This window comes from Girardinichthys multiradiatus, chromosome X (genome assembly GCF_021462225.1).
Source record: "Girardinichthys multiradiatus isolate DD_20200921_A chromosome X, DD_fGirMul_XY1, whole genome shotgun sequence".
Lineage (NCBI taxonomy): Eukaryota > Metazoa > Chordata > Actinopteri > Cyprinodontiformes > Goodeidae > Girardinichthys > Girardinichthys multiradiatus.
Genome location: NC_061817.1, coordinates 21,754,144 through 21,826,232, shown reverse-complemented (window position 1 = coordinate 21,826,232; position 72,089 = coordinate 21,754,144). Strand labels below are relative to the sequence as shown.

The window sequence follows — 72,089 nt, the reverse complement described above, 5'->3', positions numbered from 1 at the left end:
CTGCAGTCGTGGGGTGGATCAGAGATGGACAAGAAGCTGAGTACAGGAAGGTGGTGGACCGCTTTGTGGCATGGTGTGGAAACAATCATCTCATTTTGAACGTGACTAAAACAAAGGAGATGATTGTAGATTTTAAGAGAAACAGGAATAAGTCAAAAACTATTTCTATCATGGGAGAAGAAGTGGAGGTGGTGGAGGAGTATAAATACCTCGGTGTTCACCTGGACAACAAACTAGAGTGGAGATGCAACTGTGAAGCCATCTACAAGAAGGGACAGAGCAGACTGTACTTCTTGAGGAAGCTTAGGTCCTTTGGTGTTTGCAGCAAGATGCTGCATATCTTCTATAAGTCTGTTGTGGAAAGTGTGATCTCTTCTACCATCATCTGCTGGGGAATCAGCATCAGAGTCAGGGACTTAAAAAAGCTCAACAAGCTGATAAAAAAGGCTGGCTCTGTTCTGGGGACTCCTCTGAAACCTCTGGAGATCATTGTGCAAAGAAGGATTCTTCATACAATGAAGAACATTATGGAGAACCCTGAGCATCCTCTTCATGAGACTGTCCTACAGCAACAGAGTGTCTTCAGTCAGAGGCTTCTTCAGATCTGCTGTAAGACAGAGCGCTACAGGAGATCCTTCCTGCCCACAGCCATCAGCATCTACAACGGCTCTTTGAGGAAACCTTCATAATATGAGCTATAACAACATTTAATTTCCCTTTGGGATTAATAAAGTATTTTTGAATTGAATTTGAATTGAATTGAAAAGTGAGGATTTGTAGAAGTGCGGCATGAGGCAAATACCGATCAGCAGTTACCGCCAAGAAGCTTCTTTAAACTTACCAACTGCATTTTCCTTTTACAACCGATCAGAAAATATACTTTTTACCTCGTCAAATAGCCCAACTTGCTGTAAAACTAACAAACAAACTGTGCTTAAAAATCCTTCTCACATAACCATACGTTATGTGAGAAGGATTTTAACAGCAACAGCAAATGTGTGCCAATACCAGATATTGTTGGAGGCTTTCACGGCACAATTGACTTACAAGGTCATTTTATTGTATTATCGTGGCTGATTTGTAAAATGTATGGTAACTAATTATTTAAGTCTTGTGTCTACAAGCTGCAACATTTAAGGAATTCAAACATAGCTGCATCATGTTGTCAAAAACAGCTACCTTCAGTGGTCCTAGAAACATCTTGGCATCAAAGTCTCTCATCAAAGGATGGACTGACGGACGGACAATCTGAAAGCTGGATCCTGTCAGGGGTAGTGTAGCAGAGGACCCTGGAATGCAGACGTACAGGCAGCATGACGGTATATATGGAGCAAGAACCAGGTGAAACGAGGACACTGAATGCTAGGTGCAGGTTAACCGAATGAAGTTAATTGATAGAAAGGAGAGAACACAATGTGACATTAGCAAAACAGAAATTCAAGGAAACAAACTAATAGAAACCTAACTAGAAAAACATGAAACTAAAGCATAACCACATCCAAAAACCTAACTTAACAAGACATGAACTAGAAGACAAAAACTAAAGCATGACCAGGAAAATAACAGAAGCATGATTCAAAACCTATCAAGAATAATAATAAGAAGAAGAAGAAAAAGAACTCAAAAACACCCACAAATCATGACAGATCCATCATAACCCTTAAGATAAACTACATAATACCAAACAAGGGGCAATCTGAAATGAAACCTAAAGTCTAATTTGGTCTTGTTCCGGTGAAGACAGAATCACTGTAATGATGTTTTAGCATCATGAGTTGCTTTCTGTATCTGAGAGTGTTTCTCTGGCCTAGACATATGAAGCTGGTCAGAGCCCAACAGCTTTGTTAACCAATTATTTATCATGCTGAATGTTTTTAAAGATTAACCAATATTAAAATATTACAATTCTGTGCTTTCCCTGAGAAATACTGACAACTGGTAACTACATATTCAATGCCAGGCTTTTTAAAAAATATTTCAAACATATAAAACCACACAGATGTGCAGTTTGGTGTAAAAAGAAAAAGCTGAAGATAAAGTAAAACACACCATGTTAAAGGTACTTTCTGCTAGATGTTTTTACAGCAGTGATGACTCCATACAACAGCTGACTGTTTTCCACTATTTGAGTAGATCTCTGTTGTTCTCGGCAGGATTCAGCTCTCTCCCCACAGCTGTCATTAACAATGATGTTGCTTCTCCTAAAACTGCACATGCAGATTGGACACTAAAAATAAGAGCTACAGCATCTGTATTACACAAGACTGGGAGCAGTGTCTAACCTTTTACTACAGCTTGGTGAAGGAAACACTTGAAGACATATAGTGTCTTAGATAAGTATTCATACCCCTTCAACAGTCAGTCAGTCATTTTCTACCGCTTATTCCATAGTGGGTCGCAGGGAAGCTGGTGCCTATCTCCAGCAGTCTATGGGCGAGAGGCAGGGTACACCCTGGACAGGTCGCCATTCCATTGCAGGGCAGCACACAAACTACCATGCACACACTCATTCATACACCTAAGGGCAATTTAGAGTGACCAATTAACCTAACAGACATGTCTTTGGACTGTGGGAGGAAGCCAGAGTATCCGGTGAGAACCCACGCATGCACGGGGAGAACATGCAAACTCCATGCAGAAAGACCCCCGGCCAGGAATCGAACTCAGGACCTTCTTGCTGCAAGGCAATAGTGCTACCAACTGTGCCACCGTGCAGCCCAACCTTTCAACATTTTATCACATTTCAACCACAAACTTCAGAGTATTTTATTGGGATTTTATGTGACAGACCAACACAATGTAGTACGTAATAGTAAAGTGGATGGACAAATAAAACATCTGAACAGCGAAACAGGCATATGTATTCATCCCTCTTTACATTGACATCCCTGATTAAAAATCTATTGCAACCAATTGCCTTCTGAAGCCACTTAGTAAGTAAATAAAGTCCATCTGTATGTAATTAAATCCAGTTGTTCTGTGAAGGCCTCAGAGGTCTGTTAGAGAAAATTAGAGAACAAACAGCACCATAAAAACCAAGGCACTCTGCAGCAGCTGCAAAGATCCACAGCCTAGGTAGGGGAATCTGTTGACAGGTTGACTGCTAGTCATGTGTTTAGCTACCCTGTCCTCTAAGGAAGAGTGGTAGGAAGACAGCAATTGTTGAAAAGAAGATAAAAATTAGATGAGACCAAATCTGACAGAACATTAACACTGCACATAATTCTGAACACAGTATTTCCATGCTAACACATGGTGGTGGCTGCATCATGCTGTAGAGTTAAATTTCTTCAGAAAGGAACAGGAAGCTGGTAGCCGAAGAATAGAAGGGTGGAGCTAAATACAGGGAGATCCAGGAAAAAAACTAGAATGTACAAAAGACCTGAGACAGGAACAGAGTTTTATCTTCTAGCAGAAAAATGACCATACAGTCAGAGCTACAATGGAATGGATTTGAGTATATTACTGTGTTACAATGGCCTACTCAAAGACAAGACCTACATCTAATTCAGAATCTGTAGCAAGACTTGAAAATTGATGTTCACAGGTGCTCTCCACTCAATCTCAGGTCAAGGGGCAGCTTGTGGATAACCGTTTAAACCATTTTCTGACAAAGGAAAGAGAATGACAACTGCAAACCTACCAAGATATGGCAGTCCCTACAGGGTGGACAAGGAGAACGTTAATCAGAGCAGCAGCCGAGAGCTCCACAGGCCAGGTGGGAGAAACTATTGACAGGACAACTACTTTATGATCACTACATCCTAACTTTCACCCCTGCACTTTCACCACATTTTATGTGTATTGTTTAATCTAGTAGTTTTATTGCATTCTTTTTATTTTGATTGCTTATTTTAATAATTACATTATTTTCCTGTGTTCATTACATGTGGAAGAAAGTGCTCTGGTCATATGGAACCTACAAATAAAATGTTATAAGTTGACCTTGAGAGTCTTTAAAGACAACTATAAATAACATTGATGTGTATTCACCTGTTAAAAAGACCCAGTGAAAGTCTAGACCTACATCCAATTCAGAATCTGTAGCAAGACTTGAAAATTGATGTTCACAGGTGCTCTCCACTCAATCTGACTGAGCATGAGCTTTTTAGCAAAGAAAAATGGGAAGGGGGGTACCCCTTTCTTGATGTGCAAACCTGGTAGAAACATACCCCACAACACTTGCAGGTGTCACTGCAGTGAAAGGTGGTATTGACTCAGGGAGGCTGAATGGAAATGCATGCCACACCTTTCAGACATTTATATGCAAAACCTTCAAAAAAATATACATTCTTTGCGTCCCACTTGTTCAGTTATGAACAAGTCTGTGTTTGTGAAACATCCCAATAAAGTGCATGGAGGCTTGTAGTTGTAACGTGACAAAATGTAGAAAAGTGGCAGCTATTACTTAGGAGCGATGTACACAAGGATGGCCCACTATCAGATAAAATTAGGACATATTTGATTAAATATGATGTATTGTGATAACAATAAATCTAAAAAAAGAATTTGAGCTATATTCAGTGTTTCATTATTACATTCTGTGGGAGTAGGTTTTTTAAAAACACAATAACAATATAAATACACAACTTGCAGCTTTCAACAAAGGTTGATTGCATAACTCAGAATGAATCTCTCCTACTACAGGTCCTTCTCAAAATATTAGCATATTGTGATAACGTTCATTATTTTCCATAATGTAATGATGAAAATTTAACATTCATATATTTTAGATTCATTGCACACTAACAGAAATATTTCAGGTCTTTTATTGTCTTAATACGGATGATTTTGGCATACAGCTCATGAAAACCCAAAATTCCTATCTCACAAAATTAGCATATTTCTTCAGACCAATAAAAGAAAAGTGTTTTTAATACAAAAAACGTCAACCTTCAAATAATCATGTACAGTTATGCATTCAATACTTGGTGGGAATCCTTTGGCAGAAATGACTGCTTCAATGCGGCGTGGCATGGAGGCAATCAGCCTGTGGCACTGCTGAGGTCTTATGGAGGCCCAGGATGCTTCGATAGCGGCCTTTAGCTCATCCAGAGTGTTGGGTCTTGAGTCTCTCAACGTTCTCTTCACAATATCCCACAGATTCTCTATGGGGTTCAGGTCAGGAGAGTTGGCAGGCCAATTGAGCACAGTGATACCATGGTCAGTAAACCATTTACCAGTGGGTTTGGCACTGTGAGCAGGTGCCAGGTCGTGCTGAAAAAGGAAATCTTCATCTCCATAAAGCTTTTCAGCAGATGGAAGCATGAAGTGCTCCAAAATCTCCTGATAGCTAGCTGCATTGACCCTGCCCTTGATAAAACACAGTGGACCAACACCAGCAGCTGACACGGCACCCCAGACCATCACTGACTGTGGGTACTTGACATTGGACTTCTGGCATTTTGGCATTTCCTTCTCCCCAGTCTTCCTCCAGACTCTGGCACCTTGATTTCCGAATGACATGCAGAATTTGCTTTCATCCGAAAAAAGTACTTTGGACCACTGAGCAACAGTCCAGTGCTGCTTCTCTGTAGCCCAGGTCAGGCGCTTCTGCTGCTGTTTCTGGTTCAAAAGTGGCTGGACCTGGGGAATGCGGCACCTGTAGCCCATTTCCTGCACACGCCTGTGCACGGTGGCTCTGGATGTTTCTACTCCAGACTCAGTCCACTGCTTCCGCAGGTCCCCCAAGGTCTGGAATCGGCCATTCTCCACAATCTTCCTCAGGGTCCGGTCACTAATGATATGCTAATTTTGTGAGATAGGAATTTTGGGTTTTCATGAGCTGTATGCCAAAATCATCCGTATTAAGACAATAAAAGACCTGAAATATTTCAGTTAGTGTGCAATGAATCTAAAATATATGAATGTTAAATTTTCATCATGACATTATGGAAAATAATGAACTTTATCACAATATGCTAATATTTTGAGAAGGACCTGTATAATGGTCATTCCACATGACCCAGCTACACAAACAATCCTCCCTTACCTCTCTGCTATCTGTTTTTCTTGCCTCAGCCGCAGATTTGCTTTAAGGTGCATGCTGACATACAGCAGACAGACATCCAGCCAGGAGGGAACATCATTGCATCGCCCACTTTAAGATCAATCAGTACTGAAGGCAGCTAAAGATAGCAACATCAAAGCCTCCCCAGGCTTTGTATAAAACGTTTTCCTCTGAATTCAAGTGTAAACTGCACTTAAACTGCATGCTGGGGCATGGTATTAAGATTAATGAAGCAGTGAATAAATATGGGCCCTTCTGTATATTATGTAAATAAATACAACCACATGGTACTTCTCCAAACCTAAAAACATGTCTCAGTTTATAACATAAAAAATCTGTTTCAAAGTAGTTTTTTTTCTCATAACTTTATATCTAAAAGCTTTCAAATGCTGTGTTTGTTTAAAAGACTGAGAACTTTCAAATCTTTCTTGAACATGTGATGGAAATTCTTGCAGTAAGCATTCCACAGTGTATGACCTTTGGTTTACCTCACTCCAGTGAACATCTGTGTTAGAGGAGGAAGCTGTAAAAGCCATTATCAGAAGTTTAATGGTTAAGGACATTTGTTAGGGTGATGCCTCAGGGAGAGTAGATGGTTGTTCCTAGGTAACCTTCTCACCTCTGAACCCGAGAAGGGTCTGGGGTCGTAAAACACAGACTCTTTGAAGTTGAGATAACACTGTCATGTTCTGGTATAAATACTGTGTGTAAATGTTGATCGGGGCTCTGTTTCACTGACTAACCTCAGTGTCAGGGTCTTCAAATGCTGAATGCCTTTGAATAAAACTTATTGAGACAAAGTCCGGATTTTCTCTTGTTATGAGTCAACTTCTACCCACTTTGATAAGAAAATTCCACAACAATTTTAGCGTCACGAACAGGATCTAACGTGCCAGAGGAGACCGCAGGATGGGACACGGATGCCTGGCCAGCCTGAGAGTTGTTCTCAGTCCACTTCCATTTTACGGAGGGGAGTTCTGGTGCCCGCCTGCGGCTTCTGGACGATTAGATCCGAACTATTTGTCTTCAAATATATCTGGGTGAGAACTTGCTCTGTATGATATAATGTATATTATTATTTTTATTACACATTAACCATCATCTCCTAACTAATTAATTAGGTTTCAGAGTTGCGAGAGGGAGGACATCAGCTGAGGGCCCGGTTACCCTGCAAAAGAAATGGCAGGGAGGTTCTCATTGGTAACAATGGGATAAAGCAAAACACAGGGTTTTGCGGGTGGTTTTTTGCAATTTTCTACACCTCATAAAGGAGAAAAGCCAGTGGGCAGACGTGCCGCTGAACAGGTAAAAAAAAATGGTTCCGGAACCTTGAGGCATCAGGGGTGTCTCCTTCTTCATACTCTGATTTATAAAATAATGAAAGGAAAAAGTGGGGATGATTGTGTTAAATGTGCTTTAATTTTGGAAGATAAGTTTGGTTTTTCACAGCATGGAAGTTTGAGTGTAAATAAGTTAAATAGTTTAAATAGTTTCAAGTAAAACAGTTGATGGAAAAATAAAAAAAAACATAAGAAAAGATTAAAAAGCACAGAGTGCATCAATTAAGGGGTTAAAGAGTTAAAACTTTCCTGAAGGAAGTTTTGTTTGTCTTAAATATTGCGATACGTCGGAAAAGAAGGTAAAAGTGAAAAGGGACATTAGAGAGTCGAAAAGAAAGTTGTTTTAGAAAGGAGTATAGTTCATGTTATGAAAGGAAGTGACAGGCAGGGGGACAACTGACTGACTGACTGATAATATTTCTTTGTACAAAATCTGAACCTATACTAAACTTTTCTTCTGCCTCTCTCACACACAAATACACACATATATGGGATTTGAGTTCAACATCTGCGTTTTTGAGTCTGGATTTTAGAAACCTGCCCTTCTCCATGGCTACTACACCAGAGACGCTTCTCCAGCATGGCCTGAAAGAGAGAGATCTGCCTTCCTGCATGTTGAAAATCGCAGTGTGACTTTCTACAAGAAAAAAAAAAAACTCAGAAGAAGTCTGGACCCACTGAGATGGACAACGATCCATGCTGTTTGCAAGAGCCAGAAGAGCGATACACTGGATTTATATTGAAAGCATCTTATGCGGGTAGAAGAGAAACCGGAGCAAAGTTTCTTCTTTCTCCTTCCTGGAGAAGTTAAAGTGGACAAAGAATGATTGAATGTCCCACCAACAGACCAGGGAAGGGCCTGGTTGTTTTTTGGACTGATAGAGGACTCTGTGCCATGACAGTCTGACTCTGGAGCGATTTAGAAACTGATGGAGGTAACGTACAAACACACACACATTTGCATAAATCCTTTCCTATTTTCTGCAATGAAGAACGCTTATTAACCACTGCTCATGTGACGCTTGCTTGACGTTGACAGATATAGCGGGTTAAAATATTATTTATTTTAGGGTTAGAAAAGTATCTTTAAAAGGGTGATAACTTAACTCATTTGATACTTTCCGGTTAATTCTTTCAGAGAAGCAAGTCCGCTTTCGTCGTGGAATATTCAGGGTCAATTATTATAGTTATTAAAAGTTATGAAAATGCAGAGGAAGTTACAACATCTCCAAAACTCAGCAGTAACCAAGTGTCTCTATGTTATTCTCAGGACAGATCTTATGAAGGAGTATTTTTAAAACCCAGCGCATGCATAAAACCTGATGGGTTTCTCCTTCAGGTATTATTTTCTGTTGTCAGAGTTTGTATTCCATAAATCTAATGGGTAGAGACCTCATTAAAACAGGCTTAGTTCTACTGCAGATGGTCTTCATACAGTTTCTGACACAGTACTTACAGTTTGGTGCAGTTTTTGTCCGCAAGTGCTAACTGACGCTTATGGAAAGTACAAATTCGTTGTTTTTCACAGCAGCTGCTGGGAAGAGGTTATATTAATTTCTTTTCTTCCCTCTTCTGATTCATGCAGCGTGTTGATTTACACTGTACCTTATATCAGGTCCTGACAAAAACTATGAAAGGTTTGGTTCTGCAGGTTCTTTTTTCTCCCTTTGGGGAAGGAAAGGACACCTGATCAGTTCTGTGTTGCACAGAAATATTAAAACACTTGTTGTTTTCTAAGATATCACCAGCTAAAAACTTTTAAAACTTTTGAGAGTAATTGGTTTTGTTAAACACATTTCCCTTGGTAAAACAAACCTTTAAAATGAGTATGAAAAATTGGATTATTTAGAAAGAATCTGATTGGACAGTGGTACCACACAAAAATTAAACTAATCTCATGTTTCCTAAAAGACTCTGCATGAAAAGGCCTTCAGAACCGTGGAGTTATTTTCCACCACAGTACCAAGTTTTTTTAAGCATGCTTTTTCTTTATTTTAAAACAGATCTGTTTTTTTGTTTTGTTTTTGGTTTTTTAGCATAATGTTTGTCTGAAGCTTATTATGAACTGGGTTAGAAGCAAATATGATCTGAGGTAAATTAGGAGCTGTGAACTAATAATTTTAAATCTGATTATGGTCCAAGCAGAAACAATATATTTAGCCAATCCTTCAATCTCTGCAGAAAGTTAACACCATTGTTCAATGCAGTAGTACTCAACTTGTGGTTCCTGGACTCCTGAAGCCTGTAAGCCATAGATTTTGGGTCCATAAAATTATAATACTTAATTAAAGGTAGGCTGATTACTTATTAAAATAGATCTAAGCCAATGATGAGTTCCAGTCATTTGGTGGCTTTGAAATGCAATAATACTCAAAAATTTCTACTCTGGGGACACAGATTGAGGTTGAAGAGTTTAGTTTTGGAACCAAGGTTAGGATTTTTGTAACAGAATCAAGACAAGTAAAATCCTTCATTTTAGGAAAAGAAAAGAAATAAATGCTCTCTCAATATTAAAGAGGATGGTCGGCTCAAACTCAAGTCTCCTTGTTTGATTTCTTAGGGTTTAAAGATTAAAGGAATACATATGAGTACAAAGATACACAAGGTGATTTCAGATTACTAAGAGATAAAATATTGGAACATTTATCAGCATTTGGATTATTAAAGAGGGGTTCTAGTAATAAGTTCTCCCCAACTCTCAAAATTTAAATAGCCCAAATTAAAGAAAATGAGAAAAAGTCCAGTTTGGAGACAAGCTTCTTATCTTAATTTCTGATTAAGTCAAACACTGCAGTTTTTGTTTAGTTTGGGTATAACATGAAAATGTCAACGCTGACTTTTCTAATTTCCCCTCGGGGATCAATAAAGTATCTTTGAATTTGAATTGAATTAAATTAAAAATACTTCTTTGCATTTAACTTGAAATTCTGCAATACAGCTGCGATCAAATTGAGCCAAACAAAAAGAGAACTATAACAATAACTCTCAGGATTGTAGTTATTATTATAGAGTTACAGTACAAAGAATTAGCAAAAGGTTTCAGCATCAGTAAATTTGGATTCATATAAGAGAAAACTGTTGCTGTGCTTCTAAATACTTTGAGATCTCTTTGGACTATGTGCACTCATTTTTTTTTTAAAAGGATCCTGAAGATTGTCATAACAAAATTTATCAATTATAGCATTAAAAGATATGGCTGAGAAAACATATTCTGAAAAGAGATTGTTAAAAATTTCTTTGAATTCTTGAAGCTTCAAATTTGGCCATTTGTCTGTCTTTGATGTTTTGTGTTTGTTTTGTTGGTCTGAATGTTTGATTATATGTTACATGAAACAATAATCCATGTTTAGAATAATGTTTCTAAATCCCAGATTGATTAAAACTTTGAGTTTTCAGGAGAGTTAAGAAGCAGCTTGTTTCTGAGGTAGGTGCATGTTAATAGCTAAGCAGTTTAAGTTACACTAATGTGGGATGGGATGAAGAAACTGTGGTCCCGCCCATAGGCTGTCAATCAGAGGTTAGTTCTGCCTGACTCCGCCCACCTACTAGGTTTGTTCATGCCTTTGTTGTCATGGTAACGCTCAGTACCTCCCTTCCTGAGTTTTAACACTGTTTAAGAGACAATAGAATCAAAATGCTTGTAGTGATTGTTGCCTTAAAAACATGTTTTTTTTTTTTTTTTGTATAATGATTAAGGATGTAGGATGACTTTTAGATTTATGTGTTTTATTACTAAAAGGTTAATGAAATAGTTTAAACTAGTTTGAAGAATTAGTTTTGCATGCAGAATCATTGGTGATTAATTAGATTGAAAGTTTCCCTGGTGCCATTAAGCTAACTGACAGTTCAATATATGCCAAAAGTAAGGAATATATTTTTGATAAAGAATCAGAGTTGTGATTTCATACTTGGTGGGAATTATTTATGAGATTCAATTTGTAGGGTTTATGCATCTGAATTACATTAGATGTCCATTAATCTAATATTCATCTTCATACAAGACAAATCAGGATGATATGTGACTAATTTCTAAGTGAGACATTGATGAACTGAATAACTAAAGTTTGTGTTTAGTTGTTAATGGAACTGAATTGCAGTTAAAAACATCTGGATTTTCTTTATGTTGCTTTCGTTAAATTCATAGTGACACATAGTTATGTCAGAATTCATTTCTTTGGTTCTAGGTTATGTGATCTTGGTTACTAGAACATTTTTGTACAAACTTTTGCTGGATTGTCGCATGGGTTGGACCCTGCGCCAGAAGAGGGGAATGTCAGAATAAAGTAACATGGGGTTCCAAACGTTTTTACACTCATGGGAAAAAGGGTAGCTCATACCTCCAGTGAGGACTTAGTGACAATGCGAGAGAGACGTTGTACTTTGTTTATATAAATGGTGCATAGCTCCCTAAGACCACATTCTGAAAACCTCTCTGAAATTATGGTGTTGATTCTTTTGTGAAATTTTATATCTCCACAGATTAGACCATTTTTGAAATTATTTTTGGGTTTTCTGAAACTATGAAATATTGACCTGTAATCAGACCTTCCTCAAACATTGTGTCACATTTTTGATATTCAGAATATTTAGCTGATGGTCACTGCTAGTATATCAGGTGAAGTCAGAAGATCAATTCTTTGGATTTTGTTGGATGTTTTGATGAAGTTCATGTAGTTAAGCACTTAGGTTTGAGAATGGGACTTTGAATTGAAAATTAGCCAAGCGTTGTGAAGGCCCTGTTCTCACTTATATGAGATTGAGACAAAGGACACAGGCAAATCTCAGTCCTTTTGAAGTGCTGTGTGGCAGGTCTCCTAATTTGGACATGGGGATATTGCCAAGATCATTTTCTTCCACATCTTTGTGTGAAGGTAGGATGTTGTTTTACTGTCAAAACCTGTCCACTGTGTTTTCTCAAGTTTCACAGATGGTGAAGGCTGCATTACCAGAAACAGCCACTTCCACCCTCCAGTCCTTTATTCCTGGGGACTGGATTCTGGTCAGAGAATTTAGGAGAAAACACAGGAAGTCCAGGGCTGGAATGGCCCATATCAGATCCTACTAGACACCCAGGAAAGCTGCAGGAAAGCTCCAGCTCCTCCAGCTTCATCTGGCTTCCAGGACAAGTCATCTTCCAACTGGATCATCCACGGCCTGAAAAGTGTGAGGACAGCGGACCACCACAAGACAAAGAACTGTAAGCTGATCACTGGCGAGTGATTGAAGAGGTGGTTGAAGAACACTGTTCTTACAAGGGCACAATAATCCCTTGGGCAGTGCAACGTTATTTCAGAATCTACTTAAGGCCATCGCATTGCCTGAAAGTTAGAAATCATAAGGTCATTTGCCTCACTGCACACACACCACAGTGAGAGATTCTTTCCTCCCACTTTGACAGCGAGACTGACTCTGAGGAGGATATCTCGGATGCTTTTATCTAACTTTTATGTTTATTGCTTGATATTTATCATTATGGTATTGTTACAAATTTGAATGTGTTCATTTCCACCGTTGTTTAGTTGGACTATGGAAGCCTAACTTCCAGCAGGTTAGAGTTCCTGTTTCTAAATATATTTCTAGAGGAGCTTCCTACAACCGCCCACCTGTACCAGACTGGTAACAGGGCAGCTTGAAGACACTCAGGAGAGTCAGCAGGATTTTTTGTTTTTTAAGTTGTGTTTATAATTTGTTTTCTTTGAAAAAAAACTGTTTGCTTTCTGTACCAGAAAAAAGGACATTCCACTTCAAGGTCACGATTCAGTTAAATGGAAGATAGTCTGTTCTGATGCTAATGATTGGTATTGCAAATATTTTTTATAACTCTTGTGTTCATTTTGGGAAAGGTACAGCAAAGACAATGTGTGGTTAATCTGACTAATAATATTAATCAGTGGATTCGAAGAGAGATTCATCACTTTTCTGACTACTATGATCATACTGATAATGTTTGGTGGCAACTGATGCATCAAAACTGTGAGGAATTATAGTGTAAGAAAAAGCAGAAATGTTAGTAAATTTTCTAGTGAGACTAATTTAACGTGTGCTTCTACAGGAACTCTTTATAGAATTCGGGGTATTAGAAATCCGGAAAGACGGAGGGTTGTAAAACTATTATACCAGTTTCATGTGCCTTGACCCACAGTAATACATCTAGACCTTGTCCTGTCAGGACTGATCCTTATACTATTTCAGAATCTTTGGCTCCAGATCCCTTTGTGTTAACTCTTAATCTTACAGCCTTACCGGATGGAGGTTAATTGTATGGCATGGCAGGTAAATTAACCAGGGTTCTTGTTACTTTTCCTAGTAGAGATGGGTTTTTGTGTCCTAAGAACATGGGTTGGATGTGTGGAAATAGATCATATCTGTATCTGCCTGCTACTTGGTCTGGAGTATGTTATCTAGCTCACTTACTACATACGGTCACAACTTATACTTCAATCTGCCTAAGCTATTAGAACGATGAGTTTGCAAACTAGAATGGCTTTGGATTATCTGTTAGCTGAGAGGGGTGATGGTTTTGAAGAATTTTCCTTTAGTTGTGATTATCTTGTAATCAGAAGAAAGGACTGTGATGGAAATTCTTGCAGTAAGCATTCCACAGTGTATGACCTTTGGTTTACCTCACTCCAGTGAACATCTGTGTTAGAGGAGGAAGCTGTAAAAGCCATTATCAGAAGTTTAATGGTTAAGGGCATTTGTTAGGGTGATGCCTCAGGGAGAGTAGATGGTTGTTCCTAGGTAACCTAGTCACCTCTGAACCCGAGAAGGGTCTGGGGTCGTAAAACACAGACTCTTTGAAGTTGAGATAACACTGTCATGTTCTGGTATAAATACTGTGTGTAAATGTTGATCGGGGCTCTGTTTCACTGACTAACCTCAGTGTCAGGGTCTTCAAACGCTGAATACTTTTGAATAAAACTTATTGAGACAAAGTCCGGATTTTCTCTTGTTATGAGTCAACTTCTACCCACTTTGATAAGAAAATTCCACAACAAACAATTCAGAAAGTTTCTTGGGCTTACTTTTGAAAACTTTGCAGCTAAGCTGAAGGTCAGTTGAGGTATGGTATCAAAGAGTGACATGGAAAATTAAAACTCATCTATTTATTGAGTTTTTCAGATATTTTATCTTCAATGAAAGTCTATATATTTAAACCAAAACACAAAATAGGTTCCCTGCACAATTTGTGCCTGTTTGGCTGTCTGAGAGACTTTATTATACAGTGCCTTGCAAAATCATTCATACCACTTAAATGGGATAGACCAACAGAAAGAGGTGCATAACTAAGAAGTGGGAAAAATCAAAACAACTCCTAGATAAAATCCACTGCAAACAATTGCAAATCCAAAGCTCATGTGAGAGAATCTGTTGGTTATCTCCTTATGGAAGAATGTCAAGTTTAAAGTTCGCCACTAACCGTGTAGGCGACCCAACAAATATGGAGAAGACGGTACTCTAGTCAAATGAGACCAAAATTGAACTTTTCGGCTTACATTTAAAAAGCTATGTGTGGTGGAAACCTGGCACTGCACATTCCCCTGAACACTTATTGCTTACTGTCAAAAATGGTGGTGGTAGCATCATCCTGTGGGGATGCCTTTCTTCAGCTGGGACAGGGAATCTTGCCAAAGCAGTGTTCATTTTGACAGCACATTTTAATTTAGATTTTGTCACAATATTCCGACTAAAATCTCATATATATTATAGTCCCAATTTAGTCATCTGTAGTCATTTTAGTTTGAGTTGACTGTTATCTTGCAGGAAGAAGGTCTTTGGCTCGTTTCTAGGCCTGCGGTCTTTCTGGATGGAGTTTGTATGTTCACCTGTGCATGCGTAGCTTCTCTCCGTGTACTCAGACCTCCTTCTACAGTTCAAAAATATGACTGTAAGGTTAACTGGTTTCTCTTAATCACCCTTGGGTAATGCATGGTTGTTTTTCTTGTGTGTCTCTGTGTTGCCCTGTGATGATCCGTGGACCTTCCAGGGTATACCCTGCCTCCCGCCCAATGAATCAGAATCAGAATTCTTTATTTGTTATTGCTCCACAAGGGTGCGACGAAATTTTCAAAACAGAGCAAAACAAAACAGTGCAAGCAAGTAGTGCAAATTAAAGAAAATAAATATTAAAAAGTTTAAAAGTTATAAAGTTATAAAAAAAGGACTGTGCAGGTGGAAAAAAATATATATATACAAGAATATTTACAGGTTGTTCCAGTATTGCACATGAGGTAGCATATTGCACTTAGTGTTGAAGAAATTGCACGGAATGTATTTACTGCTTATGTCATTATTGATAGTAACAGTTGTTACAGTGTACATGAGGTGTTCAGGGCAACAACAGCTCTCGGAAAAAAGCTGTTTTTCAGTCTGTTTGTTTTTGGCTGCTGGACATAGGCACCAGCTCCACCGCAAGCCTACAGGGACAAGTGGGTATAGACAACGGATGAAACAAGCCAGAGGAATATATTTCTAGAGCATCTTTAAGAAAATTATTTCTTCACACCGAGATGAAAGATGTTTCTTTGGATGGAAGAGTATCAAAGTTATAGTTTGCACAAAGACAGATTTATTGCAAATTCTCACAGATTTTTATTGAAACCTTCTATGAATTTTCTTTTTTGCATTTCAAGACCAAATATCCTTTAAAGAATGTGCATTGTTTACATGTTGCCTACAATATTTTTCCAGTGGTTCCAGTTGTACTAATAATATGTACCATTCGATTCAAAAATGTATTTATCAGATTTTAAACAGTGTTGCTGCAACATTGCCACTAAGCCTGTTGAACTTGAACAGTAAATGTACACATGAAATATTCTGTTTTCTTTAATTACCCTTTTTTACCATTACAGTCACTTCCAACCGCTCAGGAAGATTAGTTTCCTTTGTTAATTATTTAACTCATGCCATTTCAATTTAGTGGACAAAAATGCCCTTTGATGAAAACTATGATGAAACTTTCAGGGTGTCAAAAAAACAAAACAAAAAACACATGGGTCAGAGTTGATGGAAAACGGATGGATACAAATACTGGGTGACCGTAAAAATAAGACTTAAAAAAGAGTTGGGGTAGGAGTTTAATTCACCAAACCTCAAAACTTACGTTATGAATTTATAAAAGTCCTCTTTTAACCAGTGAAATTAAAAGAATCCGATTGCAAAACAAGCCTTGCTAGCCAACTTTTTCTTTTTTACAAAAATTGCTCTTGCCATGTTAGATGAGACCTCTTCTTCACTCCTCTGCAAGTAGATGGCACCCATACTTCCATCTGCCTGCACATGGCAGAGTCCTGACACTGCCCTGACACATTGCTACTAAAAGCAACATGTTTCATATATTTTCAGGGATATGTTGTAAAATCCAGGAGCATGAGCTGCCGATGCAATACACGGTGAGAAATTTCCTGCCTCTTCCTCCACCCACACACCTCCCGTTCCTACATTATGAGACACCTGTTAGTGAGCGCTTCAGTGAAATGAAAAACAGGAATATTTCAGTCAATCTGCTCTATGCTGTTGAAGGATGTTAAAGGTGGACAAAACAAAACAGGGAAGAAATGAGGCTTCAGCTCAGCAGATGGCTGGACGAAAGCAGCGGTAAAAGATTTGTGATGTCTTATTAAAAATATTGAGTTCTCAGCAGGAGTTTAATGTTTTTACAGGGGAAATAAAAAAATATCATAATTGTATCAGTCCTATTGCAGCAATCCGTCATGATGCACTGCAGAGCCAACGGCTACTTCAGACTGTTAAACAATCTTCTCAAACTGATAACAGTCTGAATTAAACCTGAGGGAGACCTGAGCTGAAATCTAACATTATATTTAGAAACTCATCTTCTCTTTTCAAAACTGAATCCTTTTGATGTTGTAGTTTAATCTCATTCAAAAACCAATGCATATATTTTATATTAAAAAAAAACCTGCTTCACAGCTTATTTAATCTTTCAGCTACTTATTTTATATTAGCATTTTACAGTTTTTTAAATGTAATGTCAACATTTTCATTTCATTCTTTTGATGTATTTTTATTTAATTCAGCTCCTTTTTGTGTTAATCACTTTAAATTACATCATGCATGAATTGTGCTCTACGGATAAAGTTTCATTGGCCGTGTGGGAAAAAAGTTTAAGAGAAGTTCGTTCGTTCGTCGTCTTCCGCTTATCCAGGACCGGGTCGCGGGGGCAGCAGACTCAGCAGAGACGCCCAGACGTCCCTCTCTCCAGACACCTCCACCAGTTCCTCCAGGGGGAACCCAAGGCGTTCCCAGGCCAGCCGAGAGACATAGTCCCTCCAGCGTGTCCTGGGCCGTCCCCTGGGCCTCCTCCCGGTGGGACGTGCCTGGAACACCTCCCGAGGAAGGCATCCAGGAGGCATCCGGTATAGATGCCCGAGCCACCTCAACTGGCTCCTCTCGATGTGGAGGAGCAGCGGCTCTACTCCGAGCCCCTCCCGGATGGCCGAGCTCCTCACCCTATCTCTAAGGGAGTGCCCGGCCACCCTACGGAGGAAGCTCATTTCAGCCGCTTGTATCCGTGATCTCGTTCTTTCGGTCATGACCCAAAGTTCATGGCCATAGGTGAGGGTAGGAACGTAGACCGACCAGTAAATTGAGAGCTTTGCTTTTCGGCTCAGCTCTCTCTTCACCACAATGGACCGGCACAGCGCCCCCATTACTGTGGCAGCCGCACCGATCCGTCTGTCGATCTCCCGCTCCATTCTTCCCTCACTCGTGAACAAGACCCCGAGATACTTAAACTCCTCCACTTGAGGCAGGAACTCCCCTCCAACCTGAAGAGGACAAGCCACCCTTTTCCGGTCGAGTACCATGGCCTCGGACTTGGAGGAGCTGATCCTCATCCCAGCCGCTTCACACTCGGCTGCGAACCGCCACAGCGCATGCTGTAGGTCTTGGTTAGAGGGGACCAGACGAACCACGTCATCCGCAAAAAGAAGAGACGAAATCCACTGGTCCCCAAACCAGACCCCCTCCGGCCCTTGGCTGCGTCTAGAAATCCTGTCCATAAAAGTTATGAACAGGACCGGCAACAAAGGGCAGCCCTGCCGGAGTCCAACATGCACTGGGAACAGGTCCGACTTAGTGCCGGCAATGCGGACCAAACTCCTGCTCCGCTCGTACAGGGACCGGATGGCCCCTAATAAAGGCCCCCCGATTCCATACTCCTGGAGCGCCCCCCACAGGGCATCACGAGGGACACAGTCGAATGCCTTCTCCAGGTCCACAAAACACATGTGAACCGGTTGGGCAAACTCCCATGAACCCTCGAGCACATAAGAGTCCACTCGGACTCTATGTCTCCAACATCCCCCGGGATCTGGTCGAAGCTCTCCCGGAGGTGGGAGTTGAATACATCCCTGGCCGAGGGCTCCGCCAGGCGTTCCCAGCAGACCCTCACTATGCGCTTGGGCCTGCCAAGTCTGTCTGGCTTTCTCCTCCTCCAGCGGATCCATCTCACCACCAGGTGATGATCAGTGGACAGCTCAGCCCCTCTCTTCACCCGAGTGTCCAAAACATGCGGCCGAAGGTCTGATGATACGACAACAAAGTCAATCATCGACCTCCTGCCTAGGGTGTCCTGGTGCCAAGTGCACTGATGGACACCCTTATGTTTGAACATGGTGTTCGTTATGGACAATCCGTGACTAGCACAGAAGTCCAATAACAAAACACCACTCGGATTCAGATCGGGGAGGCCATTCCTCCCGATCACGCCTCTCCAGGTGTCACTGTCGTTCCCCACGTGGGCGTTCCCCCAGCAGAATAATGGAGTCCCCGGGAGGGGCACTATCCAGCACCCCCGACAGGGACGCCAAGAAGGCCGGTTACTCTGCACTACCACTCGGCCCGTAGGCTGAAATGATAGTCAGAGACCTCTCCCCAACCCGAAGGCGCAGGGATACGACCCTCTCATCCACTGGGGTAAACCCCAACACGAGACGACTGAGCTGGGGGGCAACAAGCAAACCCACACCAGCCCGCCGCCTCTCCCCGTGGGCCACTCCAGAGTAGAAGAGAGTCCAACCCCTCTCAAGGAGATAGGTTCCAGAGCCCACGCTGTGCGTGGAGGACTATTTCTAGTCGATATCTCTCGACCTCCCGCACAAGTTCAGGCTTCTTCCCCCCCAGCGATGTGACATTCCACGTCCCTAGAGCCAGCCTAAGCATCCGGGGATCGGGCCGCTGAGGTCTCCACCTTCGTCCGCCACCCAATCCTCTTTGCACCGGTCCCTCACGGTTCCCCCTGCAGGTGGTGGGCCCACTGGGGGATGGCCTCGCGTCTCTCGTTCGGGCTTGGCCCGGCCGGGTCCCGCGAGGAGCAACCCGGCCACCAGGCGCTCTCCGACGAGTCCCGACCCCAGGCCTGGCTCTAGGGTGGGACCCCGGCTCCGCCGTACCGGGCCACGTCACGTTCCTCGATATTTTGTTCTTCATGAGGGGTTCTTGAACCATTCTTTGTCTGACCCATCACCTAGAGCCTGTTTGCCATGGGAGACCCTACCAGGGGCATTTAGGCCCCAGACAACATAGCCTCTAGGATCATTTGAGCACTCAAACCCCTCCACCACGTTAAGGTGACGGTTCAAGGAGGGGTTTAAGAGAAGTTTAACACAAAAATAAAATTAAAAAAAAACTTTAATCTAAGAAAATATTTTCAGTGGAGGTGAAGAAAATAACTCGACAGGATTACCAGTGCGACAATGGGTTTTAGTGGTTTGTACACCGTTTTTGCTGTTTAACAGATTTTACATTAAATTGAAATTGCCAGTTTGAATATAGGAAACAAAAATATAAATGCTGGGATTTAGTGTGGAAATTAACAAAATTAAGAATCCCGGGGACAACTCCAACAACTAGATAGTGGCATAGTGTTTCTAAACGGATCCTTGGTATGTGCTGAATATGCATCAACAGGCAGTGGTGTACATATGCCACCCTGGCTGTGTGGTCGATTGAGGTGAAGTAAGCAACATACTCTATAAGGGGTTAACAGTGAGCATGAGTTGCTTTTCACACATTGATCCTTTGTTTAACACCAAGTGCACTTGTAGGGTTTGTTGTCGCAAAGCTCAGTCTTAGCCTCATACAGGTTTCAGTACATGTGTACATTTAAACATATAGGAAAGAAAAGGCTTTTTTTCTGGCATTACTCTTATACAGCCAGTAGTCATCGAGACCTGGTGACCCACAGAGGCCACTTGATGCTGCAGTTCTCCATCAGTAAGCTTTGGATTTCTTTGCCCTCCCTTACCATATTATTATTATTATAATTATTATATTATTATTACTTTCTGTGAATGATGACACAATGAATATGGGTCCTCACCCCCTTTAGTGGCTAAAAATGGGCTTATTAATTAAAATTTCATATTTTTACCACAAGTAAAAAAGTCCTTGATTGTTACTCAGAAGTTCCCAGAATATCTGATTAACTTGAAGAATAAGTTTCAGTCACTTTGATTTGAAAGAGAATAATAAATTCTTATTTCCAAACATGTTTTGTTTACATCACTACTGAAAAAATGTTAAAGGTTTAATTTTTTCAAAACTTTTAGTGTGGTTATGCCACAGCAGCACTTTTAATCTTCTTAAATAGATGTGTCAACCAATTTGTTACAAACTTTATAGTAGCTGCTCTCTGAAACATGTCTGAAGACTCTGAGACTCGTTTCTTCATTTGGCAGCTGGTTCAATTCAGAAATCATTGAGAAGATCCCAGCCTCAGGTTTTAAGTGCTGCTGCAGCAGCAGATGGGAGCAGTAATTAACTGTAGACTGCAGAGGGCTTGGCTCCTGATGTGTTTACCGTCTCTAGGAGCACCATCAGCAGTTGGCTCCATCAAACAAGAAAACGTCTAAACCCCTGGATTGAACCGCAGCTGTGAAAGAAGTCAACGTATGTAGATCTGGTCATTTCTCTGCATGCATTGAATGGAGCTGAATTACTGCATTTAAACAAAAACCTTCATGGACACACAACTCAAGCCAAAGCTGGAGATGCAGGTGACTCAGAGGATAATGGGGGTGAAGCTCGCATTTATCCTCAGCTACACACAGATGGTAGAGAACAACAAGCAGGTGGAGGAGCATTTCTCTGTTGTATGAATGATAAATACCACTTATGGTACTTAGGTTTTCTCCTAATTTGTGCCCATTTTCCTTGAGTGGCCTTCTTTTCTACAACTAACTATTGTCTCTTAAGACTGAATATTTTTAAGGATGTTTGAGGATGTGCAACCTCAGACTGACCTTACCACCCAGTCTAATAAAATACACAATTTATGAAATTACCAAAATTATCTATAAATGTGTAGTCTTTTAGGAAACAACCCATCTAAGCAGGTATTTTCCTAACAGGCATATTTTTAAAGACTGGGGAGCTTTCATAATAAAAAAAACAACAATAATTTAGCCAAGCTGATTTAGGTTATAATATCCCAAGTGTTGTCTAATGGAGCACAGCTCAACCTATTATCTGAAAATGAAAAGAAAACGGCAAAACCTGAAACCTACCAAGACAGGATTTCAAGGAGAGCATTGATCAGATAAGCTGCACAGAGGTCCTTGTTAACTGTGGAGGAGCTGCAAAGATCCATAGCTCAGGTAGGGGAATCTGTTGACAAAACTATAAACACAAGCACTCCATAGATCTGGTTCGTTTTAGATGTATCCCTGCTTCCAAAAACACATGATTTAACTGATTTAACTTTAATGACAATTTGATTCGAGTGTTTTGGAGCAGTGACACAAAACATGCAGAACAGTGGGCCCCGGCGACCAGGGCTGTGGACCCCTGATGTAAAACAGAGCCCACATATCAGTCTGGAGACAGTATTCCCCACAGTGCTGTACAGTGGTGGCAGCATCATGCTGTGGGACTGCCTTTCTTCAGCATATTCATGTGTTAGAGCAGTCCACGCAATGTCAGAACCTAATTCCACCTAAAACTTGAGAATTGCTATTCACTCTGTTCAATTTAACTAATCTTGACCTTTTTTTTGTTTGAAGCAACATTTTGTGTGCAAAGCTAGTAGAGACATCCAAAAAGGCTTGATGGTTCTACACAAACGTACACTTTTCAGTTTTTAATTTGGGAAGAAATATAACAACCCATGTATAACCTTCTTTCCACTTCACAATGATGCACCACTGCTTGATGGGACTTTAAGTGGGTTAAATAAGCCCTTAAACAAGCACGAAACCGACAGTGTCAGAGTCTCACACACCCATTTTTCTCTTTTTATTCAGTGATAAATAATTTCCTATCAACATAGGCTTTATGTGTAGACATCCGATCAAGGCGAGAGACAATTTAGAGGGCACACACGTTGCCACCATTAGAAAATAATAGCAGAAACAAAAAACAATGAGGTAAGAAGTTCTCTTTTTTTTAATACATCTGTGGTGCTTCTATGTCTGTTACCTATACTGTTGAACGCACAGTGCTTCCTAATACAGAGATCTTGCCTTTTTTGTGTCTGTACATTATTAAAACAGAAGTAGGCCATGGCACAATACTAAATCAATCAGAGGCAGAGTGTATAGTTTAGCAGTACACATCATCAGACCGAGAGTCGGAGAAGCAGAGCAGGAAACCGAAATAGAAAACAAATACCTAAGACTTAGCAAACAGAGCGGCTGTGACTGCTTCAGCACACACAAACACACACCATGAACGAGACATCTGTGTCTCACTAGCTTATATGATCCCAGGCTTCAGAGTGTTTAAAAACAAGGGAGGGGAAATAAACAGCTTTTGTGAGGAAGAAGCTATTGTCCAAACAGTGATTTGATAATACATAATCAATGTTTGCATCAGGAACTGAATTTGTGATCATAAGGAGCTTCGGTTAAAAGCTGCTGCAAATATTAATGGATTACTCTGATTGAAACAAGGGCGAGAACATTCAGCCAAGACTGACCAAAAGGTTTATAAAGCTGATGATTAATGAGGACATACGAAAAACATGAACAGGATTAAACTGGTGTATTAATCCCTTGGAATGTCAGTGAATGTAAAAATATAAATTTGTTGTCCAATTATTAGGGCTGCTGATTACAGAAAATAAATTATACTCTGGTTTGTTTTGGTTATAGCTGAAACCACAATTATTTATCCTGATTGCTTCCAAACTTCATGATCAGACAAAATTCCTGGTACTTAAAAAAAGTAAGTATTTATTATTTTTCCCCAAATCTATTTTTTCACGTTTATATATTGCCGAGTTCCGTTTTACAACAGGGCTCCCCATATGAGGAAAACATAAAATTGCAGTGCTACTGCTAAATTATGTGCAATATTGATGACGAATAACCAACATTTTGTTTCACTCTTTGTAACATCTCCAGATACATTAAGTGTCGGCATCAAGGGTGGTAAAAGTCTTTGCAACAGGTCAAATATATTATTGGTATGCACCTATTTTATGCATGGCTTTTCAAATACTGCATACAAGCAGTTCTTTGTGATTGCAGTAATGCACACATTGATGACTATGATTTGATAATTGTGCAACTCTTTTACAATCTAGCATCACACAAACAGAAACCTCAAGCAAGAAATACATTGCTCTTAGTGTTACTTTATTGTGAACGCCATTGTAAAGGATGGAAAACCTTAATCTTAATAAGCTCACATCTAGGTATTACAAAAACCTCCATAATATTCTAGGTTTAGGGTACATTCTTCCATTTGTATTTTCTAAAGTGAAATGTGGCAAAATAATGTGATAATAAATCAATTATAACAAATCTTGTGATTGTTTGAGCCAAATTTCATATACAAATTATGTAATTGCACAGGCCCACGAAGCAATGCATTATATTTTTAATAAATCCATCTATATAAAGATATCAATGAGTTTCCTACAAATAACAGCTGCTTGTCTGTTAAAGTTAACCAATCTTACCATTACTCAGAGTTTAATGCTGTTTTTGGTGTAACAGAAGAATAGATGGAAACCCCAGGAGATGAGAGGTTTAGCCTAAGGCTGCAGTACGACTGGAGTTAAACTGCAGTGGTTCTTACTAACGGTGACAGTCCACGTTTATTTAAAATGCTGCCTAATTTGGCCAAAAGATATTCACATGGAAGCCCAGACCTTCTTATGAGACTATTGTCCAGAATTGACCATTTAAAAGAAGGTGATGGAAATGGAAAGTAAAGTAAATGCGATGTAAAAAAGGTTTTGCTTCACCATCGAATACTAATATATCCACATTCGCCCCGTTTCTTTTCTTGTAACAGCCTGTGATATTCACACCTTTCAACACTGTTGGCAAAGTTGGGCCTGCAAAAAACAAAGTTCTGGCGAAAGCAGACAGGTTCTCTCAGACGCAACTCTTGGAAAATGTTCAGAATGTTTCAGGCTCCAGTTTGAAACCAAGTTGAGACATTTTCTGTTTACAATCTGATAACTAAAGACATGTAAAATGGACCAAAAGCAAAACGTTTGTCCAAATTAATTCAAACCCACTAAGAGGAGAATTCATGCAGAGTTTTCCAAAAGCATTCATACCTCTTGAACTTTTCCAGATTGTCTTTAGTTGGTTTTACAGTTAATTTATGTGATAGACAAAGACAACGTAAAGCAGAATTGTGAATTTGAACGAAAATGACACATGGTTTCCATTTTCTTTTTTTTTTTACAGAAATAAATTAAAAAGGGGCGGCAAACATTTGTATTCAGCCCACTTTACTCTGATACTCCTTAATAAAAACCAGTGCATCCAGCTGACTTTGGAAGTTTCCTACTTATTAAACAGACTCCACCTGTGTGTAATTCCAGCTGTTCTGTCAAGGCCTCAGAGGTTTGTCAGAGATTAGAGAGCAAACAGCATCATGAAGACCAAGGAGGACAGCAGGAGGTCAGGAATGAAGTTGTGGAGAAGATTAAAGCAGGGAAAGGTTGTAAAACCCCAACAACTGCAGTCTGTGAACTTCTCACGGAGCACTATTCAATCCACCACCTGAAAATGCAGATTCAGAACTACCTAAACATGTCCACCAAACAGAAACTGACAGGCCTGGCAAAGAGAGTATTCATCAAAGAAACAAGTAAGAGGTAACTCTGGAGGAGCTGCACAAATCCAAAGTTCGGGTCGGACAATCCGTCATAAGGACAGCTAACATGTATGACCTTCATGAAAGTGTTATAAGAGAAAAGCCATTGTTCAAAGAAGTTTTCGACAAGCTATGTAGGGGACAGAGCAAGATGCTCTGGTCAGATGTGACCAAGTTTAAATTTGTTGGCCTACATACAAACGTTGGGTGATGTGGAACCCAAACACCGCACATCACCCTGAACACACCATCCCAAAGATAAAACATTGGGATGCTTTTCTTCCTTTGGGAGATGGAAGTCGGTGAGAGTTGATGGGAAGATAGACAGGGCTAAATAAAGGAAAAAAATCAAGACAGAAGGAGTGCGCGTAAGACCTGGGAACCTAGTAGAGGTTCACCTTCCAGCACGACAACAAACCTAACTATACAGCCAGAGTAATTGGAACATGGCGGGGGCAGCATCATTCTGTGGGGATGCTTTCAATGAGCAGGGGGCAGGAAAGTTGCTCCTGGTTGAAGGGAAGACGTTCCACTTCACAGTTAATGCGTGTGTGTTGGTTTATCACATAAAATCTCCCTAAAATACATAGTTTGCGGTTGTAATGTAACAAAATGTGGAAAACCTCTGGAGGTATGACTTTTATTGTAAAAAAATATATTGTCTATTCATTATTTTTGAAAACACTTTTTCGGATTGCAATGGGGATCGGGATCAAAACAATCATTGCAGCTTCAGTGTGGACAGTGTGAAGGTGTGTTTGTGTGTGTGTGTTGCGTTGCGTTCACAGACCTCCCGAGCACCACTACGAGGCACAGTGACATGCATGGACCTGACCTGCAGCCCCAGTGCCTTCACTGTTATATAAAACAAGATCGAAAAAACCTTCCCTGGCTCAATGTTTTCTCATTTTAAAGGAGAATACCACTGATTATTAGCCTTTACAATGTCCTATTGAAAAAAATCAGTTCTGTCAAGAATATAGAGGTCCATCACAACACTGCAGTGATTTACAACCTTAGAGAAGATTCTGGCGACTGTAAATGTTACCATAAATATAGGAGATGAGTTCATGTTCCAACGACTGATAGCAGAGGCTGTGCATGACAGGTTTAATTGAGATGTCTGAACTATTACTTTGCTGTGTGCAGAAATAATATAATGCATGGTCTTGGACTGAGTGGCATTCTCCTTTATGTCACTTGACCTCCTGTTCTGGTACCCAAGGAGGTCCAAGCTGGCTGGATAAGATGAAGAGGAAGCACCCCTGCATCTATGTCTCATCCACAGCAGGTTGAAAGTGTGTGCCAAAACAGCTGCTCTCCTCGGCTGCACACCTGGGCTCTGCAATATGGCAGACGAAAACACTTAACAACCCCCCCCCCCCCACCCGATTCTGTTTAAAGGACTCAGTTCAGTGAACTTCAATAACACTAATGCTACTTCAGTAGAGAGGTGGTGGGACCTGGAAGAATAAAAGAAAAACAAATTGTACAGAAAAAAAAACCAGAAACCGAAAATAGGAAAGAGAAGCTATAAATAGCAACAGGAGCGGCCGTGATGAAGCAGATGTGTGCTGAGGGGCGGCTGGAAATCAAGTCGAGGAGTGGTTGTAGTGGTCCTTCGGAGATGTGTGCCATCGTTGTTGCTGCGGCACATTAAGCACCCTTTCTATCAGAATAACAACAGAGGGAGAGAGAGAAAGAGAAACGGTTGTATCCGAAATCGGCAGCGAACTGCAGGGAACTGCGACAGCCTCCACCCTGTTGTGCTCTTGTCCCCTTTTAGTGTTTTGTTCATTTATTCATCTTTAAGTAGTTCTGCATGGTGCTGCGGTCCGTTGAAACGTAAGCATCGTCTTCCCCGTTTCAGGCTTTGAGGGCAAAAGTTTGTCGTTTTTGATATTCAGTCGGTAGTCCTGGAAATTCCCATAATACTTTCAGTACCTCCCCGGTCAGTCCAGAGGCCAGCATGGAGAAGTCCTCAGCCTGGGAGGCAAACCTTTCCTGCAAATAGCAGTCCCACTATGGTGAAGAAGATGGAGAGGACAAACAGCACATACGAGGAGCCCACCACCGTGTTGTTGGGCAGCTTGTAAGGCTGACCTCCCACCTCGTTGATGTAGAAGCCGATTGGAAAGATGAGCGCTGCCATGCAGAACAGGATCACTGCAGAAAGGAGAAAAAGAAAGCAATTCATTATTAAACTGAACATTTTATAACAGGAACAGCTGAAACCGGATGTTTACATACGTCGTATAAAAAGAAACATGGCCCTTTTTTCCTCACATTCTGATTAAAGTTTATTCTGATCAGATTAAAGTTTTCCTGTTTTAGGTCAAGATTATTCATATTTCATCAATTCCAGAATAATGGAAAATGACTTTTTCCAGAACCTTCTTCAAGTTCAGCAGTTTAAATGCCCTAGAGTTACTAACACTTTAAGAAAGGCCCGATAAAGTTGAAATTGCTTCTGATAAGCTTCTGATTTAATTCAATCAGACTCAGCTAATTTACAAATTTAAGTTAAATGGAGGCACGTTTACGGCTGAATTTTAAGCTAACGCCTCAAACAAACTGCTTTTTGCGCAACATCATGGAAAAATTAAAAGGAAGACAATTGTGAGCCTCATCATTGGATACAATTTCCAGATGCATTAAGGTGAAATGTGATCTGAAAACATTGTTGTGTCATTTGAAATATTTTTGTTTACAGCAATGTATTGTTTTATATCCGAGTATCTTTTTGGTCTCTTTCGGTTAATGAGTTTAAATCATACAAGAGTCTGACCAGGTGACAGACTATCCACACTCAAAAAATATATATACAATTGAGGCAACATTTATAGGCACTTCTGGAAATGTTGTGTAAAAAGCAACAAAATAAAAGTTTATTTTATTGCAATAGCATATTCTAACACTAAAACTGTTTACTTATACTTTGTGAGATTTATCAGTTTCGAGGAACTTCTTATGACTTTGTTTTTTCTGTTTTCCTGGGATATAACTATAATACTAAACAAAGGCCCATTTCTTCTAGCCACTGGCCGCTAGGCTGGGCCAGGACCTAAATTTATCTTGCCACAATGCAAAGTGAGCACAATCATGAAAAGAGAAACGATCAAAGATCCTTCTCTCTGCATCAGCCAACTTTATAAAACATGACCCTGCAAAAAGTATTAACAGCAGGGGTGCAAATAATTATGCCACCATTGATTTCTATTCAAAATAATTGTTTCTTAACATTTTCTTTCCTCCCACTAAACAAATGTACTCATATAAAAGGTTTGGTTTTCTCCCAGTTTTAGATCAGATTACGCACCTGCAATAAGTGATGAAAATATTTTAAATATTTTTTTCACAGATTTTTACCAGTGGTGCCAATATATCCGTCCTGCGTTATATATCAGAGTTGCTAACACAGTCTGGTTATAATGAATTTTAGTTGGGTAGTTTCTTAGACGCTAGTGTCATTCAAATATTAGTCAAATTAAAAAACTGCCTGTTTATTGAGTCTTGACTCTGCAGCCAGGAATTAAATTGTTATTTATGTAAGTTTGATTGTTCAAAATTGATTGTGTATTTTGCCATCATTGCTCATTCCACAATTCGCTAACAGCTTATTTAAAGAAGATGCCAAATAGCAGTTGTCTGTAGAAGGATTTTAAAAGGTGAGCTCCTTTTAACTTGGGAGTTCAGCGCACTGACCGATTCTGAATATAAATCCTGCCTTGAAGGGCGGCTTAGACTGAAAGATTTAAACAGCTCTAAGAGGCGTCCTTGACAATATCTCAGATGGTAAAAACTACACTCCACTTTTTGAATAATGTCAAGTTGAAGTATCAAATGAATCAGAAATATGAGAGAATGAAAACTGAATGTGTCTATAAACGATATTGCATAGAAATTGTGCTGTACGCTCAACTAAAACTGAATGAGATTTAACCTTCATGTAGTCAGTAGAGACCATTGAGAAAACGTCTATGAAGTCTTTAAATATACTCATATTGAAAAGAAAAGAACTAAATGCTGAAAATGAGGTTTGTAAAATGATGCAGATTCCCAGTTCGAAGAATGATGCATTATGTAAAACTCTATTAAAGATTGATGTCTCTGAATAAGGGAGCCTGCACACCGAGGAGTCTGGATGAAACCCTGTGGAGCTAAACTGGAAACAACTGTGCATCCACAGTAGAGTACAGCGCAAAAGAGTTTTCTAGATAATAAGTACATATTGGCAACGTTTTAAAGTTCTGATAAAGATTATGATGAAGACCCTATGATTCACAGAGCAGCGTGGAGCTTGTGAAGGAACAGATGCTTTCTGCTCGCTATGACAAGCTTTGACAGGTATCCTGTCTCTATTGGCTGCGGTAGTATCCTTCACAGCATGCTAAAGTGGAGCAACCTGTGGAGCCTTACACAGCGCACCGCTACTTTGGGCCTTCACTTTCCGCAACGCTGAGCAAAGCAGTGTTAGTGGGCTGCATGCAATACACACAAATGGGCCTTTAAGCTAGGCACCACATTTGCCGTGTTAGGCGTGCAAGAGCCAGAAGGCTAAATAACATTTGCACTCACTGGCTGTATTTAGCAGAAACTGGATAATTATGTTAGATGGTATAAATATGATGGGTATTAATGTCATTAATTTTGGACCATTTAAGATGCAGTTAAATGGTTGTTGTTTTTTTCAGGGTGGAATGATTAAACAGCAAACACCTTCAAAATAATTCTCAGCAGAATCGGTAGAGATGTCTGCAAGCATCAAGGTTAAGCTTTTTAAGCCCAGAAAGTCTATACCGACTCACCAGCATGGTGGTGGCAGCATTGTGCTGGGTGGCTGTTTTGCTGTCAGTGATACTGGTTTTTGGATGGAATAAGGGTAAAAAAAATTTTTTTTAAAAAGACTACCTCAACATTCTTTACCTTCATCTAAAATAAGAGCTTAAACATAGAAGCACATTGTATGTCTCTATTTGAGCCTATTTATGAAATGACATTCATACCCAGAATGCATTTATGTAAACTTCTCATCGACATCGTAGATTAAACCACTTACTAATCTTCATTTTTAAAAGTTTTTTCAATTTGATTTGTCAAATAAATTATTTGACGTGCAATTTGTTATAAGATGCAGTGAGCTACACACACCTCTACAGCTTCTTGTTTTTCTGCCAGCATTCTTACACTGTAGTTCATGTTCCTAGTTTATAAAATATTTCTAAACGCTTGATATATTTTAAGCATTTCAATTGAAAAAGGAGTATTTCCCCTGAGACACTGGTTATATTTTTTTGCAGAATTTGCCAGAAACGATGTGTGTGATACTGACACTTTGGCTTAATGTGCAAGAGGAGTGAGGTCATGGTTTACAAAGAAAGTTCATAAAACACAAAATCCACCTGTCTCACATTTAATTATGAAACTCTTGTAAATAAATACACGAACATAAACCCACTCAGGTAACAAAACTTGTTGCATACAATCATTCAACCTGTAGCTTCATCATTTACAAAAAAAAAAAGCTGCAACCTGGAATGCAGACAAATTTTAAATCAGGAAAACAGCAACTTCTTTTTAAAATACATAAAAAATTACATTAAAAAAAATCACATAAAAAATAATGCATTTTCTATGTGATGTAAAAGAAGAAACCGTTCTAGACATATTAACTTGTAAATATGTGCCCCCGACCCAAAGGATGGAAAGCTTTAGTTTACTGGTTCTAAAGGCAAACAAATCCAAAAATACCTAGAGGACCAAAACACAGCCGCTTGCCTGCATATGTTTGTTAACCAAAGTTGTGCAGCTCAGCAGCAAACATCTGACTAAACAAACACCTAGTTTTTCCTTAACCTGTAGGATTTTCACACATTACTCTACTAGACATTACACAAACATCTTTCCACAGTTTTCTCTATTATGAACAACTAAAATGATCTTGGAGGTTTTTCTGATAGTTAATGATCCTTCCAAAGCACCAGAAAACAACAGAAAAATCTCTACTAATCAATACCTCCTGTTATTTGTTGGCTATTCCATCACTTTTCACACTCAATAAGATAAAAAATAGTTTCATTTTTTCAGATATTTGAGTCAGCAGTAGTTGAGATAAATGTTTCCCCACAAAAAAGCTTTTAGAAGCCATCTACCATTGACCAGCATGTTAGATTTCTCTACAAGAAACAACTCACGGAAATTCAAAGAAAGAAAGGCTCTGACTGTCGGTAACTCAATATTAAAGCTCAATGCAACAGACTTAATAAACCAGCACAAGCGTCATATCTGCAGATGTATGCATTAGGTCAAAATTCACATGCAGCCATGTTGCATCGACACTTAAGGTCGTTGCAAGCTAATGTTTGTGAAAACAGTCTTAGTGATGCATGTAGATCCTTTAATAACAACCAACTAACCGCAACAAAACGAGCCAAATCAACAGAAGACGGCTGCTAGGGACGAATATGAGGAGAGATAAAAACAAACTATTTAATGATAGGATTTACAAATCACTCTGTAGCCATTTCACTCAAATTTAAACATTCATGAAAAAGCAGTTTTCCATAATTGGAGTATGAATCTAGAAAAATATAATTTTCTCAGTATATTTTAGAGAAAAGAACCTGTTCTAAACGCAGCTCTACAGCCCATTAAGAAACAGATTACACTGAGATATTTATTCTAGAACTGGATAATGGATTTATTTGTGAGGATAAAGGATATTCTGCAACTGTTCAAAGACATCTCCGTATCTGCTCAACATCGGTACCATTAAGGTCTTTATATTAATGAAGCCACCACAATATATGATAGCATGTCTACTCATGATTTCCAAAATGAATTATGCACCAAATTAAACCATCGATGAATCAATGGAGAATTTATAGTACAGCACACTGTCGTTTAATTGAAATAAATGAATGATGTCTGGAGCAGCTTTTCATCATCTGCTCTGCTTCAGATCAACACTACTTTATATAACCTGAGTCCCAAAGTCAGTGCAGGTGGGAAATGCTTTAATGAGGCTGCACTTTGACATTTTACCAGAGTATGAGGCATCAATTCTTAACGACCGCCTGGTTGTTAAGCAAAATCTTTATTCTAATAGATGTACGAGAAGAAAATGGAAAAAGTCTATTTTTTAGATGAATAACTTTTATCTTCCTAAAACTGTATTTCTACAAAAGGTAGCTCCAATTAACCAGAAAATAAACATTTGTGAGCTGAAAGTCTTACATTCACAATGAGAGTAACTTTTTATATCTGATTGTCTAAATAAGGGCGTTCAATGGAAAACTATCCAAGCAGGTTTAACTGAGTGGGAATTTCGTCTATCCTGCCTTGCAAACGTATTCATACCTGTGGAACTTTAGCTGCAAACTTTGGTGAATATTAAAAGGAAGTTTTGAACACAAAGTAGGAGATAATTGTGAGGTGGAAGGAAAACATTAAATAAAATCTTTTTTTCACCCCAAATAAAAATCTGAAAAGCGTGGCTTGCTTTTGTATTTAGTCAGTACCTTTTGGCCGTTCTTTGAAAAGCAGCTCAAGCCCAGTCAGAAGCACAGAAAATGAATGTGAACATCACTTTTCAGGCCTTACCGCAGATTCTCATTTCTCATTAGGTCTGAACTTTGACTGGGCCATTCTAACACATTAACATGCTTTGATTTAAACTAGTCTATTGTAGCTCTGGTTGTATAGGGTCATTATCCTGCTAGCAGCTTGAAGGTGAACCTCCATCCTAGCCTCAAATCTTTTGAAGCCAACAGGTTTGCTTACAGGACTGCTGTCCATGCCAGTCTGTTTAGATGGACAGCCAACCTCTTTACATTTCTGGAAGAAAGGCTGCAGGGTGCTCCTTGGGGGCGTTGCTTTATAACAGAACTCGACCTTAAACCTCCTACAACTTTATCACTGACGCTGGTTCCTTGTGATCCTGTTGTGCCACTAATGTTCTCGAATGTGAATACTACTGCAATGCACTGTAAATAGGTTTTACAATAATCATGTTTTTATTAGCTGATGTCAATATGCTGCTCATAATTTAAATCCATTTTCTTGCCTCACAAATATATCAGTGTATATTGTAGCAAAGAAAATGTTAAGAAAAGGTTATATTGCAAGAAAGGAACATAATAATTATTAATTTTATAATCATTACTCTGAAAATGAATTAATTTATGAATAATGAGTTGGATATTGGTTCTAGTTAAGAGGATGAAACAAACACATTCAGAAGAATACAGCTCGGTATCCTTCAGCTTCTGCACAGAGTTAATTTAAGTGCACTTTTCTTGATCTACTGGACATCTTAAAGCCTGAACTGATGACACGTGGTAAATTGCTGACTTGCTGCTGGTTAATCGACAGTACAGCTTCTCAGCTTATGTTGTTGTAACCTAGCCACCGTATCCGTCAGCTTTTATGGACTTCACACACAGAGAAGGCATGTTTCCACCTCAGGAACCTTTTCCAGGAACAAGGGTCGTTTTCTGGGTCCCCCTCCGTTTCCAATACATCTACTACAGTAAAAATACATCCTAGTAAAAACTGACCCCAGAAACTATTTGCTGCTGCAACAACTTTCAACCACATTAAAAAGGACTGTAATACCCACACCTCAACCAGGTTTAACAGCTATGAAAGTCAAATCAATTTTGTCTCTTATCCATAAAATTAATTTCATCAGGGACAAAAAAATTTACCTTTTCATTAAGTTTCAAACTTTATGGTTATATTTTATATATATATATATATATATATATATATATATATATATATAAATAAACACAGAAAATCTAATAGTTTACTAAATAATATGTCAACTTACTAAACTAAAGATGGCAAACCAAAGCAAGCTGGTAGCTAATAGCGCCAAGTGAACATTAAACCAAGTCAAAAACTAAAAAGGTAAATTACCTGGACAAGTTAAAATGGAACAGAAGCGATTTTTGTACCAAATAAACATTTTTATATCAGTTGATGTTAAGAGAAGGAACATTTTTGATTGACTAATTAGGGGGTTTATGACATTATGTCTATTTGGTAAAGAAAAATTAAAGGTTCCACTGAGACAATGAGCCAGAAAATCTCCACCGCATTCACAGCAGCCCCGTCCCAGGAGAGGGACAAAGTGCCTTTCGGGTTAGTATCCTAAAATTGTCTCTCTGGCGTAGAGAAATCAGAACCAGGTTATCAATGCAACAAGGGTTGCTCAAAAAAAGTTACTAGTCTAGCAGAACTTAAGTCAAAATAGATAAATTAGTGTTGCGAAAAACAAAACCAGCTCCAAAGATTAGCTATGCCCGGGTGAACCCAGTGAAGTCTTTCTTTGTAGGATGAAGGCTCTCTGAGCCTTTGGTTCTGAGGGTTGGAAAAAGCCCATCAATAAGAACTAATTAACCACTCAAAATAAGAGCTTTGGGCTATATACACTGCTCAAAAAAATAAAGGGAACACTCAAATAACACATCCTAGATTTGAATGAATGAAATATTCTCATTGAATACTTTCTTCTGTACAAAGTTGAATGTGCTGACAACAAAATCACACAAAAATCATCAATGGAAATCAAATTTTTTTAACCAATGGAGGCCTGGATTTGCAGTCACACACAAACTTAAAGTGGAAAACACACTACAGGCTGATCCAACTTTGATGTAATGTCCTTAAAACAAGTCAAAATGAGGCTCAGTATTGTGTGTGACCTCCACATGCCTGTATGACCTCCCTACAACGCCTGGTCATGCTCCTGATGAGACGGAAGATGGTCTCCTGAGGGATCTCCTCCCAGACCTGGACTAAAGCATCCTCCAACTCCTGGACAGTCTGTGGCGCAACGTGACGTTGGTGGATGGAGTGAGACATGATGGAATGGGTGGGCCAGTCCATAGCTTCAATGTCTTCATCTTGCAGGAACTGCTGACACACTCCAGCCACATGAGGTCTAGCATTGTCCTGCATTAGGAGGAACCCAGGGCCAACCACACCAGCATATGGTCTCACAAGGGGTCTGAGGATCTCATCTCGGTACCTAATGGCAGTCAGGCTACCTCTGGCGAGCACATGGAGGGCCGTGCGACCCTCCAAAGAAATGCCACCCCACACCATTACTGACCCACTGCCAATCTGGTCATGCTGAAGGATGTTGCAGGCAGCAGATCACTCTCCACGGTGTCTCCAGACGTCCTCACGTCTGTCACATGTCTCAGTGTGAACCTGCTTTCATCTGTGAAGAGCACAGGGCGCCAGTGGTGAATTTGCCAATCCTGGTGTTCTCTGGCAAATGTCAAGCGTCCTGCACGGTGTTGGGCTGTGAGCACAACCCCCATTTGTGGACATCGGGCCCTCATACCATCCTCATGGAGTCAGTTTCTAACCGTTTGTGCAGACACATGCACATTTGTGGCCTGCTGGAGGTCATTTTGCAGGGCTCTGGCAGTGCTCCTCCTGTTCCTCCTTGCACAAAGGCAGAGGTAGCGGTCCTGCTGCTGGGTTGTTGCCCTCCTACGGCCTCCTGGTGTACTGGCCTATCTCCTGGTAGCGCCTCCAGACTCTGGACACTACGCTGACAGACACAGCAAACCTTCTTGCCACAGCTCGCATTGATGTGCCATCCTGGATGAGCTGCACTACCTGAGCCACTTGTGTGGGTTGTAGAGTCCGTCTCATGTTACCACGAGTGTGAAAGCACCACCAACATTCAAAAGTGACCAAAATATCAGCCAGAAAGCATAGGTACTGAGAAGTGGTCTGTGGTCCCCACCTGCAGAACCGCTCCTTTATTGAGTGTGTCTTGCTAATCGCCAAAGATTTCCCCCTGTTGTCTATTCAATTTGCACAACAGCATGTGCAATTGTCAATTAGTGTTGCTTCCTAAGTGGACAGTTTGATTTACTTGGTGTTATATTGTGTTGTTTAAGTGTTCCCTTTATTTTTTTGAGCAGTGTATAAAAATTTCTTCATAAATATCCAGCTAATGAGTTTAAGAGAGCTTGAAGATATCGGATCAGCAGGAGCTCTTCCTTTGTGGTGTCAGGAGCATCACAGATGTGCGGCTATCAAAAATATTTTTCACTTTACGGCTAAAAGAGTTATTTTGCACATATCCCAAGATAATTTCATAGGATAAAACCTTCCTTCCCACTCAGAATTTAAGGAGAATAAACATTCAGCAGTTAAGGTGATGATGACTGTTAATTATAGATGATTTTGATGGTTAGCCTCTATGATTCTTTGTTTTGTCTCAACAGGACAGTCCAACTTGGCTGCTTTCTGATCGCCAACAATTCAGAATGTCAGGAAAGAAATTCTATATTAAAATCTAGCTTAAAGTTTGGAGAAATATGTGCTTTTCTGGCTGACGCAGGGCCTCATCTGGTCTATATAAAATCGAACAGGTCAGCTAATGTTAGTAAACAAGCATTTTCTTTAAAGTCAGTTAAAAATTAATGGTTGGGTTCAAGAAACGCAGTAAAAACTGTTTAAACTGTCCTGCTATCTCTAATAAAGTGATCTAGAAAATATGATTTAATAAACATGGCTTAACAAGCAGCGGTTAAACTAATAGGACAGCTACATTACTTGTTAATGTGCAGTTAAAGACACTGATGTGTCTCTTCACAGCAATCATTGCTCTGCACCGCAATGTGTCCTATAAATCTCTCAGATGGTAAATAAATAAAACATGTGAAAGACAAATCAGATGTAATTTAGAAACTGTTCCTCTGCTACAAAAAAACATTGAGTTAAGCTCTTATTCTACCCACCAAACAACCCTGAGGGGTCCTAATCAGCCGGATGGTTTACAATGTCTACATTTACAAAATACCGCCCTTGTCTAACAAATGATTGCATAATTTGGCTATGAAGTAAATATTTCAGCTCATAAAAATCTGATTTTCCATTTTTCTGCTGTTTTTCCCCCCAATGCATTCAGCTTCATTTTTGTGCACCAAGCAGTTCAAAAAACAAGCAAATACATCAGAGAGAAACACAACTATGTAAATAGAGGAGACAGAAGTTCAAATTTAGGATGAAATTTGACTCATTTTATCATGACTATACAGGTAGTTGCATATTCAAAAAGCATCATTTGAATGTGATGTTACCTCCACTTGTTTGTCCTTGGGTACAGTTGTAGGTCTGAGATAACAGAAGCGTCTCTGAATATCATCACAGTTAAAAGTGGTTTTAAATTTCTGTGCAATGTCAACATAGGCTGATAAACAGTACAATGGCACATCAATATTTTTAAATGATACAGTTTCAGAAGGGCTACAACTTTATCTCCATCATAACCAGACCTGCGTTGTAGATTTCTTTTAACAAGGTGGCCGAAACAATGTCGCTGTGACCATAATCTTCTGCTGCTGTACAGAGCAGAGTTTAACAGCCGGGATCCCACTTGTTGCAGAGCACTGCCAGTCAGCTAGCTGAAAAAAGGATGCCACACTTTTCTGGCTTTCAAAAGACAAATGTGACTGTTTGGAAATATTTTTCAAAGCAAAACAGGAGATTGTAACATGAAAACTGTAGGAGCACCACCCATCATTTTTGTTATGATAAAAATGCTTTGGCTAACTAAGAGCAGTGTGTCTGTTAAGCAGCCGGCTACAGGGAGGCTACCTGAGCAGATAGCCTGACTATTTATCCAAATAATGTTACCTTTTTAAACTTGTATTGCTTTACAAAGTGCAGCACTACAAAAAATTATCTTTTCCTGCTTAATAAGTACATATACTAAAACTGCAGGAGTTTTTTTGTCCCATGCGAATCACCTTGAGAGCTCTTAAGGCTGTTATAAGGAGAACTTTTGCTTTGTCTAGTCAGACAGATGTGGCACCACTCCTGACAACATGTCCAGTGCTGTATAAAATCCTTTTCTCTTGCAAGATATTAACAGAGTGAAATAATCGGTTTCTGTATTGGTAAAAAAGTATTTTTCTACAATAAAGGGCGCCGAGGATGGGATTCCTTGACTGATTTCTTCCGAGGACATCGACAAAAGAAGGGTCTGATTAACCTGAGCTTCCCTGCCTCAATCCCGATTATTGTTAAAGGGAGGAGGACCTCTGACTCGGTGTTCTTGGGAGACTCAACACTGGAATCTGAAAGGACCACATTTGTTTTCCTTCCAGAGATGGTGAGAAACAATGAATCAGCATAATTTATTTATTTATTATCATTATTAATTTGCTTAATAGTTTGATAAAAATAACCAAAGGCCTAAAATCCAGATTATAAAAAAAAATCTAAATTTCAAACGTTTAAAAGGTTCTGATATTTAAACTAAAAGTTTACCTATTATATATATAATAAAAGTTTTCTACTGGAGACAAAGGTGATTTGGAATTTTTTCCACCTTAGAACAGGGAGCGAGGTGGACGGACCTCGCTGTGTGCGGTTAGTTGCCACACCGTGCGGTGAACAGCGGTTCACCAGTAGAGATCCCTCCATGTACGGTTGAGTGAGGCTCTCCTAACTAATTAGTTAGGGTTCCAGAAAGCTCTAGACTCTTGGGAGACATCTGCAGGTTTTAAAGGAATTTTCCCCCCATTAGCCAGCCGCGTAAGGGGACGGTGGCAAAGCTCCGTCAGTAAGGCTCTATCAGATGGGACAGGAGCAGAGATAAAGTTCTGTCCGGAGACAAGATCAAAAGTGCTGCTATGGGACAGGAGCAGCGTTCTGTGGCATTACCTCCTCCCCAGGGAGAAATGTTTAATTTAATGGTGAAAATATGGACCACAAAGCACCGAGTGCATCAATGAATGGGTTAAAACTTGTTCAGCTCTACAATATTAAAAAGGACAGACAGGCGACAGGAGTGACATAATAAAAGAAAAGACAATGGATGACAGGTACAGTACAGACCAAACGTTTGGACACACCTTCTCATTCAAAGAGTTTTCTTTATTTTCATGACTGTAAATATTGTAGCTTCAAACTGAAGGCATCAAAACTATGAATTAACACATGTGGAATTATATACTGAACAAAAAAGTGTGAAACAACTGAAAATATGTCTTATATTCTAGGTTCTTCAAAGTAGCCACCTTTTGCTTTGATTACTGCTCTGAACACTCTTGGCATTCTGATGATGAGCTTCAAGAGGTAGTCACCTAAAATGGTTTTCACTTCACAGGTGTGCCCTGTCAGGTTTAATAAGTGGGATTTCAAGCCTTATAAATGGGGTTGGGACCATCAGTTGTGTTGTGCAGGAGGTGGATACAGTACACAGCTGATACTCCTACTGAATTGACTGTTAGAATTTGTATTATGGCAAGAAAAAAGCAGCTAAGTGAAGAAAAACAAGTGGCCATCATTACTTTAATAAATGAAGGTCAGTCAGTCCAAACAATTGGGAAAACTTTGAAAGTGTCCCCAAGTGCAGTCGCAAAAACCATCAAGCGCTACAAAGAAACTGGCTCACATGAGGACCTCCCCAGGAAAGGAAGACCAAGAGTCACCTCTGCTGCGGACGATAAGTTCATCCAAGTCACCAGCCTCAGAAATCGCAGGTTAACAGCAGCTCAGATTAGAGAACAGGTCAATGCCACACAGAGTTCTAGCAGCAGACACATCTCTAGAACAACTGTTAAGAGGAGACTGTGTGAATCAGGCCTTCATGGTAAAATAGCTGCTAGGAAACCACTGCTGAGGACCGGCAACAAGCAGAAGAGACTTGTTTGGACTAAAGAACACAAGGAATGGACATTAGACCAGTGGAAATCTGGGCTTTGGTCTGATGAGTCCAAGTTTGAGATCTTTGGTTCCAACCACCGTGTCTTTGTGCGGCGCAGAAGAGGTGAACGGATGGACTCTACATGCCTGGTTCCCACCGTGAAGCATGGAGGAGGAGGTGTGATGGTGTGGGGTTGCTTTGCTGGTGACACTGTTGGGGATTTATTCAAAATTGAAGGCATACTGAACCAGCATGGCTACCACAGCATCTTGCAGCGGCATGCTATTCCATCCGGTTTGCATTTAGTTGGACCATCATTTATTTTTCAACAGGACAATGACCCCAAACACACCTCCAGGCTGTGTAAGGGTTATTTGACCAAGAAGGAGAGTGATGGGGTGCTGCGCCAGATGACCTGGCCTCCACAGTCACCGGATCTGAACCCAGTCGAGATGGTTTGGGGTGAGCTGGACTGCAGAGTGAAGACAAAAGGGCAAACAAGTGCTAAGCATCTCTGGGAAATCCTTCAAGACTGTTGGAAAACCATTTCAGGTGACTACCTCTTGAAGCTCATCAACAGAATGCCAAGAGTGTGCGGAGCAGTAATCAAAGCAAAAGGAACCTAGAATATAAGACATATTTTCAGTTGTTTCACACTTTTTTGTTCAGTATATAATTCCACATTTGTTAATTCATAGTTTTGATGCCTTCAGTGTGAAGCTACAATATTCATAGTCATGAAAATAAAGACAACTCTTTGAATGAGAAGGTGTGTCCAAACTTTTGGTCTGTAATGTATGTGGACAAGTAACTAACTTTGTTTGTGACAAATCTGAACCATGTACTAAACCTTTTTCACTGCCTCACACACACACACACACACTCTTGTTTTGCTATATGTAGTGAGGACCATGTGTTGACTCCCATTGACTTCCATTGATTTTCAGTCATTTTCAACCCTTTCTATGCCCTAACCCTGACAATAACCCTAAACCTAACCATTACCAGTGCATGCCTAACCCTAACCTTAACATAAACTCAATTCACATCTTAGTCCTAAACCTAACCGTTAGCAAAATAGGTCATGAGGACCAGCAAAATGTCCTCACTTTGGTACAATTTCGGTCCTCAATTTGATGGTGAAATCGGGAAAATGGTTCCCACTCTGATGCCAAGACAGGAACACACACACACACACATCTGTGTTTTACTACCTTTATGAGGACTTTTCGGTTACTTCCATTGACTTCCATTCATTTTCCTTGATTTTTAGTGCCTAACCCTGACCCTAACACTAACCCTAACCAGTTAATACCTAACCCTAACCCTAACAATAACTCAATTCATACCCTAGTCCTAAACCTAACCTCTGTCCCAAGAATGGAATTTGAAAAAGTGAGGACCAGGAAAATGTCCTCACTTTATCAAAATGTCCTCACTTTGCGATAAAAATACGAAAAATGGTTCTCACTCAGCAACAAGTACAAGAACACACACACACACACAGAGCGATTTGAGCGCTCCCTGGACACCTGCCCTCCCCACGGCTTCACTCCATCAGAGTAGAGTGAAGCCCACCTGGCCTGGAAAGGGAGAGTCCACCCGCCTGCCTGCTGCGAACGACAGCATGAGAGTTTCCACCAGAACGAAACTCAGAAGAAGTCTGGCCAAAAGCTCAAAACCCAGTCTGGGTCCCATGAGAATAACATTGAAAGCTGTTGAAGCTGTTATAACTTTTGCTTTGTCTAGTCAGAATGATTTGGCAGAACATGTCCAATGCTGTAAAAACCCTTCTCTCTTGCAAGATATTAATAAAGCTGATTCTGAGTGACCATCATCGGTCTTGTAGAATTTTTTGACAACAACACATCTAAAGAGAAAACAAATCATAATAACAGAAAAGAGCAATTTAGGCTTTTTCATGTAGTCAGACACCCACTCAACAAACTTTGTCATCTGTACTAGTCTGTGAGGTTTCATTGTCTCCTCTAGGCGATTGTATGCCCCGTAATTGCGTGGCTGTAGTGATGGTGTCTGTCCACAACAAATAAATAATACAACTGCAGTTTAAAAGGTGGTAGCAACTTGTCAAAAAAGACAAATATGATCAGGAGCTGAAGATGAATAAAAAAGGGGGCTTGTTTTAAGGCGGTATCATGCAAGGAGACTACAACAACAAAATATATGCCAAAATCCACTGGAATAAAGTAACTCACAGTTCCTCTCCAATAGTAAACAGCCTACAAACCAGTAGGTTATAATCACCTTCTTGTCTGATTTGTGCAAACATTTACCAATGAGAGAAACAATAAGGGAAATGGACCAAAAATGTAAGAGACGTTTGCATGTCTGCCAGGTCCAACAAGATTTTGGTATGATGAGAGGGTAAATCAACCATTTAAATGTGGTGCGTTTGACCAGGGATGCATCTGAAACCTTTGGACAGTGTAGTTGGCAACCACTGCTACAGGTGCTCAGTCAGATCTAATTCTGCTGTATCTGAGCAGAATCAGATGAGATGGGAACAGGTGCAAAAGCTCTCAGCTGCAACATCCATCACTTGTTTTTATTTTCCCTTTGAGTTTCTCTGAGGCGTCCTCAGTGCCTGGAACCTGGGATTTGGAGGAGTTGTAGTTTACCAGGTTTAAAAAAATATAAATCTGCACAAGATCTGGCAGAGACAAACTAACCACCAGAGTGTCTGTGCAATTCCCGAGGCTGTTTTTCCTTTTTGTGTCTGAGCCATTTTTAAAAAAATGCTTCCAGTTTTCAGACAATAATGTGAGCCATTGTGGCTTCGCATACCACTGATCCATCTGTGTGAGTGTGCTTCACGCTGCTGCTACCCTCAGCTGACTGGCCAATCACATCACATCAACCCACACAGCTTTGTGAAACCAGCCAGGCACAATGCATGTGACGGGTGAGTTATTGTGGAGAGCTGCAAGTGCATCTATACAGAAATCTTGTCTGGAAAAAAAAAAAAAAAAGGAGAGGAGAGGAGAGGCTTCATGGTCGAAGGCAAAGAGGGAGGGCTGTGGTTATATTGTCCACCTACTCAAGCACCAAACAAGCTGCATTCCTCTATGAATCTGCTTATACAATCTGGAGTACATACATGAATATATTTTCTAAAGTAATTAAACTTCGACTAGTTTACAAAACATTTTCATTCAGGATGAATGTAATTGTTTTATTCGCTTACTGCCAGTGAAGGCAATCCAGCGGGCATATTTGGTGGCTTCTCGGCGCCAATGCGACGCAACTAGCAGTCCGCAGGTGACTGTGAGGGATATGATGCCCATGATGATGAAGAAGAGAGTAGTGACCCACTCAGGGGGCAGCCGCGGCGGGATGCAGGTCCGCTCCCGTCCGTGTATGGTCTGACACTGCCGGACAAGGCCGACTGTAAGGGCACCTGCAAGGAAGGATAAAACACGAATAGGTTTGCTTTAATTCAGTCATTCATGGTTATAACAAATTAAAAACATTGAAAACTTTGTATCCGTTTCCTTCCGCTCAATTACCAACTACTTTGTTTTGGTTTAGAAAATCAGATCCTGACTAATACTTTCAAGTTTGACGCTACCACAGAAAAAAGGTGGAAAGATTTGAAGGCGTGGACAAAACACACATTTACAAATTTGCTACAATAAAGTTACGACTATCACCTCAGTACCTAATCAGTCTCACAGGCTATAGTAGTTGTGTAGCTGTAACAGAGTGAGAAGATGAAATCAATCCTGCCAGTTAGTCAATGAATCCCACACAGCTGGGACATTTCAAGTGATACTGGACAGAGCTGCTGCAGCAGCTTTAAAAGGTTCAGTAAATATGAATGTGCAAGCTGTCCAAACTCCAATCAAGCTACAAATTCTAACCATCTACAGTCTGATTTTATCTCTCAAGAGCTCAGTTGAAGATCATGGAAAATGCAAGGTCACATCTGCAATCGAAATGCTCTGCTGTACTTATCTATCATTAAGCAAGACAAGAAGTTAAATGGATGTATGCATCAAACTGAGTCACGGGACAAGCTCTGGTATAGTGTAAAGGCTGGTGCTAAAAGCAGGATCATGTTTCTCTAGAGACATCTTATTCAATTAAAAGCACAACCTCAAGGGGATTTTCTACCTGAGTAAGCAGAGCAGGTTCACTTTGCTCAGTGTTTACCTCCCTGTTGACCACAGGTCTCTTTGACTAAGAGGTGGACTCTCTAGGACACAGCACAGGGCAAGAGGTACTTACTTGAAAAATAACATATTGAGTAAAACTGATTTGTTTCACCATTGGGCAGTGGATGATGAGATTTGTAAGGCAGGTGAGCTGTGATCCACCTTAATGCTTCACTAATTACTAGGTATAACTTGTAATTAATTTTATTAATTAATTGGATGGATGGATGGATGGATGGACTTTTTCAGACTTTGAGACTGCGTAGTTTAGCTCTATCATGAGCTGAGTGCTTTGCCTTGATCCGTGCTAAATCTAAAGAGTTGTGTTTCAGCTGCCTTCCCCTAAACAGAAGGCTATCTGAGGATCTTGGAGGACTGGACACAGACAGAGAGGAAGTCTATCCTTCGCTGTGAATGATTGTTAAGGAGAACCTAGATTCACCATCAGTTTTAGGAAATTACCCAGTAATAGATCAGGATCTGCCAGTTTTACTAAATGGATCATGTCTGGAAAATCTCCAGTTTTGGTCTATAAACACACCAAGCAACCATACTTTGATACACTTTATGAGTTTAATAAAAATCAGTGAAAGGTTTTGTACATTTCTTCTGATATATACAGGTCCTTCTCAAACAATTAGCATATTGTGATAAAGTTCATTATTTTCCATAATGTCATGATGAAAATTTAACATTCATATATTTTAGATTCATTGCACACTAACTGAAATATTTCAGGTCTTTCATTGTCTTAATACGGATGATTTTGGCATACAGCTCATGAAAACCCAAAATTCCTATCTCACAAAATTAGCATATTATTAAAAGGGTCTCTAAACGAGCTATGAACCTAATCATCTGAATCAACGAGTTAACTCTAAACACCTGCAAAAGATTCCTGAGGCCTTTAAAACTCCCAGCCTGGTTCATCACTCAAAACCCCAATCATGGGTAAGACTGCCGACCTGACTGCTGTCCAGAAGGCCACTATTGACACCCTCAAGCAAGAGGGTAAGACACAGAAAGAAATTTCTGAACGAATAGGCTGTTCCCAGAGTGCTGTATCAAGGCACCTCAGTGGGAAGTCTGTGGGAAGGAAAAAGTGTGGCGGAAAACGCTGCACAACGAGAAGAAGTGACCGGACCCTGAGGAAGATTGTGGAGAAGGGCCGATTCCAGACCTTGGGGGACCTGCGGAAGCAGTGGACTGAGTCTGGAGTAGAAACATCCAGAGCCACCGTGCACAGGCGTGTGCAGGAAATGGGCTACAGGTGCCGCATTCCCCAGGTCAAGCCACTTTTGAACCAGAAACAGCGGCAGAAGCGCCTGACCTGGGCTACAGAGAAGCAGCACTGGACTGTTGCTCAGTGGTCCAAAGTACTTTTTTCGGATGAAAGCAAATTCTGCATGTCATTCAGAAATCAAGGTGCCAGAGTCTGGAGGAAGACTGGGGAGAAGGAAATGCCAAAATGCCAGAAGTCCAGTGTCAAGTACCCACAGTCAGTGATGGTCTGGGGTGCCGTGTCAGCTGCTGGTGTTGGTCCACTGTGTTTTATCAAGGGCAGGGTCAATGCAGCTAGCTATCAGGAGATTTTGGAGCACTTCATGCTTCCATCTGCTGAAAAGCTTTATGGAGATGAAGATTTCTTTTTCAGCACGACCTGGCACCTGCTCACAGTGCCAAAACCACTGGTAAATGGTTTACTGACCATGGTATCACTATGCTCAATTGGCCTGCCAACTCTCCTGACCTGAACCCCATAGAGAATCTGTGGGATATTGTGAAGAGAACGTCGAGAGACTCAAGACCCAACACTCTGGATGAGCTAAAGGCCGCTATCGAAGCATCCTGGGCCTCCATAAGACCTCAACAGTGCCACAGGCTGATTGCCTCCATGCCACGCCGCATTGAAGCAGTCATTTCTGCAAAAGGATTCCCGACCAAGTATTGAGTGCATAACTGTACATGATTATTTGAAGGTCGACGTTTTTTGTATTAAAAACACTTTTCTTTTATTGGTCGGATGAACTATGCTAATTTTGTGAGATAGGAATTTTGGGTTTTCATGAGCTGTATGCCAAAATCATCCATATTAAGACAATAAAAGACCTGAAATATTTCAGTTAGTGTGCGATGAATCTAAAATATATGAATGTAAAATTTTCATCATTACATTATAGAAAATAATGAACTTTATCACAATATGCTAATTTTTTGAGAAGGACCTGCATAGGTAAAAAAAAAAGGAAATCTATATTAGCTAGAATTTGCATTTTCTATTAAAGTAGAAACCGTGTTAATGCCTTTGAACCACTCCAACACCTTTTTTTCCAAATCATTCATTTCTTTTTACTCTATATTTCTTTTCATTTGTAAGGAACCAGGATACACTGTTAAAATTGCAAAGAAATCAGTTCAAATTCTTAGTCTTATAGGAGTTTGAGAGTATTTGTGGTAACGTCTTTCCATCGTCACACACATGCCCAGAACCTGGATCTGAGACAGCTCCTCACTCATTTTAGACAGGATTTTTTTCCTAACAGAACACGTTTGTTGTTCAGTGATGGTTGCAAACACAAAAATAACCCATTCACTAAAGAGACAGGTCTTTGTAGATGGCATCATTAACGTTCAGAGGCTCAGTAGGTGGGAAGGAAGTTAGAATGGGACAAATATGGAAGCTGATGTTTCAGATTCAGCGTGTTACTTCTTCTGGCAAGTATCTACACATTTTATTACCCGTTAGTTTTAAACTTTGTATATAATGAATATGAGGCAAAAATCAATTGAGCTTCAACAGAAAAACCTGAACCCGGTGTGCTCTCCCTGGACCTGTGAATGGTGAGGATTGTGCAGACTTTACAGAGGAAATCCTGTCCCCTTTATAACGCCCAGTAAAAACATGCTTCTATAATATAGCAACCAGCTTCCCGAGCTCAGAAAAACAATGCCTGCGGTTTAAAAGAAAAAGCTGTAGATAAATATATGGCTCTGCAGAACTGCAAGAACAGCAGGCTTCACATCTATAGGAACGTACAGCGATGTCTTCCACTGAAATACTTTCTATGTTAACATAAAAAAGGAACCTTGAGAGTGGTTTCCTCCCTAGCCATGCTATGCCGGCGCAGTTTTCACATTTATTTTGCTAAAGTCATCTTGTTATTACAGAACAACTGTGAATATATATGTGAATGAGACAGAAAGTGGCAGGGACTGGTTGAAGGAGAATTAGACAAAAGTTTGAATGCTGCAGGTAATGAAGGCGGTTTATGACCGTTTTCCCTGGATCCTCTGACCTCCTGCTGTTTTACAAGCACTCAATGGGATTCCTGCCGTACAACAGGCAGGCACGCTATGCTAAACAGTTCAGCCAGCAGGACCAAACACAAACCGTTCCTGTTTAATTATCAGTGATGATCAAACAACAGTGGTGTTTTTAAATGTGTAGTTTTCTCAAATCAAATGTTTGCACTTTGCATTAAAAAATCTGAACAATCATAGCTGCAGAATCTGTTTTAACAATGCCACCATAACTGTTAGTTTACATTTCAATATTGATAACGTCATCTTCACATCAACAGGATAGACTATTATCAGGAGTTAGGCCTAGAATCAGCTTACAGGCAATCGCTAACACATGCCCTGTTCACACCTGGCATTCACACACGTCTCGGGTAATTCTATAAGAAGTGGACCTACTGAGCACCACCATGACGCACCGACAATGACGCATTTTGCTGTTCCTTTTATTTTTTCCCCCTTCTTGTTTGGTCAACCTTAAAAACAAAAAATCAAAATAAGCTAAATATGTCCTTCACAACATAATAAAATGAGTTTTGAGCTCCTTTTAAAGCCTTCATTTCAATAATACCAATATAATAGAAAGGAAAACAAGCTCAGTGGTGTGTTAAGCAAAATAATCCAGGTTTTACGCAGCAGATTCAAGCGTTTTCCCACAGATGACTAAGAGGGATAAAGACCTTTACCCAAAACGACTTCTAAGACGAGAACATTCACACCTAAGTATTGTAGGAAGCCTGATAGAAGCTCTGTGAGGAGATGTTTTCTAAAGTGACAAGTCAGAGGGGCCCCTGTGTTCGCACTCTAAAGCTAGGTGTAAAATCACAAAATCTCACAACATTAACAACAAAACTGTCTCTGACATCCCGTCCACTCGCTATGATGAAAGGGTGCAGTTAGCAGTGAGCACAGTGCTGTTTATTCTGGCATCATGATTGCTAAATGTTGCATGGCACTGTCATTGCAACAGAAAAAAAACAAACCACCAAAAAATTACAAAGCAATAATAGTTGCGGTTTTCATTTGATAGGGTAAGTAATTGCCTTTCCTTCAATAGGAATAATGTACCCACATTATCAAGTCTTTTAATAGGTCATAGCTGTATAAATAGCTCATTTTAATGTCCAGATTTAAAGAGATGTCCAGATAAAATGACCGGTGACCGAACGTCATCAATATCCACCCTGACACACCCTAACCGGGGATCAGCTGGTCAGAAACTAAAAAATCTGATATTTTTCCAGTCAGTGAATGCACCATATAAATGCACTGCCTGGTTGTCAAGAGCAACACAATTAGGTTTGTAAACTGTAATGCAATCATATTTAGCATTAAAATTATTGCCAGTGTCATGGTGATATAAATCTATTTATATTTCTACATCTATATCCGTCTATCTGGATTGGGGCATGTCTGTGATTAACAATTAGGTATCAATGTTGGCCCTTTTTTTTTAATAAACTACCAAAATGATAACAAATCTCATGTATGATTTCTGACTTATTGGCTAATGTTTTCTAAAAGATTTCTTATTACTCATATTTCCCTTAATTATGGTTCTACTTGCAGTTTCAGGAAGTTGACTCATGCAATTTAACAGATTCTCATCTTTGATCAAACCAAAATAACTATGAGCAAACTCCTGCTGGAGTCACAAAACCAAGGTTTTTTAAAGCAAGCTATGAGTAGAATATAGACAATTACATTAAATGATCTGCTGTCAAAGCAGGACAAGCACAACTTGATGCCTGCATAAAAGTAGTCTCATAGCAAGCAAAAAATGGAGTGCAATGCTAAACAAATAATGCACCAAAAACATTTTCTATTAAACTGCAAGTGGTAATGAAGTCCGAATGCAGTCAGAAAGCAAATAAAGATGTTGCGAAATTTTAATTTGTTTCTTTCAATGATGAGAGACACTGGAAAAAGACAACATTCGGGTGACAGGATGTTTGGGTACCGTCACAATGTGGAGTTAATGGAGCGAATTGAACAACTGTCAGGTGCTGAAAAACATCCAGCTAGCCCTCATTTCACTCAGCACTGACAAACGGATGTAATGTTCCAGCTGAGGTGTTGGTAATAAATACGCAGACAAGCAATCTAAACGTGTGCAATGCACCAGCAGTTTATATTTTACCTGACTGAGCACATGTCCATCTAAATCCAGCCAGAAAAAGCTGCATCAAGACTAAATAGAAACAGGAGGGTTTGGATTTATGGTAAAAATGGTAAATGGACTGAATTTATACAGCGCCTTTCCAGTCATACAGACCACTCAAAGCGCTTTACACTAGAGCCACATTCACCCAATCGCACTTGCTAACATTCACACATTCATACACCGATACGCAGATCGGTAGGCAACTTGAGGTTAAGTGCCTTGCCCACAGGCACATTGACACATGGCAGGAGGAAGCTGGAATCGGACCCACAATGAGTGAAATATTACAATTAAAATAGAACAAATATTCAAGAATGCTGCATTATTATGCCTTTTGGATGGCAATGAAAAAAATTAACTAAAACAAAATATCTATGGTCTAAAAGTCTCACTGGAACTGTTGTGCTCACTGTTATTTACAGAAAATAATGGGCCAATTTACGGTTTTGAGGCCCTGCTCTTTTAACGCCCCCATCATGCCCTGCTATCCTGTAGTCAGCTCTGCACTCACTATGATCAAAACACTCCTCTCACCATGTCTTGGCCCAAATGAGGGGAAATGAGCGCCGCATCTGCTCTACTGCAACATGATGATGCTGTCATTAGTGGAGCACCAGGGGTGCTGCTGTTTGCAGGCTCAGAAGGGATGAGTCAAAATGGCCTCTGAACTGTGGTGGGCGGCACGTAGGTAAGCCAAAGCACAAGACAGCTGCTTTTTTCTGCAGCCAGAGGCTTTTTAACATTGCCCGCTTTTATTAGCAGGGAACTGGAACGAAGCTGTGCAGAGCAGAAATCCGCATGGGAAACACGCCAACAAAGGTGCCTTCACCAATCAGAAAATGATCAGATTTGAGTTTATAACATGCCGGTCGCCAATCAGGGCCCAACAATCTAAAAAGCATCAAATTCTGAGCATTGATTGTCATGAACCTAAATGTGCCATTACCAACAGTTTAAACATTGGAAATATTAAATAATAATAAGGAAAATATATATATTTAATATTTAAAACCGACACACAATAGACGCTGGATATTCAAACCGCATGGAAGGAGAACCGGTGGAAAAAAAGTTAAATAAAACACTGAACCTGGAGTCCTTATGAAAAGAAAAGCAGAGAAAACATCCACGATGGTTCTCCTATTCTCTTAAACACCATAAATCATTCTGTGGAAGTTCTGAATTGTGAACAAGTAAGGAATGCATGCTATAGACACATCAGGTCAGACTATCTTGCATACAGGTGGTAAACCTCAGTCTTTGAAGGTTGGTGTCCTGCAACTTTTACGCTTGAACCACATAACAAAGCCATTAGCAGAACTCTAGATTGCATGAGGAGGTGATTCAGCCATCTGATTTAGGTGGGTTGCGGATTGGAGTGTGACACTCCTCGTCTAGCAAATAACAGAGCACTGTAGCATGGATAAAAATCAAATCCCTGCTACTCATCTGAGTCAAGCATGGCTCACTATCTACTAATAAAGAGTCTCATTCTAATAATTGGCTTGTCCAAAACACCAATTCCAAACTATACACTGTGGAAAACCTAAAAATAGTAAATTAATTTCCATTTACTCTCCAATGTCTGCGCACATAACACAGAACTTGTTAACGGCTGTCCATATAATTTAACTCTGAAAAGAATTACATAAATAAAAGTATCTTTATAGAGGCAGAGCAAAGCATGAATTTTATCATATTCGACTTTTAACAAAATTTCAGTGTAAGCAAAATGCATTTCCCAGGAAATGCCTCCTGTATAGACTTCAGCATTACACAAGTAGGCATATCTGATACCAGGACCAATTATAACAAAACACCTTAAAGAAAAAACATGCAATGCCAAATAATGATGGCAATATCATGACATCACAAGGTGCATAAAGCTGTAATGAGTGAACACAGCAACCGAATAGCAGGTTTTGATTTAAAATGGCACCGTCTCTTTCTAATCCTTAAACAACCCTGAAATACAAGAGGACCAATAGGCTATTCAATAACAGTAGTTATAGATACAGTATTTCCAATATAGCATCAATAAAGTATGTCTGTAGGGATATGTTCATTAGTCATGTGCTAATTACCTTCTACTATCACTGTGCAGATTTATAGTTAGGGGTGACTCCATTGACCTTAATTATTACAAAAAGCCTAATTCCTGCAGTCAAATCTGTTAAAAATATATTAATCTATTTTAAGATGCAGTACAATCTATAGATGTTATTTTGATAATCAAATATTTCTTATGTAAACTTCCTCCAGGCACTGAAGAACACTAGATTAGGCAGTAGGTTAGATTTTCCAACTGCAATGCAAGAATTAAATCATTTCTTCACACAGACCATTTGCATCACACCTGCAGGCTAAATGTTACAGCTGGAGCCACGAACGATCCAAGTCATTTTACATTTCAAAATGATATTTTCTTTACTTGAGGTCAATAAATATTTTGTGTCAGTGATGGCTCAGTTTGTGGTTGCTGTCCCTGCTTGTCAAACTCGCTCAGTTTTGGGTAAACTGCAGGTGAGGACTGCTGGCGCAGCAGGCCTGTAACTGGATGTTAATGGCTGGCCTGGTTTCAGCTGCAGTGTAGTAATGACACCGTGTGCCCTTGTGCTTTGAAAAGTGATACTTAAAATAAGACAATTTAATAGTGTCCCGTTTCATCTATTTTTGGCTGTATCAGAATCAGAGCGACTTCAGCGGCAATCTCTGAGCACTGGTTAGAATAATCTGCAGTTTAAGCAAATATTTTATCCACTTCAAATTTATTGTTTTTGCCTGTTATTGCTATACTCAAATCTTATAAAGCAAGCAAAATTTAAAATTAAAGATAACCTGAGTGTATATTAAAAAAAAATGTGCAAAAGATCATTCATAAAGGGAAGAATATATGTAAATCAACTGCTTTTTGAGTTGATTTACCAAAAAGTCTGCAAGTGAGCAGGTTTTCACAGCTCCATTTTAGCACACGTGACTAAAACTGTCAAACCACACCCAAAATAGCAATTGGAGCTATAGTGCTGTCCTATTACAAAACATGTCTCAACATTATTACATACATGAACAAGTGGCACGTGGAGGTGATATTGTCTTTCTCTCTTTCTAATGTAGAGAATATGGTAAGAATGAGACAGTAAGGTTGAAAAATAAAAATAATTTATTTAAAAATCATCACACAAAGCCAAAACTTGCACCCTGTGATCCTCAGTACAATTTTCTTTAACATGTTCTGAAGATGGGGCAATTATTTAGGGGTTGGCTTTGTTTAATGGCTACAATCAATGCTTGATGGCGCATATGTAATAGCATCGGTCATCATTTATGTTCAGAACCCTTCAATCCAACATGAGGACATAAATGTGCACTAGGCGGTCACAGACAGTGAGCTGCAGAAAATTCTTTTTTTTTTAAATCGCAGTTTATGTCTGACACAGCAGTGACAATGGCTCTGCCTCGCAGCTCTGCAGGAGATTGGCTTCAGATGGTAATGCCAGAAATGTACGACTTTAATAGAGATGTTGAGCGTCCGAATTCTGTCTGAACTGGAAAATTGCAGCAGCAATACCTCTCATACCTGAGGTTTTAAGTGGGATTCATGTATGTATGTGAATGTAATGCAAACAAAATGGGTATAATTTTCATTGACTATCTGTGATTCTGCATAATGCATTACCAATGGTCATTATATAATAAAATAAAAAAAGATTAGTCAAAAAATGTCTGTTTCTCGATACTACTATGGTCTTACCAAAGACAGATGCACTGAAACCTCCAATAAGACCGGTCAGCTAAATAGTGTTAAATTTCCTTTAAACTGATACCAGCATAAAGATACAGTCTGAGGGGTGAGAGACAGATTCAGTGAAACGATCAACAGATTTACTCAGAAATAACTAAACCCAATATACACTGCTCAAACAAAATAAAGGGAACACTTAAACAACACAATATAACTCCAAGTAAATCAAACTGTCCACTTAGGAAGCAACACTGATTGACAATCAATTTCACAGCTGTTGTGCAAATGGAAAAGACAACAGGAGGAAATCTTTGGCGATTATCAAGACACACGCAATAAAGGAGTGGTTCTGCAGGTGGGGACCACAGACCACTTCTCAGTACCTATGCTTTCTGGCTGATGTTTTAGTCACTTTTGAATGTTGGTGGTGCTTTCACACTCGTGGTAGCATGAGACGGACTCTACAACCCACACAAGTGGCTCAGGTAGTGCAGCTCATCCAGGATGGCACATCAATGCGAGCTGTGGCAAGAAGGTTTGCTGTGTCTGTCAGCGTAGTGTCCAGAGCCTGGAGGCGCTACCAGGAGACAGGCCAGTACACCAGGAGACGTGGAGGAGGCCGTAGGAGGGCAACAACCCAGCAGCAGGACCGCTACCTCTGCCTTTGTGCAAGGAGGAACAGGAGGAGCACTGCCAGAGCTCTGCAAAATGACCTCCAGCAGGCCATTAATGTGCATGTGTCTGCACAAACGGTTAGAAACCGACTCCATGAGGATGGTATGAGGGCCCGACGTCCACAAATGGGGGTTGTGCTCACAGCCCAACACCGTGCAGGACGCTTGGCATTTGCCAGAGAACACCAGGATTGGCAAATTCACCACTGGCACTCTGTGCTCTTCACAGATGAAAGCAGGTTCACAATGAGCACATGTGACAGACGTGACAGAGTCTGGAGACACCGTGGAGAGCGATCTGCTGCCTGCAACATCCTTCAGCATGACCGGTGTGGCAGTGGGTCAGTAATGGTGTGGGGTGGCATTTCTTTGGAGAGCTGCATGGCCCTCCATGTGCTCGCCAGAGGTAGCCTGACTGCCATTAGGTACTGAGATGAGATCCTCAGACTCCTTGTGAGACCATATGCTGGTGCGGTTGGCCCTGGGTTCCTCCTAAGGCAGGACAATGCTAGACCTCATGTGGCTGGAGTGTGTCAGCAGTTCCTGCAAGATGAAGACATTGAAGCTATGGACTGGCCCGCCCGTTCCCCAGACCTGAATCTGATTGAGCACATCTGGGACATCATGTCTCGCTCCATCCACCAACGTCACGTTGCACCACAGACTGTCCAGGAGTTGGCGGATGCTTTAGTCCAGGTCTGAGAGGAGATCCCTCAGGAGACCATCCGCTGTATCATCAGGAGCATGTCCAGGTGTTGTAGAGAGGTCATACAGGCACATGGAGGCCACACACAATACTGAGCCTCATTTTGACTTGTTTTAAGGACATTACATCAAAGTTGGATCAGCCTGTAGTGTGTTTTCCACTTTAATTTCGTGTGTGACTGCAAATCCAGGCCTCCATTGGTTAATAAATTTGATTTCCATTGATGATTTTTGTGTGATTTTGTTGTCAGCACATTCAACTTTGTACAGAAGAAAGTATTCAATGAGAATATTTCATTCATTCAGATCTAGGATGTGTTATTTGAGTGTTCCCTTTATTTTTTTTGAGCAGTGTATTTTAGTGTTTAAGATGTTGAAAAGTTGCAGAGAACCATGACTACACAATCAAATGTTGCAAATTTTAATAACATTTAATATGAAATTTCTTCCGTAGGTTCTTTTTAGCTAGTCTTAATAATGAAATTATAAAAGACACAGTTTTTCCTAATTATTTAATTATAAGAAAGAAAAAAAACCTCCTCGACCCAAACCAAGCTGGATTCAAAAGAGACCACTCCATCAAAGCAGCTCTCTTGGCGACAGAAGCCTTAAAAGAAGCCAGAGTAACAGCCAACACCTCAGTATTCATCGTGCTTGACATACTGGCTGCATTTTACACAGTCCACAATACATTCTCTCTAGCATGGGCATCACAGAGAGCGCTTCCTCCTGGTATAAATCGTACCTCACTGGTCGGTCATTCAACGTATTCCAGCTTGGTCACACTCCTGTAGTGCACAACTGCGGCAAGAGGGTCATGGTGAGGTGGTTTGCTTGGTTGTCATGATCAACGACCAGCTGTCCTTCAAGAAAAACATGGAGATCCAGCTCTTCAGCCCCTCTATGTGCTTCCCTACCTCCTCAACTGCATCATCTCGTTCTCTATTACCCTCTACGCCTGCACTATTTCTACACTGTCACCTCTGACACATTTTTCCTTCTAAGAAGCTTATCGTTAGCTTTCATGTTAACTGCACTGTTCTATCTGTATTTGTAAGTCACTTTGGAAAAAGTTCCTGCCAAATGCATAAACATAAATATAAACGTTTTAACTTCACCATCATGAATATATGATGCAACCAGCTGTCAACACTCTCAACCAAGTTCTCACTAACAAGTAGAAGTCATAGACAACATTATTATATCTATAATAATCCATATTATTTCAACAGCAGTAATGTTATACTTGTTGTTTTAAAAGCAATTAAATCATCCATCCATCGTCCATGCCCGCTTATGCTTGTAGGATCACAGGAGAGGGGTGGAGCCCATCTTCAGTTGGCAAGAGGCAGGGTAAACCCAGGACAGGTCACAAGTCTATCAAAATTAAATCATGTACATTTTAATGTTTTGAGTGACTGTGGTAATTAAGGTTGGGTGATAGGACCAATTTATCGACCATCGCCGCTAGGCTGAGCCCTTCAACAGTTGTTTTTTAAGAGCAATGTTTTTTTTGGCCTACGGGTTAATGGCAAAACATAGTGGGGTGTAGCCTTCTTGACTCAGCGGACGTCCGCCGGACTTTTGCTGCTTTCCATTTGTACTCAGAGGTCGGAAAATCACAAAGTTGTGACAAGAGTAGGTTGTACAGGGCGCTTTTGGGTCTCTGGGGACTTGATAAAGCGCCATACAAGTTCAGGCCATTTACCATTTATAAGACGAGATGTTTCAAAGCTATGCACAAAATACCGCATAGAACAGCGTAATTGTCATTGTTATAAGACTGCTGTAATAGTTTAAAACTAGGTCCTCCATTTTTGGACATTTATGGTCTAATTTGGCAAATCAGTCCGTGGCTGTTTACATTGATCCACCCACAAAAAAGTCCAAACTACACCTGCGTGAATATATCGCCCATCGTCATTTGTTAGACTGACGAACAATAGTAGGAAAAATGTTAATATCAACCAACCTTAGTGGTAATACTGTGATACTGTAGTATTTTCACCGCACACCACAAATTTGACATTTCAAAATGAATTTGGGTCACTTTTTGCTTAGACATCTTTTGAAAATGAAATGTTAAACGTTATTTTATTTATCATTTTAATTAATTTACAAATTGAGCAGTCTTGGAGACAAAATGAAAATGCAGTTTGAAGGATTTATTTTTTATTTTATTTATGAGTCAAAATTGCAGCCTCATTTTGAAAATGAAAAAGCATTTTATTAATACATTTTAATTTGAATATTGGGACACATTTGGTTCCATGCAAAACCGCCATCATAGGAAATTGGCTGTAATATAATATCCTCCTATAACGTTTCTTACTGGTACTTGACCACCTTTACCTTCTAAAACTGCTGCATTAAACAGCTAGCGTCACTAAACACTGTATATTACAGGCTTAGCCAGAATACATGATAATTAATTAGCTAACATTTACTGCCGTCAAAGCAGCTCTTTGTGACATGCATATTGAGTACACTGTAATTGCGATAAATGTGCGATATACTGTGCAGCCCCAATGGGAACGCAAGATAGTAGGTTTGAACAACATGCTAACGCCTGAGTGCAACGTGGTGAGAGAAGTGGCAAAAAACCAAAGCAACTAAGAGCCATCAAAATACAAGTTTGTTGTCTGTGTAAATGCAACTGCTTCGTCCCTTGAGTTGGGTCCACGTTTTATGCTTCATGGCAGAAAGGCTAATTAAATCATGCCATTAGTGTGATTTTGCTGCCAGCTGTTGCATCTTTTCAGACCATTTACACCCCAATAAACCCACAAAATTAGAAGCAGAAGCTTTTTCAAACTAACGTTTCATCCTTACGTTTTTGTGCCCCTGCTGTCCATTGCAAACATGAATACAACTGAAAGTGTGAGCATACAATGCAGTTGTACAGCTGACAGTGCCTATGTGGTTTATTGATATTAGCCTATGCATGATCAGAACAAAAACAAAACTAACACAAGTATTGCTATCGGCAGATGTTTCAATAAATCAATTATTCTTTTCTTTTTGTCAGATACAAGGGTCAGATTAGAACCTGAAAATATTGGAGGCTTTAGTCCTCGACGCAGCAGTCACCGGTTCAAATCCCAGCCCGGCGACATTTGCCGCATGTCTTCCCCTCTCTACACCCCCCTGATTTCCTGTCTAGCTACTGTCAACTGGGAAAAATAAAGGCCACTACTGCCGCCACAAAAAAAGAGAAGAAAAAAGATGTTTATAGAATAGTTAAAGCAGCTGTCCAACGGTGTGTCCATCAACAAATGAGACAGACAGACAGACAGACAGACAGACAGACAGACAGACAGACAGACAGACAGACAGACAGATATGCGTTTTACCAAGTGAATTGAGTTATTAAAATAAATGAACTTTTTGTATACTACTGTGTGATGATTTAATGTGCTGTAAAGCCCAAAGGAAAACTTAAAAGGCTTTCAGAAAGCCTGAAATCTCCTGAACCAGGTCGCTTTTATTGCTTCTTCTTGGATAAGGCAACAGAAGTATAGAGAGCGGTTTGAGACCTTTGCACACTGCAGTAATGAAATAGACAAACTGTTTTTCTTATTTTAAATATACTTTTCTACCATTTTCACCTGCTCTTTTCAAATCACGCAAAACTTGTTTGTACCCGCAAAACGACTATATACATTGATCGATCTAATGAATACATTTCAATATCAATCCTGTCACAACTTGTAAAATTCTGACTTCAAGGCACATGTGAAAATATACTACTTTTCTACTAATTTACTCTTCAGAGAAGGCTTTTAGCCAACTCATTCTTTTTTCCAGGCACTATATAAATATAGATAGAAACACAATGTCCAATGTAATTAATCTAAAAAGAACATTTACATTACACTCAATCAAAACATCTTCAGAGAACAAAGACCATTTCATCGTGCTTGCATGGAGATAGCAAATTCTAGACAGTAGAGAACATTATTACAGCAATCAAAGGGAAAAAATGAGATGTGAAGAAGATGAATCTCAGTGCTTTAATCACCCACACATGTGATAAAACCATTCAAGACAGGACAAAATGACAGAGAAAGGCAGCATCTGTGAGGGGAAGAGAGAAGAGTGACAGCAAGTTGGAAGTTGTTAGCTGGACAGCTTCCACTCCAACAAGAACACCCACACAAACCACAACACTGAGGTTTAATAATAGCAAAGGTTCAGTTTTCTGTACAAGCCAGTTCAGCACTGGGGATCTGAAGAAGTGGACAGTAAGAATTCCATTACACAACACAATCAAACGGGCAGCAGAATAGACAATGTTGCCTAGTTCATTAAACCCCATTATTGCTTCTGCACAGATTACCTATGTCACTGAGCTACACTGACTGGTGCATGGTGCACCCTCCCTGACCCAGATGCTAAGCCGTCATTCTGCAGAGAGAACAAAGAGTAGCAGCTGTCCGTCAATACCCTGGAGACGTTTTGGACGCGTTTTCAGGAATAGCACAAATAAACCAGCTCACCAGCCACACGTGCTCCTCCCCACCATCATCACTTAAACCAAATCTGATTTGACTGCTTACACGTTCACAGGTTCAACTGATCATTCAGAGGTCACCTCAAATGTCAAGAGATCAGTGCAAAGCACGCAAATGAAGATAACTTCAGTGCACTTCGATTTTATCGGGTGACATTTTCTAAAGCACTTTGAGCAACACTTAGATATATAAAAGTGCTATATAGATAGAATTTAGTCACTGTTCTAAGGACTATCGCATGTGAAAGAGAAAGCGATAGATGTAGCAGTTTTGAGTGCAACAAAAAAATTAAGGAATTACAATATTATCGCACCTATGCATTAAAACTTATGTCATTGACCATTAACTGATTAAACTGACTTAAAGGGCATAAAAGTGTATGCTGTTGGTTGTGTTTACAGACCGAAAGCTGTGGGTGTTTTAAGGTTTGATGCATTGAGGAATGGGGGAGTTCGGGTTTTAGATTTTTCAGAACCTGAACTGTCGACCTCCGACCTTCCTTAGTTTAGTCAAGATAGTAAAAGAGCATAACCCATCGTACTTTTTAAAGTATAATTTTAAATCTGCAGTTAACAGCGGCATGCCTGTCAAGCAGTCTGGTTGGAGAGTCACTAGGGGTGACCCTCCAACCAGTAATAGAGTAAATCAGCTATGCTTTGCTTTACTCTATTACGCGTAGAAAAGCAAAAAGGTATAATCATTCCGTGCAAAAAGCAACTGAGGACTACTACGGGAATAAATGAACAAATACTGAATGTGTTAATGTCTCTCTGCTTTGGGTACAAGGAAAACACAGCCCAGTTAGAGTAGTCCATCTAGATACTATTAAAAACATCAATATTTTCATTCAAGAAAGATTTTCTGTTTTGGCAATGAACGAGCAAGCATCAACAAATATATAACTGGCATAGAGGCCATGACTCCATGGTACTCATTCAATTAACTAACATTTATTGCAGTCCAAGTACTTTACATACTCGCATACCCTGATATTGGCATAAGTCATTGTCAATATTGATTGTGTCAGTATTGATAAATAAATGTTATAACATTATTATAACTGTAATATTATATTACTTTAGCCATAGCAGGAACAAATGCTGAGCTCTGATTCCACAATAAAAGTAACTACATCATAATATACATTTTTAGTACAAATCCCAAGCCACGAGTATTTTTACTCAAGCTGGGAATCTTGTAGCTGTCCATGCCATCAACTGGACTTTCTTCACCTAAACTGATTGTTAAGATGGGCAACATAAAAGGTTGCTGGTTTACCTGTTGATTCACCAGTGTTGATCCAGTCTGGGTTTGCAATGCTGGCGATTGCAAAGATATCTGCAGCCAGAAACAGGCACCCTGAAATGATCGTCAGTTTATCCATGTCGCCTGGAGAAGAGGCGGTGAGTGACGGGGGAAAATGGGGTGGTGGTTGTCCAAACCAGACCCCCCCTCCCCGGCTGTTCAGAGAGACTCGGGGTGGGCTGTTATCTGTCCAACCTCGCCCCCTTCAACAGCAGCTCGCTGTTGAGGTTCTGCTGTGCATTTTGCAGCAACGTTAGCCCCTTCGCGTCAAGCAAGAGTGAGCCTCCAGCTACAAAAGGCTCAGATATGACGCACAAAAGCATCACATCTCAAAAGCCCCGCTGTACTCCAGTAATGCAAAACAAAGACTCACTCGGCGCGGAGGCCCCGGACTTCTTGCGCTGTGGTACGGATCCGCTTAGGAACAGCCGCTGCAGCAGCAGCAGCATCGGGTACAGCTTCGGCTAGCGGACAGCTAGCTAGATTCGGGCTCCATGAGCCGAGCTGCGGCCCAGAGGCTGCTCGATGACATTTCATACACAATGTCACACCTACTGAGGTCCGGGAGATGCGGAGCGAGTTCCCACACTCCGAAATAACCGCGTTTCGAGCGTAGGGTTAGTTACCCGTCAGGAAAACGAGAACCCATCACGGTTCGCCTTCTCCGCTGGAATAGCATCTGGTACTATCAGCCCATTAGCTAGCCTCCTCTTCTCCCGCTCCGGACCTCTGCGAGACGCCTTTAAAACGCGGCGTGTTTTACTCCGACAGTGAGTTTAAATGCCCCAGCATGAGCAATGAAACGGTGTCGTTATTGTTATGCTCTCCACCCGTGTGCCCACCACTAGCTCAGCCTCCCCTTCTGCCAAATGACATCAGGCGGACCCCCCCCCTACGCAGCCTCAAACACACACAGATGGGGGTGCCGCTCTCTTCTCGCGATACTCTGGAAGAATGGGGGTTGTGTTTTCATGAGTCGCCAGGTTTGAGGCAATTATTCATAATGTACAGTAGCCCCATGGTGCAAAACACAACAGCGTGTCACAAAGCGCGCACATTTGAGGAAAAAGCGAGAAGCCCAGAATACAGGGACATTTACGAGAGCACGAGAAGATGAAATGCAAAACGCATCATTTTACACAAAAAAAAAAAAAAAACAATAACAAGGCATGTTTTAAAAACACTAAAACAAAAACAGAACAGATTATGCTGCGATACTTACAAAACAAACGAAAAACAGAAGAATCGATGATGTACAAGCAAGCTTCTTGCAATCACTTTGGGAAATCCAGTGCCTTCCAGAAGTGTATTTTATTGGGATTTTGACAGATCTCCTAAAGACAAGGAAAATGATACATGGTAATAAACCTTTTTTGAACAACAACAAAAAAAAAAAGAATAAAGATGGTATACATATGTATTCAGCCTCCATAACGTCAGAAATAAACATGTCCACAAAACAGCAACATAGCTCAAGCTTAATCAGACTAGATGAAAAACCTGTGTGAAGATAGATTTTCAATACTGACCACAGACTCTCAATTGAATTTAGGTTTTGACTTTGACTGGGCCATTCTAACACATAAATATGCATCAATCTAAACCACATTGTAGCTCTGCCTGTATGTTTAGGATCTTTGTTGTGCTGGAAGGTGAACCTCGGAATCAATCCTAAAGGTTTTGCAGCCACTAAGAGCTTTTCTGCTGTTTTACCTCAATCAATTTCATCAACTCCATCTTGCTTTTTGTCCCTACTGAAGGAAAACATCTCATGTTTCACAATTGACATGATGTGTTCAGGGTGATTAGTGTTAGTTTTTGGATTTACACAACAATAGTTACTTTCAGTCTTTGCCGAATAGAGCACCTTCTAACATGTTTACCATGTCCCTTATCTGGCGTGTAACAGCCTGCAAACAAGACTTTTTATCCTGTAGGTTTCTTCTTGTTACTCTTGCATTATGAAGGCCAGATTTGTTAAATGCACAACTAATGGATGCCATTTCAACAGATGCTCCCAATCGACCTGAGGATCTCAGTAGCTCCTCCAGTTACCATGGGCGACTTGGCTCCTTCTCTGATTAATGCTCTCCTTGGTCAGCCAATGTAGGTTTGCAGTTGTGCCATGCTCTTTCCATTTTCAGATGATGAAATGATCAATGCTCTTTGGATACTGTTTTAAAACCTAACCCTGATTAAAGCATGCAATGTTTTCTAAGAAACCTCTGAGGCCTTCACAGGCCAGTGGTATCTAGACTGAGATTAAGTTGCTAACTTCTCTGACTGGTTTTACTAGATTTTATTAAAGGGTACCAGAGTAAAGGGGCTAAAACAGATGCACTACTCACTTTCCTTCCACAATAGTTATGCACCGCTTTTTTTTGGTAAAACATAAAATCCCAATAAGATATACTATATGTTTGTAGTTGTAAACTGAGAAAAATGTAACGGGAGAGGAATATTTTTTAGGGCAGTGTTTTTAAAAATTATGTTGTAGGCTTTGTTTTTCAAAGCCTACAACAAATACTTCTTGATAAAATTTATTTTTCGTTCACTATTTTCAGAACAAAAGAAAGATTAGAAATGAGAGGCAAATGTATCAAAGAACAAAGAAACAAAATCCAATAGCTTTGATCTAACCACTAACAAAATAAGCGTCAAAAACACAAAAAAAATATGAATCCATAATGATTTTATTTTCTTTATGTACATTTTAAAGATATTGACACTTTGAAGTAATAAATATCAAAGATCATATGAGAGGTGTTGACCCTGCTGACTGAAAAAAACAAAACATGGAGGAGCACAAATTTGGATTAATCATCCCTAATTCTTGCAACACTTACATCTATAAACTGAGCCTTGGGCTTGTTTTGGGTCCTTCTGCTGGCTGAGGATCAAAACAGTACCTTTTCTGAAAGTACTTACTGCTTGGAAACAAAAAAATCCTTTAACTTTCAGTGACTGCATTGTGCTGTCATGTGAGAAGCTGGCATGAAGTATTTTTATTTAACGAAGACCAGTTGTCATATCCATCACACCTCGATCACATTAGAATATGAATGATTTCATATCAGGATGCTAAATTTACCCGACAAACATCAGTTTTACTGCCAGTGCTTTAATTTACACCAATATGCAGTTAAACTGACAAACGAAACCCAGAAAAGATAAAATGCATTTTGATTCTGGAGCTAACTTTGTTTTCTCTTTTATTAATGTCAGTACACCAACTCCAAGGTAAAATAAATGGTCTTTATATGATTTTCTTTTTCATAATTCATCCACAAATGGTGTATTAATAAGGTGTCCACTTGCTGCCATGGTCTTCTTGCCATCAACAAATTTTCTGGCAGCCTACAAAGATAAAACAGAAGTGTTAATGATATAATGCAATATATATATAAATATATATATACATATAATAATAAATGATCTATTATTTTAAAACAGCTTAAAAAATGAAAAATAGCCTTGTGTGTAATTTAATGACAGTATAAATACAGGTGCTCTGCGAAGACCTCAGGGGTTTGACAGAGAACATTAGATAGCAAACAGCATCATGAAGACCAATGAGAGCATTGATCAGAGAAGCAGCCAAGAGCCAATTCTCTAGAAGGGCTGAAGATCTCTGCAACTTAGGTCAGAGAAATTATCAACAGGAAATCCTCCACACAAACATGGGCTTTACAGAGGAGTGGTAAGAAGAAGCCAAGCAGTGGATAAAGCTTACATGTGAAAGAAGGCGCTCAAGACCAAAATGAAACCTAGTGCTGTGCAAAACACTATGCGTGCATAAAAACCAACACTGCACATCACCGTGGACACACATTCCCTGTGAATGCAGCAGCATCATCATCCTGTGGGGATGTTTTTCCTCAACAGAGACAAAGAAGCTGGTCAGATTTGATGGAAGGATGGAACTAAATAAAGAACAATACTTGGAGAAAAACCTGTTGGAGGTTAAGACTGGGGTGGAGGTTCATTTTACAGCAGGACAATTACTCCATATGGGCAACCAGAGCTACAATGGAATGGTTTAGTTTAAACCATATTCATGTATCAAAAGTCCAAACTTGAAATTCAGTCCAACAGAAGCTCTCCATCAAATCTGACTGTGCATGAGCTTTTTTTGCTGAGTAGAATGAGATTCAATCTCCAGATGTGCAAAGCAGGTAGAGAGGAACCTCAAAGGAGCAGCTGTAAGCTCAGTTAAAGGGGGTTCGAACGTATTGACTCAGGGGGGGGGGGGCTGAAAACAAATGCACACCACACTTAAGATTTTTATCTGTACAAAAACATTGACATGGGCTGCCGTTTCAGAAGAGGAGTGCATTACAGTGCTGTTACCATGACAACAAACCTGAGGTCAAACGAGGAAGTGGAGGCGTTGCAAATAAACAAAACGTCGGTTATAAAATGTAAGTCTAAATGGTTCAGTGGTTTGAATGTGGCTCCTTCTGACAAACACAATTTTGCCTTCAACACATTATTAAAGTGGATAAAATAAGAGTTGTGGATGTAAGTAAAGAGAGAATAACCATCACTGAAGGAGATGATGATAACTTTCCTTCTGAACTCTTACCATAACTACATCATTCTTGGTGATGGTGTCAATAGCCTGGAGGACGGATTCAGGAGCCTGGTAGGATGCAGTGCTCAGAACCTGAGCCCCAATCTCCTCCATCAGGCCCTCGGAGCTCTCTATGGACATCAAATACTCTGCTTTCACCTGGTTCCTGTGCAAGCCAGCAGACAAAGACACAGTTAAGAACAGCTAATATGTTTGCATCTGAACATTTACACAATTTTTCCTAGTGAACTCACTTTGCTCTGGTGATGTCTGCCTCTGTAACGCTTCCCTCTGCAACACCTTTCACCTGAGCAATGGCAGCTCTGATCACCTGCATAAACAAATGCATCAAGGATCAAGTGCGTAAACATGACATTCTGGACTTTTATGCTCATTTGAGAGGAAATTACCTCTCCAGCAGACGTGGCCTGTGCGATGGTATAGACACCAAACAGGCCAGAGTCAGAGTATGAGGCATTGAAAGCAGTGGCCTAAGGAGACAACCAGAGGACACAAATATTAGGATGCATGCTGTATGCCTTTAGAAAATAAGCAACTCTGCGCTAACAGATAAGAAAAAATAATTAATTCTGCTGAAGAAAAAAGGAAAACTGCTGACAATCCACAAATTTTTTAGAAAACAAGGAAGTGATGAACAGTTTTATTTGATGGCAGCACAGTATCAATGTTCTTCAACTTACATCAAACGGCTGTGCGGTAGATTTGGCAACACCCTGGCTCAGTTTGCTGGTGAAGCTGGAGCCTCGCTTCACATGAGGACCGGCTCCCAGGATCCTTTGCAGCACGGTGAAGGCATTAGCTTCGGCGGTGCCCGTCACAGCACCCTCACTAACGACCAGCGCGTGGACTAGTTCATCTCTATTCTGCACTCGCAGTTCACCTTAACACAAAAGATTACAGTAAATGCAATTCAGGTGAGAACATTTGGTGCAGGTATGTGGCAATCGCTTAGCAGGAGACTGAGATTTGCCCGTTTTTATTTCGTCAAGCAGATTTCATTTACCGTAGTTAAAATCATTTGTTTATAAAGCAACAATTCGCAAAAAACATAATTTCAACTCACTGTAAAAGACCAACATGTATAATTTCTAATTCTCTAGAATCCTATGCAGTCCGAATTATTCTGGATCAATCCAAAAACATAGTCCTTTTTCATACAGTCAAAGACAGCTGGTCTTTAACAAGCCTGTTTGCAAAAAGTTATTCATTCTAATATGCATTTATGCATTATAATGTCTTATGATTATGCAGCAAATTAATTTTAAAAACAAGAATTGGGTGTAATTGTGTATTTTCTCAAAAAGTATATAAGACATGCTCAAAATACTCAGTTATTCCTAAAATTATTAATACCACTGGCAAATTTAAATTTTAAATTCATTTTTCAATTTTGCCAACATGCTACTTCCAAATGGAAATAATATTAACATTTTGCAGCGGCCTAGTCTCCCTCCTGTTTTGAAGATAAGACTAGGGTGATGGCACGGAAGTCTTCCAACCTCATACACCTGAAGCTCATCACCAAAGATAACATCAGAACACCAGCAGAAACATGCAAATAGCTGGTCAACACTAATTTCTAAAAAGAAGCTAAATAAATCCACGTGGTCAATTCCTGATTTAAAAAAATCATTAAAGTTGTACGTTGTATCATCTGTCTACTCGAAAAAGAAAATCTGAATGTGCCTGATTATGGTTAGCAGGTTAGAGGTTCAGCAAAAATGTATATCTCTTACTGCTCACTCTTTATAACAAGCTTTTACCTCCACGGTACGCTGCTTTAGCTACCGGTGCTCCAGTTCCACTGCGAACGCTCAGAAGACATTCACCCACCTGCCTCAGGACAGAGTGATTGACACCTGGATACATAAATGGGACAGAGGGACAGTTTTTGAATCAGTAGTACCTTTGTGCTTTCTTAGACAGAAACCCAATAGGGTTCCGGTAGGAAACTAGAGAGGAGTTAGGGGAGTAGACCAGAACAGACAAGATAGCACTTACCTACTCCTACAAGTGCCATTCTGCCAGTGGTGAAACTATCCTTAACAAAGGAGTGGAGCTACAGGGGTGGAGAAAGGGCAGGAAAGGTGTGTGAGAGCCACACATCAACTACCAAACACTGCTTTATCAGTTTCACAAGGTGCAAACATCCATCTTCAAACAATGTAGTTTAAACACAAGAAAAAAAAAAAAAAAACCTGTTCAGAGGAGACACGACCAACCATGAAGTCAGGGCAGTACAGAGAGTTGGACAAGGCATTCTTATATGCTGCTTCATGCAACTTCTCAATTACACCTTCAAAAGAAAACAGAGAAGCAACTTTTATCAAAAAAGAACAAAAACTTACATCAAGGCCATATGTTCTTTCCTAACAGCGTTTATATTCCCATAGTTTATACAGTGCCTTGTTAAAGCTTTCATGCTACAATCACACATTTAACTTATTTTAGAGTATGTGACAGACCATCACAAAGTAGTGCACAACCATAAGGTGGAAGGAAAGAGATACAGGGTATTACGTTTTAAAAAAATAAAAAAAATCTGAAAAGTTTGGCATGCATTTAAATTTGTCCCCCTTTTACTCTGACACTGCTAATTAAAATCCAGTGTAAATCCAGCTCAGAGGCAAAGGCATGGTCTTCCATCTAAACCAACAGGCTAGGCAAGGAGAGCATTGATAAGGAGGTCCATAGTTACTCTGGGGGAGGTGCAGAGATCCACAAATCAAACAGTAGAATCTGTTGATGAGTTTTACCAGTAGAAACAACAAACCTGTCTCTTATGTTGAAGTAGCAAGAAGAAAGCCATTGCTGAAAAAAAGGCCATAATAATTCCCGTTTAAAGGTTGTCACAAGCCATGTAGGGGACAGAGCAAAGATGTGGAAGTAGCTACTTTGCTCAGATAAGCCTGAGATCAAACATCCATACAAAAGTATGTGTGGAGGTAAACTACAATTGCACTGCATCACACTGAAAATAGCGTTGTCATGGTTAAACATGGTGGTGGAAGCATCATGCGCTGGAGAGGCTTTTCCTCAGCAAGGATGGGAAATTTGAATGAAGCTAAAATACCAGGCAATCCTGAAAGAAAATCTGCTGTGGTGGTGGGGCAGTTTCTAGCAAGAACCCTAAACATCCAGCCACAGCTACAATGAAATGGCTTAAATCAATGTGTGCGAATGTCCTAGTCAAAGTGCACAACCTAAATCTAATTAAGAATCTGGGACAAAGATTGCAAATTGCTGTACACTCCACCGAATTTGATTAAACTTGTTGGGAAAGAAGAATGGGAAAAAACCCTTGATGTGTAAAGTGGGGTTGAGACAAGTCCTAAAAGACAGCTGCATTGTAAAATATTTTCCTTCCATTTCACAATTATCCACTACTTTGTGTTTGTTTGTCACATAAAGTCCTAATGAAATATGCAGATTTTGTGGTTATTACAAAATGTGAAAACATTCAAGGGGTGTGAATATTTTTGCAAGGAATTGTGCACAGTTTGCCTTAACAAAAAAGGTTAAAAGATTCCTCCTTAAAAGTTAGAAGACAGTAGGAAGTTGAACGGTTGATACGTACTTATCTGAGGACACTGCTGAGCCAAAGCCTTGTCAGTTTTCACCCTGGATGTCAGCTCGTCTACCTCCCACGGCCGAAACTCCTGAACTGTGGTCACGTTGACCAGAAGGTCCAACAGCGAATCTCTACAACAGAGGTCAAACTCTAATCAATAACTGAGGTTTAGAGAGAATTTAGGTAAAAATAAAATGTGTGCAGAATGTAAAACGCTGATACAAAACAACATACAGGTCATCTCTCAGGCAGTCTGCAGAGTAGATAATATTTTCTCTTGATCCGGTAACACTGGATGTAAACAAATGAGAGCACAGTTTGGTCAAATTGTCACACATTGCTTTTATATGAGACGAAACTGTATGCAGGTAGAGAACCTGTATTTACCTCAGGCTTCCTCCCAAAGCCTCCACACTGCGACAGATCTTGAAAGCAGATGCTCCCTTTGTGGTCTAAAAAAAAAAAGACACCAGCAGCTTAACAAAAATGCTGATAAAACCTTTAACAACCTGTAAAGACATCAAGTAGTACTGTTACATCAAACACTGTACCTAGTCCTACTCTGTAAGAGACTGGAGTAATGCAGAGCGACTAAATAATAATAAACGATGAAATTAGGGATGAATTTCCCCACAAACTCGTGTATGCATTACCAGGTTAGCGGCAAGTCGCAGCACATGAGAAACACCCAGGTTTTCTGCGTTCTCATGGCGACTCCCAGCTTTTACAAACACACCGACACTTGACAAAGGGGAGTAGTTTTCCAGCGACGCTATCACCAGCCCGTTCGGGAGTTTCGACACCTGAAGCAAGAGAGAGAAAATATTATTGGGAGCTTACATTCAATTAATTACTATTTTTCACTGAATTATTTACTGTCCTTGATTATCCGATTACACTTCCCATAAAAATACATAAAGAATATTCCAGCATTTAAGTGAGCAGCACCTACCTGGACATTTTGAGGAGGAAGAGGCACAGCTTGGGTCGGGTTCACGTTCGTGAGGGGTTCAGTCAAAGTTTGGCCCCGCCTGGCAGTGGCATAGCAGCGTTTCTGTGGGAAATGTGGAAAGAGAATGAATTTAACCCCAAACACATGCTCTATATGTTTTTCTATAAAGCTATGCCTATACAATCCTTAACTCTACATAAAAACATGCATTAAAAATCTCATTTAAACACAGAAAACAGTGGAACATATTTAACCACACTAGATTTTGGTTAGTTTACAAAAGCTAAAAAAAAAATACGTTAGAATATCATCCAAAAATGTATTCATTACAGTAATTTTATTCACAGTTCATATATTTATATAAATTTAATGCTGGTAGTTATATGTTTCAGGGTTTTTTTCCTTAATTTGATGATTCTGGCTTACAGTCATTGAAAACCCAAAATGTAGAACTCAATATTAAAATGTGTTATGGATTTTACAATCACAGGTGAGACTGCTTACTTGACAGTTTTGTGTAAAAATAATGCATGCTTTTGCTTTATATATACTTTTTACATATACTAATACATTTAGCAGTCAATGTTAATGAGAGTAAGATGAGCAGATCGGATAGACTGAAGCCATAGCAGGTAGTAACACACTGATTGTGCATCACCTAAAAAGACCCTGCAGCCTTCTCTGAACAATGACAACAAAGTCCGCTGTCTCTGGTAAGCATAATCTGGGATAATTGTCACATGGCATCACAAGATCGTGTCAATGACACAACAATGACCGCAGTTTTTCACTCTGATTATCTTTCAAATAAACAGGGAGACGAGCTCAGAAATGACCTTCAGGTTACATCCAGCTGAGCAAAAGAAACCAAACTGAGTTAAACCGCATCTACCTGTTATTTTACTGTGCCTCACGGGATTTCTTATGGCTTTCAGGAACAGCCATTTGTCCTGTGTGAGTTAACTTGTCTGGTAAAAATGATCTATACACAGAGCCTAAGTATATCCTTAGGGGAGCTAATTAGCTAGCGTGCTAACAGATGCAGCTAAATGCCGTTTCAGTTTATAAGAATGTTGATAAAAAGAACGGAACGCATTAAAATCTATCTATATATTGTTTATTGATTGAAAACACACAACAGACCGAGAAGTTGTTCAGGGAGCGGACTCCTTTCATGTCTCCTAGCTCTCTCCTTCAGCCGGCAGAAAGACACATATGGCGGCGGACTGACCCACAATGCACCGGGCCATCTGACTTCTCCGGTTTTCAAAATAAATTTTTGACATTTCTAAATTTTTTTTATTTTTTATTATCAGCATGTTTTTTTCAATTTGTGCTTAAAGCGTCTGGGTGGTGGTAGTCTGCGCATAAGTTAGACTTATCAGACCTATGTGTCGCCTGGTCTAATTATAATTACGTTTAATTCTAAATTAGGCTATGGTAAATAATAGAAAATATAAATACATAGAAATAAGCAACATGTTCACAAGATTGTTTTCCTTGCAGTGTTTGTCCCCCATTCAAACAAAGCTATATTCGCATTGTGCTTTTCTGTTTGAGAGAATTAAAAGTCTGTAGAAGAAACAGCGCCTCCTAGAGTCACAATATACAGGTCCTTCTCAAAATATTAGCATATTGTGATAAAGTTAATTATTTTCCATAATGTCATGATGAAAATTTAACATTCATATATTTTAGATTCATTGCACACTAACTGAAATATTTCAGGTCTTTTATTGTCTTAATACAGATGATTTTGGCATACAGCACATGAAAACCCAAAATTCCTATCTCACAAAATTAGCATATTTCATCCGACCAATAAAAGAAAAGTGTTTTTAATACAAAAAACGTCAACCTTCAAATAATCATGTACAGTTATGCACTCAATACTTGGTCGGGAATCCTTTGGCACAAATGACTGCTTCAATGCGGCGTGGCATGGAGGCAATCAGCGTGTGGCACTGCTGAGGTCTTATGGAGGCCCAGGATGCTTCGATAGCGGCCTTTAGCTCATCCAGAGTGTTGGGTCTTGAGTCTCTCAACGTTCTCTTCACAATATCCCACAGATTCTCTATGGGGTTCAGGTCAGGAGAGTTGGCAGGCCAATTGAGCACAGTGATACCATGGTCAGTAAACCATTTACCAGTGGTTTTGGCACTGTGAGCAGGTGCCAGGTCGTGCTGAAAAATGAAATCATCTCCATAAAGCTTTTCAGCAGATGGAAGCATGAAGTGCTCCAAAATCTCCTGATAGCTAGCTGCATTGACCCT

At 40.0% G+C, this 72,089-nt stretch overlaps 2 protein-coding genes across 2 annotated transcripts; both read right to left on the bottom strand.

The window, feature by feature from the left end:
* Positions 1-22,581: 22,581 nt before the first annotated feature.
* LOC124863313 (uncharacterized protein C16orf52 homolog B) lies at positions 22,582-61,601 on the bottom strand. Its single transcript, XM_047357647.1, has 3 exons — positions 60,673-61,601; positions 43,326-43,538; positions 22,582-27,600 (listed from the first exon to the last, which is right to left on the bottom strand). Exons 1-3 carry the CDS (start codon positions 60,776-60,778, stop codon positions 27,416-27,418), a joined length of 504 nt encoding a protein of 167 aa, XP_047213603.1. The 5' UTR covers positions 60,779-61,601; the 3' UTR covers positions 22,582-27,415.
* A 1,773-nt stretch (positions 61,602-63,374) lies between these two features.
* LOC124862308 (cytochrome b-c1 complex subunit 2, mitochondrial-like) lies at positions 63,375-71,087 on the bottom strand. Its single transcript, XM_047356140.1, has 14 exons — positions 70,960-71,087; positions 69,817-69,918; positions 69,518-69,667; positions 69,252-69,316; positions 69,099-69,155; positions 68,871-68,995; positions 67,492-67,589; positions 67,295-67,352; positions 67,057-67,152; positions 65,974-66,173; positions 65,683-65,763; positions 65,527-65,603; positions 65,285-65,438; positions 63,375-64,056 (listed from the first exon to the last, which is right to left on the bottom strand). Exons 1-14 carry the CDS (start codon positions 70,990-70,992, stop codon positions 63,973-63,975), a joined length of 1,380 nt encoding a protein of 459 aa, XP_047212096.1. The 5' UTR covers positions 70,993-71,087; the 3' UTR covers positions 63,375-63,972.
* Positions 71,088-72,089: the final 1,002 nt, after the last annotated feature.

What these genes read in the sequence shown, in the direction of transcription:
- LOC124863313 (XM_047357647.1), bottom strand. Translation starts at nt 60,778, where the DNA reads ATGGATAAACTGACGATCATTTCAGGGTGCCTGTTTCTGGCTGCAGAT. An exon ending in CAACACTGGTGAATCAACAG is followed by an intron (nt 43,539 to 60,672) that starts GTAAACCAGCAA and finishes CCTTCCTTGCAG; the next exon opens with GTGCCCTTACAGTCGGCCTT. An exon ending in CTGGATTGCCTTCACTGGCA is followed by an intron (nt 27,601 to 43,325) that starts GTAAGCGAATAA and finishes TCCTTTCTGCAG; the next exon opens with TGATCCTGTTCTGCATGGCA.
- LOC124862308 (XM_047356140.1), bottom strand. Translation starts at nt 70,992, where the DNA reads ATGAAAGGAGTCCGCTCCCTGAACAACTTCTCG. An exon ending in GTCGTGTCTCCTCTGAACAG is followed by an intron (nt 67,353 to 67,491) that starts GTTTTTTTTTTT and finishes CCACCCCTGTAG; the next exon opens with CTCCACTCCTTTGTTAAGGA. An exon ending in CCAAGAATGATGTAGTTATG is followed by an intron (nt 64,057 to 65,284) that starts GTAAGAGTTCAG and finishes TTATCTTTGTAG; the next exon opens with GCTGCCAGAAAATTTGTTGA.